The sequence below is a fragment of the Ascaphus truei genome, chromosome 3, assembly GCF_040206685.1.
Source record: "Ascaphus truei isolate aAscTru1 chromosome 3, aAscTru1.hap1, whole genome shotgun sequence".
Classification (NCBI taxonomy): Eukaryota; Metazoa; Chordata; class Amphibia; order Anura; family Ascaphidae; genus Ascaphus; species Ascaphus truei.
Window position 1 is genome coordinate 267,317,302 of NC_134485.1, and position 72,089 is coordinate 267,389,390.

The following is a 72,089-nucleotide window of genomic DNA, read 5'->3' on the forward strand; positions in this document are numbered from 1 at the left end:
CAACTATACCATTTCGTATATTCCGGGTACCAAAAATATCAAAGCAGACGCTCTCTCTTGCCAGTTCGCCACGGAGAACGAATCCAATGAGTCCACGGAACCTATCCTTCCTGCCAAGTGCATAATCTCTGCCAATAATTTTGATGTGTTGGAGGAAATCAACAAAGCCCAGGTTCACATTCCCAGCAGGTTCAGGGTACCAGAGGGATGCTTATACACAGCTCCACGATTTCGCCACAAGATCTTACTTTGGGGACATTCTTCTAGATCGGCCGGTCATCCAGGCTTCAAGAGGACAGCGGATCTTATGAAATGGACCTTTTGGTGGCCTAAGATGAACAAGGACATTTTTGATTTCACTAGTGCTTGTCCGGTATGTGCCCAGAGTAAATCTGCCCATCACAAACCTTCGGGTCTTCTCATGCCTCTTCCCATTTTGGAGCAACCTTGGAAACACATCTCTATGGACTTCATTGTCAAACTTCCAAATTCTAAGGGAATGAATACCATTCTTGTTGTTATAGACAGATTTTCTAAACACTCACATTTTATTCCCCTCAAGGGTCTTCCTAATTCTGCTACTTTGGCCGATATTTTTTCCAAGGAAATTTTCAGATTACACGGGGTTCCCATTTCTATTTCTTCTGACAGAGGTTCTCAATTCATCTCTAAGTTCTGGCGTGCGTTTTCCCAGAGACTTGGGATTTCCCTTCTTTTTTTTCTTCTGGATATCACCCTCAGACCAATGGTCAGACAGGATGAATCAGACCTTAGAGCAGTATCTCAGATGTTTCGTTTCCGAATCTCAAGGCAACTGGGTGGATCTGCTACCATGGGCCGAGTTTGCTATCAACTCTCTTAAAAATGAATCTATGCAAGAGTCCCCTTTCTTCATTAATTTCGGTTTTCACCCTAGCAGTCTTCCCCTCTCCTCCCCCCCGTCTGGCGTTCCCGCAGCGGACTCTCATGTTTCTACCCTTCAGAATTCTTGGAGGAGGATCCTTAAGACCCTACAAACTGCCGTCTCAAGTCAAAAAACAAAGGCAGATCGACGTCGTCAACCGGGCCCTTCGTTCAAACCCGGAGACAGAGTGTGGTTGTCCTCAAAGAAGGCTCAAGACCCCATCTCCAAAGTTGTCTCTGAGATTTTTGGGCCCCTTCAAGATATTAGAGAAGATCAATCCGGTCGCATACCGGTGGGCACTTCCTCCCACCATGAGGATTCCTTCCGTATTCCATGTATCCCTACTCAAACCTTTCATCCAGAGCTCTCACTTCCCGGACCGTTTCCGAAAACCCAACCCGGTGACCACTCTCGGACAGCAAGAATACGAAATTTACTCCATAATTGACTCCCGTTGGTCCAGAAATAAACTGCAGTTCCTCGTCCATTGGAAGGGGTATGGCACAGAGGAGCGTTCATGGATTCCGTCACGTCACATTCATGCTCCCTGACTCCTCCAGCAATTTCATCAGAAATTTCCCCAGAAGCCATGGCAGGATCGCCCGGAGATCGATCCTCAAGGGAGGGATACTGTGACGGTTCAGGGAATTCCTTCCTCTCCATGTGTCCCTGGCGCTGCGCTTTCCCCTGCCTCTGATATCCCTTCCTTGCCTCCTCGCTCTGTTTCCCCTTCCTCCTCCTGCATCCATTCCTCTGCGGCATCCCCTGACGCTCTCCCAGCATCTGCGCGCGTTCCCCATAGGGCGCGTGCATGTTCGCAAACTCCCGATCCCCTCCGCAGTACTCCCTGCTCACGGCCTCCCTCTGTCTCCCCTCCAGTTCCCTTACCTCCTGCAGTCTCTCCTCCGGTTCTTTCTCCTCCCTCGGCAGGTGCCCCCGCAGCGCTCCGTGCGCCTCTTGACACAGCCTGTGCGCGCGCACCCTAACCTTACAGAGGGCGCGTGCAGACGCTCCTCTTGTAAACCTTCCCAGACCTATGGCTCCGCCTCCCATGCTGTACAAGCTATCTCTCTCTCTGGTTCACCTGTCTCCTCCCTCTCTCCTTCTCACCTATCCCTGCTGCCTCTCACCTCACCCTCTGCTCCTCCTCTCTCTCCCATTGGTGTTCCCTCCTTTATAACCCCTGTCTGTTCCCTAGCTCATTGCTCTGCATAGTTTCTTGTAACCTCTGTGTGTGCAGTCCTATGCTTGGCGCTCCTGTGTTTTTCAGTGTTTGATCCTGCGCCTGCTTGTTCTTGTATCTCCTTGACTTGAACTCTGCTTGCACTGGATTACCCTGCTCTCTCCTGCCCTTGAACCCTGCTTACGGATACGACCTTGCTGACTTCTGTTATCCCTGGACTCTGGCTTACGAACATTACGATCCTGCACTCTATAACCCCTGGACTCCGGCACACGGACATCGCCATTCTTACTCTGAACCCCAAGGCGTTGCAAGTATATCTAAACATCTTTCTACAGGCCCGGCAACGCCATACCACACTCCGGGCACGCCCTCACTGCTGTGGGTGCGTGGTAAAACCCTTCCCACCTCAGTACTGGGGACGGGCCAGGTCTGCGGGCATACAGGCGTTACAGGGACGGAATAAAGCAGGTAGACGCCTGAATGTTACAATATTGTGCTATGCTTTCTCTTTGTTTAACCTAAAAGACCCTATCATCAAGAGCCCGAACAGGTAGCATCGCCACGTAAAGAGAGCCGTTTGTCACACTGGTAGGCATAAAATAGCCAGCCGCTGGAAGCTAAAACCATATGTAGTAGTAGGAAACTGTTTTGTGATATCCCCACTGTCTTGCACTGAAGAAGTGTGACTTAGTTCACGGGAAACGTGCGTCGGGTAATTGTGACATCATGACGATGACGTTCACACAGTGATCAGACCAGAGGGATCGGAGCGACGAGGAAGCGGGTTGTATAGCGTTGGCGTCAGCCATTCACTTTGTTCTGCTCCTTTTTGTATTGCAACTGTACAGTATACCGGGTGGCTGTTATATATACCTCAGGGCATGCATAGCAGTATATTGTATGTTGCAATATACAGTTGGGGCTGCTAGTCAAGGGTGTATTTTACACCCACTTAGTACCTCAGAGGAGTTACCTGGCTTATCATTGCGCATCATCGTGACACTAGAATTACTGACCTCATTCTGTTTTGAGACATGGGTGTCTTGTCACAGGCAATGTGACCTATTATACCAGAGGTATTGCACAGACACCACTGTTTAGGTATTGCAAGATATCTGCACAGAACTACATATACTATGGTTATATACAGATGGTTATTAGTAGCATAGCCAGCAGGTGCAATCACATAGCTTAAACAATAGCTATACGCAGAGCCTCATGTGAGTATTTTAGTACAGGGGTATCTGGCTAAACCTAGCCAGGAGATTATCATCGAGTGCATACAGCCATACTCCCTTTGCATGTGTGGGGTCCGCAATTTTAGCAAGAATTGAAATCGTGGATTTAGACACTTCGACTGAGAAATATACAGACATCATTTAGTGTACGCAGTTCCACACACACATTGATATATTACCTTTCACCTATGAGGCTCATTTACATTCCGCTATCCATCGTCGTCTCCATTCCAATGTAGTTGGTTAGACAGGGCATGCACCAGGTTGCTAGTCACTGGTACTTTCTATTTGGCCATTGTGCCACTTTGTGGATATTTAGAGGCAAAGGTTAATCCAGTGACCATATGTATAGAACTTGTCCTATGATCCTAATACTACATCTGGTCCGGATTTCACTGAGGGGATTTTATTCACATTATATATTTCACTTGTATGTCACTTTTATTTATGATATAGATGTTAATAAAATGTTGTTATTTTTATTTTCATTTGTATTAGTGGGGTCTCCTGAGATCCATGCTTTCCCTTTTTTTTCCGACAGGTTCAGAACATTTGACTCTGCAGAAGTTCTGCAACACTGATTTATTTATAGGTAGAGTGCATTTCTAAAGGGATTCTTTCTTGTGAAACCCATTGGATTTCACAAAGTTGATATACTTATAGTTGCCTCTTCCCTTATGCACCACCTCCCTTATGCACCACCTCTATTCCTACCAGTACAGGTACTTTTACACAGGTTGAGCGGCAGGCTTTTTGTGTTGATTTACTGACGGTGGGATGCAAGAGAAAGGTAAAATTATTTTGTTGCCGATAGTTTCTTTTCTCATAGTCCGCCTGTCAGTGCATGCTTAATACCCTGCTAAAGTAGTCTACATTTTATATTTGTCTGAGGATTTTCTCTCTCCTGTTCTTTATAGTTACTGAGTGCTTCGCTAAATGAACAACTGAGGCAGCAGTATCTCATTTCTACAGCCTCCAAGAATCAGCTGACCTGTGTCCCACATCCAGCTGGGATGGGCCCAATACTCCACTTTCGTGCACTGACATTGAGGGACTCTAAGAGAACAGAAATTATCGGTTAAAAAAATGTTTTCTCCTTTTCCCCCTTCAACAAACATTACCAAGCTGTTTCCCATTTAGCCAAAGAGTATCTTATCAGAAAACATGTCTGATCTTCTCTGATCAGGTTCTTTGAGGTCTACTAATGTTCCAGAGAGGCTTATCAGCTATATAAATTGATGTTTTGGGTCCTAGTTTAGGAATGCAATACACCATTAAAAAAACAGTGAGCAAGGAAAAAAATAGGAACATGAAAAGTAACAGCTTACTGTACTCAATTGTGAAGAAATCTTTAAAAAAAAAAAATAAGTGTAGCGGGTGTACCCTTAGAGTACTATAGCTACTGGTACTGCTGTCACCTGTGAGGCTAATAAGAAGCCTGAGCAGCACCTCCACTGATGAGGGATCCCAACGTGGTGGGAGTGTGCCCCACCAGGCAACCATACAGTAAATACACACACGGCTGTATGAAACAGTATTTACTTATCAGCATACTATCCTTGGCATATCAATAGCACAGCATCACATAACATCACATAACATTGCATAACATTTGCATACCATCCCACCAGCCCACGTGTCCATCCTTGCATCACCCTCTGTCCTTAGTGTACCAATGTGCCAGGGCACTTAACCTCTCAGTGTCCACCAGCTAGGACGTGAGTGTGTGTTTAAGGGACAGCGCTTCCCTGTGTTGGGGCCCGTTGGTGCACTTTGATATACTACCTTCCTGGTTATGGTCTTAACCAGGAGAATCCTTGGTGAATCAGCAACACCGCACAGTGATCCCACGCCGCAATGTGCTGCTCTGGCAGAGATGAATCCCTTGTCTGTCTCCCGGGGGGAGGGATCTCCAGGCGGATGATCCTTGACTGACTGTCTCTTTAATAAATCAGCATCCGTTTCAGCACTCAGGCTGCACCACTCTCAGGCAATGTCCTGCAGTATGATCTGTCTCAAGCTATGTGAAAGATCCCTGTATAAAGGCCTTCCCTACATCAAGCACTCTCAGCACCTCTACACTCAGGGGACTAACTGGGCCCTGGGGGTTTGACCTCTGGCCTAGTCCCTGAAGCACTGCTTCGTGGACCAACCTGCAACTTCAGGCTCCTGGTATTCACTGACTGCTTCCTCTCCCAGCAAGCAATAGTCCTTCCTGCTCCTTCGGCAGAATCCTGCAGCCTTACTGGCTCCCTGGTATCAGGTGGTGTCACTCCCCTGAGCATCATGGGGATTGTAGTCCCGCCTGCAGCCTTTAACATAGGGAGCCCTGTGCTCTCCCTCTAATGGCCGCCGCTCCGCACCTCGGGCTATTGCAACTCCTGTAATGGCCGCTGTGGGTCTGCTCTGTGCAGGCACAACCCCTCAGGCACTCTGCCGCTCCTCGCTGCTTCCGCGACTCAGTGTTCGTGCGCGCGCCCGCCCAACATGGCGGCACCCTGCTGCGGGAGACGCCGGCAAATCTATCGCCCTGCCTGCACTCTGAAGGTAGGGGGCGGGAAACCGGAACACGGGGAGCACGATGGGGGTACCTGGCTACATAAGCATGCAGCGTTGAGCTGAGAATTTCATTATCACGCTATGCACATTTAAAACATAATCGTTTCTGTGTTTTTATATCCGTGTGTGTTTGAATTTTTTTTAATGACTGATGTGAGCAATAGATTGTGTACATACGGTATAAAAAAAACAAATTTTTGAGCTATATTTGGAATGAGGTCCACCCGCGCAGAAAGTGCCACTCAGCATTTTTCAAGAAAGATGACACATTTCTGGATTGCATTTGAGCTGCAGCTGTCTGAAATCATTAAGCCCTTTGCCTGCAGGGAAAGCATAACCATGACATTGGCAGTGTGTAACATACACTGAGAGTACACTCTCTGCCTGCCTCTGGAGAGAACGCCTGACCAACATCCAAGCCTTTTTCTGACTTTCAGGGAAGGAATGTGAGGATACAGTGCGATAAAATACAGGGACCATTCTTTCACTGGGCTGACATTTTGTTGTCTGTGCAAGGTAATGTCATTGTCTTAATCTTTACCTATATTTCACTAGTAATACATGACTGTTAAAAATACATTGCAGTGTTTTATAATTAATGTCATTATGATGTCCTAGATTGGAACAAATATCTATATTTACGATAAACAGGTTAAATTGACAATTTAAAAAAAAGTCTTGATTACCCTCTCAAAAATATGGCACGGGTTGGTTTTCATTGAATGTTAGTTTGGAGGGTTAAAAGATATAGCTGATTTCAGTGAATTACTTACTAAGGATTACTGGTGAGATGCATTCAACTATCAGTGCTACAGTATCCTTTTGTTACAGTAATACTAATTACAGCCATTTTTAACACTTTCACTGCCCAGTGCTGTCCATCTTCAGAGCAACCACATAATTGCAACTGGGTGCCAGTGACATGGAAGTGGAGAGAGTTCCACTTCCATTCCAATAGCGATCAACATCTACCTTCGAAAACAAGCAAAAATAGCAGGCCATAAGTCCTAGGGGCCCCTGGTGTGACTGCCCTCACGAGATACAGGTTACATCGGAAGGGCAGCATAAAAGTTAGTTCCCCGATCTTGTTATATTTCACATGGCATGTGCAACTCTTTTTAATGTCGGAATAGCATGCAGCACGGTTTTCTTCTATTCTTTGAAAGGTACTGCGGAATTGTTTGGCAATAAAAGAGTGATCTACCCTATATCATAACATAATATACAACTTCTATTTACTTAAGAATTGCTGTGTCTGCAATCACTTTTTTATTTTAATGACATTTAATTTTTGTTTTATCTATAATATGGCCCCAATTGGATTTTTTTTTATTAAATAACAAATACATCCTACCTCTAAACTCTATGGGCCTGATACAATATATTCGAAGCGTTCAAGGCATTCTGGAACATATTGAATCAGGCACTATTACAGGAACTCTGAATATGGTTATTCATGATATACCATTAGATGGCGGCATTATGAATTGAAGACCCACTGACTTTAAAACAATTCTCATAATAGACAATTTACTGACAATGCTGGAAGTATTCAAAGTATCAAGTTTTTATCTACTAACAAAACTACCCCTTTATTACCGTATTGTTTTTTGTTTTTTTAAGAAAATTGAATATATTTTACACAGTCTCTTCCTTCTTTTAAAAAAAAATAAAAACTAAAAAAAACTAAAAAAAAACAAAAAAATGGAAACTACAGAACAATCCTTTTATTCAAAGTACCTTGTTTGGGTAAGGGCGGTGGGGGGAGCGCAGCGGCACGTGCACGTGTTGAAACCGCGATCTGCGGTCTCACCTATAAAGGAAGACTTGCAACTGAACACGCGTTGAGAGGGTGTGGCTAAAAACATCACAGCCTCTCGTTCCACAGCACAGTACAAAGAAAAAAAAAGCAGCACTTTGATTGGCTGCTAGTTCCTGTGGTCTGATTGGCTAGAGAAAGCTGCAATATGGTTGGTCCTCCCGGACACACGTGACGCGGTTGCTAGGGCTAAACACAATTCTCTTGTCTGCCTGAAAATCTGTTGTGCACCGCAGGAGGAATTTGCGCGCCAAGGTATGAAGTGGGGCCGGCCAGATTGGGCGGTGGTACTTGTTCGCACAGCACACGCTGAGCCGTGCGCTGTAGAATGTACTGGGGACATAGCCTGAAAATTCCAATAAAGTGAAAATGTACAGCTACATAGTAAATGTGTAGCAGTTCCTTATTATAGACTGTACAGTACCTATTGCTCAGTGGCTTATTAATGGGGCTTAGCAATTTCATCATTCAGGGCTGAGATATTCTAAAGTAATGTAAGGAAACCAAGGCTCATAGCACCACAATATCAAGGAGAAATTTACTATAAATAATAGCAAAAAGGAACAAATCTTGTATAACTGAATAAGAACAGGTTCGGCATTGGAGAGTGTCACGATAGAGTGATGAACAGGTTAAGTTGTGTGAACAATACAACAACCAAAGAGTTAAATACTTTCATTTAAAAATAATAATTTTTCCCTGTCTCTTGTGGGGATAACCTGGGTTATCAGGGCATCTACATGAATGGGCCAACAAAACAATTAAAAGGAGATCCATGTTTACATTGAGCTGACTTGTGACAGTGAGCAGATCTAATACAGATCTGCCAGGGTGAGTTTCAAGGGACATTGTAGATTCCTGGGACCATCTCTGGCCAGCAGACAGAGGTAACAGGACGCCTTTAGTATCCTTACAGATTTGCAACATGTAGGATAATTCCCATTAGATTATTATAATAATATAAAATATAGATTTGTGATGAGCAGAATGATATGGTTGTAATGATATTAAATGAGGGGATATCTGTGTGGCAGATATCTGATCATTTGCTTCCATCTCACAATTAGATGTCCAACTAGAAAAATAAGTATTCGGGTGTACAGTAAAATCATATGAACGCAATGCGGTCGTTAGCATTATTCTAGTGCTTACAGGGAGAGAGTTATGGGGCATTATATACTCTCAGATTCATTTGGGTTTAAAATAATTCTCTCTATCTCAGACATAAAAACGTCAAGGAAAGACTGGCGAGTAGGAGATCTGAAACACCAATAAAAGTTTGGCCCTTTTCTCTGCATCATGTCACAGGAAAAAGTGTGTCTTTATAAGTGGAATTTGAGCCTGCCTAAATCAGAATTAGTTTAAGAGGGGGTTTATATCAATAACACACAAGTTCTCATATCAAGACCCCTTTGAAAGGATCTAACTTTGTTCATTGGTAACGTATAGGCTTTCTTTTTATTCCCTTTAATTTTATGAAACGAACTGTATTGTGTGTGTGTGTGTGTGTGTGTGTGTGTGTGTGTGTGTGTGTGTATATATATGTGTGTGTATATGTGTGAAAGAATAACCTAGGTCCAGAAAAAAAAGGGGGGGGAGAACAAACATAGAGTAGTATGTCTGATTAGGTGTCACGTGTGAATGGTAAGTGATACTCACAATTAGATCGATTTAAATGAGCCTGTATCCAAATTAGTTGGATCTGGAACACTGTCTTGTTGTCTGGCATTCTGGGACTGGATTTTTCTTTTCCACACTTGACTTTTGTTGCAGGGTCTGCACCGTCTTAGATTAACTAGTTCTCAATTTCAATGGAACACCATATAGGGATAAAGATATTGGGAAACAAATATAGTATGTAGCCATGTATAAAAATGGTATACAGTTCTTTCTCATGCTGGCAGTAAACCTGGTAAGTATGCAGGATTGCCAGCATCATCATGGAGGTTTGCCCTCACACCCTGGTGAGGTGTCATATGTACACAAGAGGAGTGGTAACATGCTCTGTGTCCACTGTTAGTGACACAAGAGGTGTGGCTGTTTTCTGAGTCTATATAAGACACAGAACTGCCAAAAGTTAGGTTTAAGTTGTTGGAGAGATGGTTAATCAGTGGTTCTACAGAGTGCATGGTTAATGAGTGTCTGCAGCAGTTAGGCTGTCAGATTCAATTGATAGCATACCCTACACTGTGATCAGGGATCTGACACAGATGGTGATCTCCCTTAGGGGAGAGGTGACTCAACTCTTTTGGAGAGGGAAAGAACTTCTGAAAGGGATGCACTACATGGAAATGAGCGGCTAGACTGACCGCTGTGAGGGGCAGTCTGTCTGAAGATGCTAATAAAGATGCCCAGTTTCACAAGACCCTTGCTGTGTATGTGTGGAGTCATTACACAGAAGGAGGCACCACAGAGGAGGTCCTCATCAAACACATCCCCCTGCGGCCGCAGAGATCCCGATGAGGTGGAGGCGCTGCATTAGATGTGAGTAGGACTCAAACCACGCTACCTCAGATGCCTGTCATGCTGATATCGTCAAATATAGAAGCACATGCACACCACTGGTAGATTCTGGAGGGGGGTACTTATCTGCCGGTGCGCTGTATCCAGGGAGGTCCAGACATCCAAGAAGTACTCGAGCAAAGGAATGGAAGCAGGCACACAGTCTTTCTAAAGGTGCAGTTTATTGTGCCACCAAAGGTCCAACGTTTCGGCAAATAGATTGCCTTTATCAAGGAGAGGGCTCAGTCACATATAGAAGCACATGCACACCGCTGGTAGGTGCTGGGAGGGGGGTACTTATCTGCCGGTGCGCTGTATCCAGGGAGGTCCAGACATCCCAGAAGTACTCGAGCAAAGGAATGGAAGCAGGCACACGGTCTTTCTAAAGGCAATCTATTTGCCGAAACGTTGGACCTTTGGTGGCACAATAAACTACACCTTTAGAAAGACCGTGTGCCTGCTTCCATTCCTTTGTCATGCTGATATCCCCATACCATCCAAGCGGGAGACTCAGGAGTCCTGTAAGCCAGCAGGTGCACCACACACTATACATACATGTAATGGGGCCAGTAGACCACAGGGGCCAAAGTGAGATTGGGTGGGGGCCCGTAAAACCGTTACAAGTATAACACAGTTTATTTAAAATAATAAAACCCTATAAACATATAGGTTATTCACTCACACTTTGTAAGTAATAAAAAGACAGTTGGAGAGTTGTTAATCAAACTGAGTCTCTCACACTCAGCTTGTGCCCCAATCAGCTAGTGTCTGTTCTGTGTTAGGTTTTAACCTGATTTGGAGATTCGCTGGAGACTCAGACCTGCTGCTCCGTGTACCAGCATCTGTTCCCTCTGACAGCCGAACACTTCCGTGTCGCGTGTCTTTGTTTTACTCAGAAGATTCCAGCAGTCATAATACTCACAGCTCCTTGAACATGTGGGTTGTGCTACTTCCCTACTATCAAAACGCAACCCGAACTACAATCATGAAGCTCAACCTCGGAGAACCACCTCCTTCAAACAGTGCTTACAATTTTCAGTTTGTGCCAGTATCTGAAGAGGCAATTGCACATTAAAACTAAACAGCCAATGTGCACCTGAACTACTGCAATCAAAGTTCCTCGGTGCCCCCAGTAATTACCATACAGGCAGCAAGCAAGATCGTCATGGTCACAGGCAGGGTCGGCAACAGGAAGGCAGGGCAGGGGAGCAGGAACTGAGACCAGGGATTTAGACTAAGGAGCAGGAACAGGACTGGGACTTGCTAGCAGGAAACAGACTGGGGCAATCTAGTTCAATAGCAAGGTCCTTTAATATGAACAGGACTCAAACAGGAACATAAACAGATCAGAGCAGAGGGAGTCTGGACACAAATCAAAGGCAAGGGAGGAACCGGAAACAGAAAACTATAAGGACAGGAGCAACAAGGAGACAGACAGAGAAACCCCAGCGCAGACAGAAAACAGAAGCACATCTGGTGGACAGAGAAAGGAACTGGGAGAGGAGACGGAGACCTAGGAAAACATATGTCAAGGCTGTTTCCTGACATTACTCCCCTCTCTCCAGGGAGGTCCTCCGGACGACCTTCCCGGATCAGCAGGATGTCCTTCATGGAAAGTTGATTTGAGGTGGCCCTCCCCCAGTGGTCTATTGGTGTGCAAGGTATATGTCCCCACAGTGACGGGACAGAAACCAGCAACCGGTCCATCAGGGTCTTTAGAGAAATCAGTGAGGACATTGAGTTCACTTTTTGTGGTCTCCTTTTGTGACCAACGTGTTTCTTTTAGCTTTGGAATCTCTTTCTCCAACTCTCCAACTTCATCTTTTCAGACTCCAATTTAGTACTAAATGTCTGTCCCTTGTTACCCATGCTCAGGTCTTGCAAAGCCTCTGCCAGCTTGATTTTGTATTCTATCTGATGTCCGGAAACTATTTCTACTGTCCTAGTCTCGTGCTGTTTCGTGGTGTCATTTAAAGAGCATTAAAGACCAGCTATTTAAGTTTTCAGCTCTTGAAGCTGTCCTTTTGCACTTCTTTTCCCACTCAATGCAGTTTCCAGTTCAGCTTCTTTGGAGTTGAGTCATGATTCCATATCCAGCTGACTCAGAGCAAGTCTTAAATTTGTTTCCTTTTCTTTATTTCTGACCTGCAGCTGCCGGTACTCCTCCCGGACCTTGTCCAGCTGCAGCCGGACCTTCTCACAGGCTGTGGGATCCAGCAATTCGCAGACATCGGCCATTTTTACCTCATAGCGCAGTGTCAGGCCGGCCACTTCATGGATGGACACCTCCTCATTCTCTTCCTTTTTGGCGAGCTGTAGCTTGAGTTCAGCGATCTGTGCCTGAAAGCGCTGTGAGATGCTGGGATGTGTGTTCAGCTGCCAGCTTTAGCTCTTCCACTTCTAGGCTTTGCTGCAAGTTTCACTCCTCAGGGAGAAACCCCTGTTTCTTGAGTGTATTCTGCAATTCTCCACTCAGGGCATTCATCTCTTCAATGTGCTCACTCTGAGCTTGCTTCCACACCTCCTTCATTACGTTTTGGAGCTCTGCCAATTCCTTCGCTAGGGTCCCAGCAGCTTCATTTTTCCAGGTTTCTTTCTCCTGGGTGTACTGACTGTTGGAGATGGAGCAGTGTCTCTGATGCTCTTGCTTCAGTTTCTGGACCGCCTCATGCTCCCTCTCATATAAAGTTACTTGGCCTGTAAGCTCCTCCTCCAGTGAGGCTCTGGTTATGATCAATGTAGCCTTCAGCTCCTCATGCTGCTCTTTGTGGACACACTGGGTACTCAAATGCTCTTGCAGCATTTCTACTTTGCTAGCAGTCTGAATACTTGGCGTCCTGCAGACTTGGACGCAGTTCTTGCAGCTGACTCTGCAGCATATTCTCTGCTTGTGTGCGTTGCTCCAGGGAGACACATTCTTCTTGCAGCTCTCTCTCTGCATTCAGCAGTGCTGCCTGTATGTCTATCTTTTCCTGGGCCAATTGTTTCTTCACTTTTTGAGCTTGGTGAAGCTTCTTAGTCTTTCCACTGACCTGACTAGTCAGGATTCATAACCTCTTCCTTCAGGTTTATGTTCTCTTTCTTTACTGGCTCTATGTCCCTTAGGACCATCTCATAGGCATCCCTCACTGTACACAGCTCTTAGACTGTGGCCTTCCTGGCGAGAGTGTTCAAGCTCCGTACTAAGCCTGTGAACTTCTTTCTGAGACGCTTCCAGCGCTAGACCAACTTGGTCCATGAAACTCTGGTCCTGGGCAGAATCAGCGTGTACCTTCTCCAGCTTACTTGACAAGATCACCCTGTCACTCTCCAACTGATACTTTTAATTTTCCAAGGCACCCTCTGCTTCTTCCAGTGCCAATTGCATCCTTGACTTTCTTCTATCAATAGTCTTCTCGTCTTCTAATTCATGGAGTCTTTTATCACCTTCACTGACTCGGACAGTTAGGTTCTTGCACACATGGTTTGGAAAGAAGTCCTATAAAGAGAATAGGATATGGAAAAGAAGGCCCCTATTACAGCACTACCAATAGTGTAATGATGAAATTATTGTAAAAGTTTTTGCCACCTTGAGAAAGCGCCACTGTGTAGCAGTAAAGTCCCAGCATGTATAAATGTTAAAGACAAAGTATCATCTACCATGATGAATTACTAGTCTGACTGCTCTACAACACAAAGAAATTAGCAATATGATACCAACTATAGCTATAATCTAAATGTTGGGAGATCCACTAAAGAGTCACATTATTTGGAACTCTGGTTAACTTGAGCATATACAATATAAATTGTTCTACAACGGTTACAAATATGGTAGCTTTCTGACATTGTATATAACAATGCCATTCCTGTTATAGAAGGATTTTAATTACAAATATCACACTCTCAGTTAGTGGCGATCATCGCTCTAGATGAGTAGCAGAACTCAGTTTTAACTTTATTTATGACATCCTGTAATACACACTCCAAGTGACGATTTTCGCTTTTTGAAAAAACGGAATCTAAGTATCTAGTCCAACAGGACTTAAAGAGGACTATATATTTTGTACTGTCCTAATATTTCATACTATAGTCAATTATACCACTAAGGTATAGTGCTGAGATAAATAATCAGTAAGCCGATATTTAACATCATTTGTTAGTTAGTCACCATTATTTTATATTACATTACTATTAAAGGGTGATTTTTAATAATTTCATCATTACACTATTGGGGGTGCGGTAATAGGGGCCTTCTTTTCCATATCCTTTTTTCTCTTTATAGGACTTCTTTGTTCACTTGTAATTAGCCCCAGCACCCCAATTTCTACTTGACAGTAGCGAGAGTGTTTTCTTTCCCATCCCTACTCCCATTTGAACCATGCACTTGGTTTGCAGTTTCAAAACCATTATTAAACCCTTCGACAATCTCCAATATTGAACGTAGCTCTGTGTTAAGTTGATCAATGGTGTTCTGGACCTGGGCAGCATCAGTGTATGCCTTCTCCAGCTTACTTGACATGATCACCATGTCACTCCCCAACTGATGCTTTTCTTTCTCCTGTAATACGCATTTAGCAATTGCTGTGGACAGACAATTTTGTAGTGCAGCTTTGGCCTCTTGCTCTTTATCAAGTCATCCATAGAGGCAATCAATCTCATTCCATGCAGATTGAAGTGCCTGAGTTAAGGGATCTTTACCTTGGTTAAAGGCATCCGCTTTCTTTTCCACTATTCCTGGGATGATTCTGTGAGTTGCCTTAGGCTGCAGCATATCTTTGTTTTCATCTAATGCATGCTTTCCTGAGGCGAAAGGGTCATCTTTAATTCCTTCTGCAACTTCCACTGTAACACCATCTTCGTCTTCGTCGTCTTCCTCTTTGAGAAGCTCTGAAGAATCAGTGGTACTGTGTCCACATTTATTGGTCAAGACATTTTTCAACGTGGGAGCCATAGTTTTCGGACATATGGAAAACCAACTTCCCCAAGAAAACCAGTAAAGAGGAAGTGTGTCTTTAAAGCAGAAGCATTGGAATGAACAACATAAATATTAGGCACAACAGGGAGACAAAAGTTAGGAGAGCTGCCCTTTAGATTTGAGACCTTAGCATCAGTCACATAAATATCATAAATTGCAGGTAAAACTATACTCAGAAACTTGCAGTTACATCTGAAACTTTTAGAATCCGGCATAGGAATATCACAGATTGCAAGAAACTAAAGACAGAGAAACTTGCAGTTGCATCTGAAACTTTTAGAATCAGGCATAGGAATATCACAGATTACAGAGAAATCATGGAATACAGCAACAAAACAATGGGGGTACTCTTGTTTTTGAAATGGGAACCATAAGGACCAGCAGGGGTATACCCAAGCAAGAAATCAAAAGCAAGTCTGCTAGTCTGAAAATCTGCAGTGGCCCACCCGGAAATGCAGAGAGAGACAAGCCTTGTCCAGGGAATTAAAGTCTGATAGTCTGAAATGGTGACACCAGGTACTGTAGAATAATTCAAGGTTTTTTTTTTTTATAAGGGAATTCTTCTCAGGGAGAAAATGCACAACAAATCCTGCAGTACACTTTGCGGCAAAAAAAACCCCTTCAAGATCCCAAACGGGGTTTTCAAAAACCAAAACAAAAGTACTTATCTTCCTTCAATATGTGGTCTGCTGAAGCAGGAAGGTGAAGAATCGGTTCCCGCGAGGTCCAGAGGTGACCTTTGTTTTCTGTCAAGGGAGAGACTCCTGGAGCAGGTAGGACCTCGGTGGCTGGAACAGCGGGGAGCAGGCAAGGATTGTTAGTGTCACAAGCAGGGTTCGGTGGCAGGCAGCAAGCAGGATCGTCATGGTCACAGGCAGGGTCGGCAACAGAAAGGCAGGGCAGGGGAGCAGGAACTGAGACCAGGGACTTAGACTAAGGAGCAGGAACAGGACTGGGACTTGCTAGTAGGAAACAGACTTGGGCAATCTCGTTCAATAGCAAGGGTCTTTAATATGAACAGGACTCAAAACAGGGACATAAACAGATCAGAGCAGACCGAGTCTGGCCACAAAACAAAGGCAAGGGAGGAACAGGAAACTATAAGGACAGAGGAAAGGAGCAACATGGAGACAGACGGACAGAGGAACCCCAGCGCAGACAGAAAACAGCACCACATCCGGTGGACAGAAAAAGGAACTGGGAGAGGAGACGGAGATCTAGGAAAATATGTCAAGACTATTTCCTGACAAAGACACGTTTCCAGTGCTGTGGAATAGGAGAACACGCCTTAAACTAGTTTCCCCCCTACCTATCGGGGTATATCTAGAGCTCTAACTCCAACCCTTTGGATGTCAGCTGCCGGGTCTTGCAAGGCTCTGTTCTGGGGCTCCTACTATTTTCAGTCTTCATTAATGATCTACCTACAGCTTGTAAGGGAGCTTCAATGTACATGTATGTAGATGACACAATCTTGTATGCACACAGCCCTAGCCTCTCTGACAATGGTCACGTACTTCAATCTGACTTTTCAAGACTTAAAATCAGATTTCCCAAAATAAACTGTTTTTAAACACTGACAAAACTGTAACAATGGAATTTGGGATGAAGTCTACATTTCTAAAGCTGCCAGATCAGTGAGTCTACTGTAGTATCTAACCCCTGGATTGAAAGGTAGTGCTGTGGAAGAGTTTGCTGACCTTCCTGTACAACTTGACCAGGATTATGAAGCCATCAAAGCTGTATTGATACAACATTTTTATATCACCCCAGAGTTCCGTCAGCAAAAATGCAGGGTCCTACTGCGGGGTTCTACCGATCGTTTTTTTGATCTGGTGGGGTACCTGACTACTTTATGCAAGGAGTGGATTGGGGGCTGTATATTAAAAGCTTTGACGGGCTACATGATTTCATAATCCATGAGCAAGTTTTAGCACTGTGCTCAGCAGTGGTGTAAAAGAGGGGATGATGGATATAAATCCAAAATCAACCATGGAGGCTGGCAACCTTACAGATGTTTACATGTCTCATAGGGCACCAGCAGCTAAAAACAGGATCCAAGTATGGAAAGGGGGGCAAGTCAGAGAAACCCCACAACATCCTCCTGTTATGCCTACTTCATATGAGGGGGCAGTTTTCCCACTGGTGCAAGGGGATACCAATATGTGTTTTGCTGGCAACAAGCTGGGGCATATCAGTACTGCCTTCCCAGAAAAGAAAAAGCTCACAACTGCATCTGAAGAGAATTCCCCATCAGAAGCATGCCCGTGGCTTATGTGGTATCTCAGGTGCAGGAAAATAGGGATGACCACTTACAAACATTCTCAGAGGGCAGAAACGTAACCAAGGACTGAGTGACTCAAGTGTTAGTTACCCTTGAGAGTACCCTGGAGTGATGGGACCTGAAGAAATCATTCGTGGGTTGACCTTGCATTTGGTGGTGGTGGGAGGAGGCCACTATGATTTACTTGTGGCAAAGGTACCTGGATTGGGATACCTGGCAGGATGTGCAGGAGATGGCAGTAATGGATGGTATTCCTGCTAATGTATTGCTAGGAAATGATTACCCAGTATGAGGCTGCTTTGACCTGACCCAAGTTTGCCCAGACTCAGGAGCCAGCCGCTCAATCATAGGCACTAATGCACATTAGGGACTCAGATGACTTGATTAAGATTAATATATTAATAGGTTAAGCATTGTTAATATTATATATACAGTTAGGTCTGGAAATAATTGGACACTGACACCATTTTCATGATTTTGGCTCTTTACGCCACCACAATGGATTTGAAATGAAACAACTGAGATGCAATAGAAGTGCAGACTCTCAGCTTTAATTCAAGGGGTTGAACAAAAATATCGTATGAAACGTTTAGCAATTGCAACCATTTTCATACACTGTCCCCTTATTTCAGGGGCTCAAATGTAATTGGACAAATTAACCCAATCATAAATAAAATGTTAATTTTTAATACTTTGTCGAGAATCCTTTGCAGGCAATGAATGCTTGAAGTCTGGAACTCATGGACATCACCAAACACTGGGTTTCCTCCTTTGTGAGGCTTTGCCAGGCCTTTCCTGCAGCTGTCTTTAGTTGTTGTGTGTTCGTGGGTCTTTCTGCCTTAAGATTTGTCTTCAGCAAGTGAAATGCATACTCGACCGGGTTGAGATGAAGTGATTGACTCGGCCATTGCAGAATATTCCACTTCTTTGCCTTAAAAAACTACCTGGTTGCTTTGAAAGTATGTTTTGGGTCATTGTCCATCTGTAAAGTGATGCGCCGTCCAATCAACTTCGCTGAATCTGAGCAGACAATTTATCCCTATACACATCAGAATTCATCCAGCTGCTTCTGTCTTCTGTCACATCATCAATTAACACTAGTGACCTAGTGCCATTGTAAGCCATGCATTCCCATGCCATCACACTGCCTCCACCGTGTTTTACAGATGATGTGTTATACTTCGGATCATGAGCCGTTCCAAACCTTCTCCATACTTTTTTCTTTCCATCATTCTGGTGCAGGTTGATCTTAGTTTAATCTGTCCAAAGAATGCTGTTCCAGAACTGGGCTGGCTTTTTTAGATAATGTTTGGCAAAGTCTAATCTGGCCTTTCTATTCTTGAGGCTTATCAATCGTTTGTACCTTGTGGTGAACCCTCTGTATTTGCTCTCGTGAAGTCATCTATTTATGGTAGACTTGGATAATGATAGACCAAACCTCCTGGAGAGTGTTCTTCACTTGGCTGGATGTTGTGAAGGGGTTTTTCTTTATCATGGAAAGGATCCTACGATCATCCACCACTGTTGTCTTCAGTGGACGTCCAGGCCTATTTGTGTTGCAGAGCTCACCAGTGCATTCTTTTTTTTCTCAGAATGTACCAAACTGTTGATTTGGCCACTCGTAATGTTCCTGCTATCTCTCTGATGGATTTTCTTTTTTTGTTTGCAGCCTAAGAATGCCCTGTTTCACTTGGATTGAGAGCTCCTTTGACCGCATGGTGTGGGTTCACAGCAACAGCTTCCAAATGCGAATGCCACACCTGGAATCAACTCTAGATCTTTTACCTGCTTAATTGATGATTAAATAATGAAGGAATAGCCCACACCTGTCCATGAAACAGCTTTTGAATCAATTGTCCAATTACTTTTGGTCCCTTGAAAAAGAGGGGGCAACATATTAAAGAGATGTAATTCATAAACCCTACCTCCAATTTGGATGTGAATAGCCTCAAATTAAATATGATAGACTGCACTTTAAGCCCATATTCATTATTTAACTGTAACTTGAATTTATTTTGGTACACAGCCGAAATAACAAAACTTGTATCAGTGTCCAATTATTTCCGGACCTAACTGTATTTATCATTCAGGTTTGGTTGGCTAGTCTTCTTTTTCCTAAGTCTATAGTGACCATGTCCAGCGTAAGACGCATATGTCTTTCTTCCAAATACCCTTAACTTAAATAAAGATACAACACACTTTTTTTTATTTTTGGTAGTAAAGGTCACAGTGTTACTTTATTAACTCATCATAACAAATACAATTTTTAATAAACCAATACAATATCCTTTGCCTTCCGGCCATAAGGGATAAAGGAACAGAACATACCGTACCTGTAAAATCCAAACTCTGCCTCCCAGCCAAAATAGAACATTAAACCATATTATCTTAAATCCCTTAAGAAGAATAAACCGCCACTACCGAGTCCATTTGAGGAATCACGTCTGACTGAAAAACTGCCCAAAGGTTTAACAAATAATGGTATTTCTCTGTTAAATTTTCTTGAGCATCTTTCCAGAGGTTTTAACTGATTGAACTTTAACCATTTAAATCAATGTATTACCCCATACCAAATGACCAGTGTGCCTGGAAATGCTAAAATAATATGTGATAAATTCCTTGTAATAAGATGTATCAACTCCAACATCTGCATCTCCCCTAGGTTGTTACTCCCTGCATGAAACAGCAAGAACACTGGGTCTTCCTTGCTACCAGCCATGGTAATACCTCTTCTCATCTCAAACGTCTGTGCCCCAACCAAGAAACGGATACCTTATCCTGAGATCCATAGGGCCACACTAACATTTTTACCCGCCCAGTGTATATAAGAGTGCCCAATGATCCAGACATACTTCTTATTTAAACCTGAAAAGTGGGAAGAAGAGCAGATGGGAGAAATGTGATTCCTTTTAATGTATTAAATGAGGTCTGACATACAATTTATAACACTTTGATTCCCTATTGACATTTTCTTCTCAACCCAACCTTGCTGCCTCTGTAGCAGGCCCTATCCTAAATTAGTGATTCCCAAATTCTGACGGCTCATAGTCTAACTTGTTCAGGCATGACTGAAAGACTTTAATAAATTGAAATGTTGATAATGGACTCCGTCAGCATGTACTAGTAAGCAGCTTGTGATGTCAGATTTTAACGTCAAATAACATTGCTTAGCTGTTACTGTGCAAATTTGGCTCCCTTCTAATTTAAAAACAAGCAAACACCCATACCCATTTTATCTGTCTTTGACCTGCCAATAAGTCCATTTATACCTTCTTCATCGCATCTTATTTCATCCAACCCCAAACATCTTTAACCCCCTTTATTAGCTGATATTACCTCGCTTAATCTAAAAGATGCAATAATAACTTTGACTCAACAACCAAATAACAAACCTTTTGTAACATTTGAATGAACTATATTAAACTGTAATGTTCTTGTATTCATAACCATATGACCTTTTTAGAACCTTTTAACTATCTGCTTAACCATAAAGTTTTTTGTAACATGTATGTATTTTGGAGAAGAAAGACTCTTGCTAATAGCCTATTCAAAGTAGCTGCCGATGAACCTCTCTGCATGCTACTTAAGATAAACTATATGAAGATATACCTTGAGATTTTTTCTTATGTTTGGTTTTTCTTTTCTTTTGCCTTTTTATCTCTTTTTTGTGTTTTTTTGTTTGCACAGTACCATTAATTGATATCAGTTGTCTGATTATTGGTGGTGGGAGGTATATATACCATTCACCTCCCCCAATGATTTACTCCTTGAGAAAGTGTCACAGGGGACGTGAAACGCGTGGGAGGAGTGTTCTCTGTGTTTGTACATGTTTTTTATGTAGTTTAATAAATTATTTTTAATCTTTTTTGGCTTGTGAGTTTCCCCCGTATTTTTATTTGGAGCGGCAGTTACCTCAATCTATATTTGCATTAACAATTCTAATAAACCAACATTTTTTGTAAGCCCATCTTATGGATAAGGTTCTGCACACCATTGTTCTTGCCCAAACGCTCCAAAACCCAGAGCTGCTTCCTGGGGTAAGCAACTTATCGCCACAGGAGGGAACGGTGCTTCATTGATTTTTAAAATGAATGACAAGTTACTACAGAGTTACTACAGTCCATCCCCCCCTCTTATAACCTTTTCTTCCCATCAGCCCCCAACTAACTTACAAGACACTCTTGTGTCGAACAACTGATGCACCCTCCCACTAGCTGGTCAATGGCATTGTGCCAACACACAACCCCCAACTAATCACCTCTGCCACTTGTAAAAGCTGGGCAATCGCCAGCTCACAATACAGCATTTCTTCAGCCCAAAGGCAGCATCCACACAAACATGCTGACCCTTAGTTAGATGCTAAAATGCCATCATTTAGCTAGACAATATTTGCCTAATGCAAACCTGGGATAGATGATGCATACTCCTTTGTATGCTAATTGGCAATTCTGGTATTAGAGTTAGCGCTGTGATATTTAAGTGTTAAGTAAAGTTAAGTAAATACGGCTAATGCACAGCATTATTTGACAATTTAAGAAAGGTTCCAAAAACACTAATCCTAAAAAATATTTTTCAGCGAGAGTATCTGTATGCTCATTCTGTAACAGTGGGCCATAAACTATTCATATGGTGCACATACTGTACACTGTATTAATTTGCATTTGTGTCTTACTGTACTTTTCACAGGCAGTTGAAGATATAGTAGATGCTAAGTTTCGAGCATATAAAACAGAAACATTGCAAGTATGTTTAGTCATGCGTCAGAATGAGGTACTGAGTGACCTATTTAAATAGAGGTTACTTGAAACCGCTAAGCGTTGAGCCTAAAGAGATGACTCTTTAGTGGAATATTTTGGAAGGTAACTGTGAGCTACACAAAGGTCCTTACCATTTCTGAGGCCTTTTTAGAGAAGTGATGTCTGACTTTTTGGCAACATTACAGTTCTTTTTAAAGGTCTGTAACATTTGCCTGATAGATGTTACAAATGCTTCTAGAATAAGTTACACCAGAATAATTTATCAGCCTTTATCTCTTCTGCTTCCAACGTGTTACTGCCATTATATTGTCACTGAGCATCCTCCGTGGCTAATAACTTCCTTCTGTTTGATTTCTAAGAGATGCTAAATTCAAGTCCTGTACTGAAATGGCAATACACCAATTGTGCATAACTAGATCTCAGAGCTAACGTAGATATGATGCTAACTCAACTCTTCTAATTCATTACTACCAAATTAAAGGGCAGATCCATAAAACTTAGTTGAATCAGGGGTCGCAAAGTGACGTTGCCTAAAACAAGAATGGAGGATATGTTCCCTGAGGTTAATGCGTATCCTTAACTAATTACTGTATGTGTAAAAGTATACTCATGCATTGTAATGCAAGATCTGTTAATCAGTTATAGCCTAAACCAAATGGAAAAGTTTGTTTCCATGTGATTAATCAAATCTCCCTTTATAAAACTGAGGTTTAGCATAAAAACCTAGTAGCTAGATATGCTGAATATAATAATGTTAACATAGCTGATGGTAAAATGAAATCAGGATGTTACCTGTTGAGCAAAGTAAGGAAATTGAATTAGAAGACGGACCCGAAGGTGGAGAAGTTTACCTCCTAAAGAAAACATTGGCACATTTCCTTTTACATATTGTTCATTAAAATTCATGAACATAACTATTGTATCAAAAAAGAAAGGACAGGGCAAAGCACATCAGAGATAGGTATCCAAACAATGTATTCATAAAAACACATAGTATCTATATCTTACAATGCGGTAAGAAGTAGTGAACATCAAAGGCAATCATGGAGGAGATATATTTATATTCATGGTTGGTCCAGACTATCTTTCAGCCCTCCTGTCACATACTGTAAGTCCTAGTAGCTTCAGGCAGTGACAGGCTATCCTGTGGGGTTCCCCCCCCCCCCTCACACAGCCTGCCTGAGTGGCAGGAGAGGTGGTGACACTGGGTCTGTGTTGCAGCCAATCATGGTGCAGACCCAGTGCCCTCCCCATCTGCAGTGGCTGTATCAAATAAAGACCCCTTTTATATACTTCTGGCTAAGTCGCAGTCTATTGGACAGAAGTATAGGAGAAAAGAACTATCATGGTAGGGACTCCCTTCAGCTCTGCTGTACCCTACAGTGTCTGGAGGCGCTGTCACCAAATGAAAAGAACCTGATGATCACCTAAAGCCTGTCCTGTTCCCCACAACATCGCGGAAGCGCATCTCTCGTGGACCCTCACAGGTAACCAGCACCACACATACCTATAGCCTAGGCAGAATCTCCCATGGGGGGAGGTAGCAGTGCTACAGTACACATATATATATATATATATATATATATATATATATATATATATTATATATAAGTGAAAATATTACTGTATGCTCATTTGCATGTCTTAGACAGGTCTGCAACCCCGCATTTCACCATTATCACCCAGCACACAGCACTTCCACTGCAGCAAGGGATTCTGGGAAATGACATGCAAATGAGCACACAGCGCCACCTTTTGCTTCAAAACCATTCAACATGGTTCCCTGTAGGCTTAAGCTTGCTGCATGGTCACAGCTTTGAGCAGAGCCAGGGTTAAGATGCATGGCCAGCAAACCCACCCACAGACAGACTGTTTCAACCTTAATGGGTCTCTTCAGTGTGGGGTTGGTTATACTGGCTATGCAAAAAAAAAAAGAAGCAAGGGATAGGTTTTATCATTGTTAAGTTATGGTGGGTAAAAAAAAGTGACAAAAACCCTCCACAGCAAATCATATAGCAAATGGAAATATTACTGTATGCTCATTTGCATTTCCCAGAATCCCTTGCTGCAGTGGAAGTGCTGGGTGCTGGGTGATAATGGTGAAAGACGGGGTTGCACACCTGTCTAAGACATGCAAATGAGCATACACCGAGCAATATAGTCCTTTAAACCAACAATGAATCAATCTGTGCTGCTTCTTCCCCCTTCCCCCCCCCACACTTTATCAAATGTAAAATTTTAAGTCTCCAGTGAATAACCGCTTTGACAATTTTGTATAGGTAACCAAACCCCAAATTTTCCTGTTCAAACTAAACTTTTGTCCGTTAATTTGATGTAACCCTAATTTACATGGCATTAAAACTCAACTTAGAAATACAATTTGTGTAAAATTATCTGGATGAATTTGACATCAAAGAGAGACCTGAAACCTACAGTACAGTACATGAACTCTCCATTGTATCAATAAAAAGATTCCCTCCCAGGTATTGGATGGAAAAAACAATGTGTTAGGTGTTATCCAGATTTCAAGGGACAAATGTTCTGAAATCTTTATCATATTTTATTTTTCTTACAGTAATGCATCACATCTAAACAAACAGAACATAATATTTAAGATGGTCTTCAGAAGAATCAAACATGACAGAAAAACAAGGTAACTATCGTATTTTTTAATTGATTCCTGTATTACAATGGGAAGCAATCTTAACAAGGGACATTTCAGCTTTAAAATGTGTCAAAGCAATTCATGTTTCTCATTATTATGTTAAATGAGAAATGCAATCATTTTTATATCAGAGATGCAACAGAAGTCTTATAATTAGTTCTGTCTTGACAAAGAACAAATGTTTACTACAGTACCTCGGCTGCAGACATAAGCAGAACACAGACAATCTCTGAGAGATTCCGGTCTGCATGCGAAGCAGGATAGAGGAATACAAGGCAGGCAGTGATGTACTGCTGCGACACACTTTATTCGAGCAAATACCCAGTATGTACCTGGCAGATACCTGGAATGCGCCGCTCCTCACCTCTGACAAGCCCCGTTGCGTTTGCCTTCCCAGCCATGGTTCATGCCTGGCTGACGGGCAGCTGATCTGTTAAATGATAATGATTAGGATTTAATAGGCTGCAATGCTTCGCGTGTCTACCAGATGGCATAAATTCATGAATTGTAATGCAGTATATATATATATATATACTGTGCAGTATTGCAGCCAGCGGGAATAAAATGCTTCAATCCCTGCCTGGAAAATAACGCAATGCACTCGGGCAGAAAACAGTCACAAACCTCAATACACCCGAGTATACCCAAATTCGTGGGACTAGCCGAGCTCGAATAAAGTGTGTCGCCAGTGTATGAGAGGAAGAAAAGGCCATGTAATGAGAATAAGAGCATAAAGTGAGCAGTGTAAAGAGCCTAGGCTACTATAAAATTTATATTGGTTATTAAAAAAATAATATGGTGAAGCAGAAACCCCCCAGAAGCCTATATGATTTTAATACAGATAATGAGCAGGAAAAACAGGTGACTGGTGGTGCACAGCAGAAAATATAATGAGAAGGAAAACCATGCACTATAAAAATATTTATTCAACACATGAAAAATAATGGGAGGACTGCAACAAGGATCCCTCTAACGCGTTTCGCGCGATGTCAGCGTGGTATACAAATGGTGGTTTAAGTTAGCCTTTCTGTGCATGTCACCATAGGGCCAGTGGTGATTGTGAACACCTTAACTACACCTTTTGGTCAATCAAAATTTGATCAAAAAGACTCAAATTAGCTGAAAGTAGCTACAGGGTCAAAGTGGCCATCTAGGTGCAGTAATAATGGCTCCCAGTCCTGTAACTACTTCATGGGATTCGTCCCCTGTTTTGTGAGAGCCGTAATGGGACCCACCTCCTTGGAGAAGTTTTTAATGAACCTTCTGTAGTAGTTGGTGAATCCGAGAAAGTGCTGAGTGGGTTTGAGACCCTCCGGTACGGGCCAGTCTAACACTGCTGAGACCTTAGCTCTGTCCATCTCAAAACCCTGGGCGGAGGTGACGTATCCGAGGAAGGAGATCTTAGGTTGTTCAAATTGGCATTTCTCCAGCTTGGCGTAGAGAGCATGTTCCCATACCTCTGAAGCCTTACCTGGACCTGTGATGAAGAAAAAAAATCAGGATATCGTCGAGATATATGACCACAAATTGATCAAGGAGATCTCGCAATGTCTCATTTATGAAGCTTTGGAACACAGCCTGAGTGTTAGACAAACCAAATGGCATCACAAAGTATTCATAATGCCCATCTCCGTTATTGAACGCCATCTTCCATTCGTCACCCTCTTTAATTTGGACCAAATTATAATCCCTGCGGAGATTCAATTTAGTGAAAATAGAGGCCCCATGGAGTCGGTCAAATAGTTCCGGAATGAGAGGGATAGGAAAACAATTTTTGACTGTAAGTTTGTTCAACCCCCGATAATCTATACAGGGATGCAGAGACCCGTCCATTTTTCTCACAAAGAAATAACCCGCTCCCGCTCCCACAGGAGATGTAGACTTGCAGATGAATCCATGTTTCAAATTCTTTTCTATGTACTTCTGCATAGCCTTCGTCTCTGGCTCTGAAAGGGGGTACGTGCACCCACGACGTGGGATGGCTCATGGGAGCAAGTCGATTGGACAGTCCAATGCATGATACAGTGGTAAAACCTTGGCTTGCTTCTCGTTGAAAACATCCCCAAAATCCTGGTAGGCGAGAGGAAGACCATCAGGGAGAGACACAGACGCCAGCGGTGAGTCAGAGCTGGAGCGAGGTATAGACAAGCAAGTCCCGTGACATCGCTGGCCCCAGTTGGTCACTTGTCCTGTTAACCAGTTGATTGTAGGGTTGTGGGAACGCAACCACGGGAGACCTAATACTATAGGTGCTGAGTGTGCATTGATTACCATGAAAGGGAGTTGCTCCTTATGTAGAAATCCAATGTTCACTACCAGGGAGATGGACTCCTGGGTGATGATACTAGGGGTCTTCCATCGATCACCACAATCTCTAATGGTATCTCACACGAGCAAAGGGGAATTGCGTGTTGCTTGGCGAACGATAAATCGAGGAAATAACCAGCTGCCGGCTCCACGAAGGCCTGAGTGGAGACTGAGGCAGGACCCCATGAGAGGGAAACCAGCAGAAGAATCCGGGAAGACATAGAGGGTGGTGGGATGATAGAGATGTCCAGCGAATGCTCCCCCAACTTCACTGGGCACGGGCATTTTCCTGATCCTGCTATAATCGGGCAGTCATGGGTCCAGCGGAGGCAGAGAACTGAACTTTGGGGCCAACCAAGTAGTTGGACTCTTATCAGCATGGCACTTCTCGGACAGGCATTCATGCTTTCTGAGATCAATCCGTACGTAGAGAGAAATCAACTCTTCAAGGGCCTTTGGGAGTTCCCGGCAGGTCAACTCATCTTTTAGGGGTTGCGATAGTCCCTGTCAAAAGGCTGCTACCAAGGCTTCATTATTCCAGCCGGTTTGGCCACGAGGGTGCAAAAGTCAATGGCGTACTGGCCTACTGTGCGAGTTCCCTGGTGGATCCACAGGAGTGAAGCTGAAGATACCCGTCCTGGAGCATCAAACACCAATTTGAAAGTACGGATGAAGGCAGGGGAGTCGCAGATCAGGGGTGAATCCCTTTCCAGAGTGGGGAGGCCCAGGCAAGTGCCTCATCAGTGTGAAGAGAAATGATGTAGGTCACCCAGGCTCGGTGCGTGGTGAACATTGATGGTTGCACTTCAAATTGGATAGAGCATTGATTAAGAAATCCCCTGCATGCCATAGGGTCCCCACAAACCGTAAAGGAGTCAGGATCTGAGGTTCTCTGATCGCTGGGGAAACTGAAAGCGATATCGGAGCCGCATCTGCAACCTTCAAGTCTGGTTGATGGGTGCCTATGTGGGTGCACCGCATCACACATCCGTGCCAGTTGTTGTGGTGAGGCATTGCTGTGTAGGGTGAGGTGTTGCTCATGATCCCCCAAGTACTGTCCTGGCAGAGTAATGGCTCATCCTACCTCAGCGGGGTCCAAATTTGGGTCGAGCAAAATGTAACGATGCTCGTCTCAAGCAGGAAGCGACCCGCAGGGCTGATGTAGGAAGGTGAAAGAACTGACCTGAGCCGAGGGACAGAGCCCTGATAGAGTAGTGAGTTGTAAGCCGAAGGTCAGGGCTGGCAGCAGAGTTGCATAGTTGGTGTGGATACAGAGGTCGAGACAGGCTGAAGACAAGGATAGTCGAGGAACGTTAGCCGGGTCTGGTAACGAAGAAGACAATAGATAAGCGCGTTGCATGTACTCAGCAGGAACTGGAACTTGGCTCTGCAATTTCCTGCTTACAGGGCTGTACTTTTATAGGAAGTTGCCAGGAGCAAAAATGGCCGATTCTGCCACAGAGGGCGAGCACGAGCAAAATCCCACACCGGACTCTGAAAACCCGGCACAGATTTTGCCAAACCTCATACCACATAAGTTGCTCGGTTTATCTCCATTCGAGCTTCTGTGTGAGCACCGGGTGCGTGGACCGCTCAACATGTTCAGTGAGGGATGGGAGTGGGAGGCCGCCACGACCGATACCTCGGTGGTGAGGTATTTGGTGAAGCTCAGGGAACTGTTGGAAGATCTCATGGGGTTGGCCCATACTCACTTTAGGGCAGCTAAGACCAGTCAAAAGTATTGGTATGGCCAGAATGCCTGCAACAGTGAGTTCATCCCAGGGCCCATAAGAGACAAACTATATGGTGGGTCTGAACGAGGCAGCGGATGTAGTACATTAATATGCTGAAGGAATATTTTGCAAGTGAGCAGGTGGCGATGGAGTGTAACATGTCACAACGATGATCAATATTTGTCTACCAAAGATCTGAGCCGTGGCTATTGGCATATCCCATTGACCTTGAAGGCTAGGAAGAAGTCAGCATTTTTAACCCAAATTACTTGTTCGAATTTTTGATCATGCCATTTGGGATGAAGAATGCTACGGGTACCTTCCAACACCTGGACAACATATTTCTGTAAGGACTGCAGGGGTATGCCGGGTACAACTGGACGATCTGACGATCTTTAGAAGAACATTGGATGTACACTTGGAGCATGTGGCGGTAGCGCTAGACCGTATGTGGAATGGCTGGGGTGCTGTATCTGGGACACCGGGTGGGCAGGGGACAGCTCAGGCGTGAGCTGGCAAAAGTAGAGGCCATCCTCTGGTGGCCAGCTCCCCATATGCAGAAGCAGGTGTTTGCATTCCTATGGACGTCCGGGTATTGCCAGGAATTCGTGCCTCAGTATAGTGCTATAGAAAATAACCCTTGACGAACTTGAGTAAAAGGCTCCCCCCCAACTGTGACCTGGTCTCCTGAGTGTGAGATTGCCTTCCAGGCCCTCAAAGATGTCCTCGTCAGTACTCCTATCCTGGTGGTCCCCGACTATGGCAAGCGGTTCCTGGTGCAAACCGATGACTCTACTTATGGCATCGGTGCGGTCCTTAGCCAGGTGGACGAAAATGGGGCTGAGCTCCTGGGGGTTTATCTCATCTCAGCTATAGTCCTGTGTGTATGGGTAATCATTTATGGTGGTGACTTACCACAACCCCTCAGCTATATACAGTGGGCTAGAATGGTAAACTTTTGTGGTGGAGCTTGTCCCTTCAAGTGTACAATTTTACTATCCAGCTTAAGAAGGGAAATTACCATAGTAATACTGACGGCATATCTCGGCAGATAACCCCAGCTTGCTGTGCCAGCATGAAGTCCTGTCGACCCAGGAGGCTAGCCTATCGGGACTGCCACCCCAGGGGTCTCATCTTAAAGGGGGTGGAATAACAGTAGGGGAAGCCTGGCACAGTACATTAAAGCTTAAAGCTGCAGTTCAGTCAATATCCTGCATGTGTGTTTTTTTTAATAAATCAGTTCTGTAGTAAGAAAAAATACTTTTAGCATTTTCTGTTTTTAAAAAAACAACTTTGAAAGACCAATTTTCTTGTATTCTATTTAACAGCCATTTGCTAAGGCACTGCCCCTTCATGTCCTGTCACAAGCCCTGGCACACCCCTTTGTCAGCCCTGCCCTCCCTCTAGCACAGCGGTGCGCAAACTGGGGGGCGCGCCCCCCTGGGGGGGCGCAAGATTGTTTAGGGGGGGCGCAGAAAGCAGCGGCGATTATTGCCAGTAGCAGAGGGAAAAAGCCGTCTGCAGCTGCAATTTTATTTTGGCCATTAGGTGGCGCTGTGCTGTGCTAAGTAACGTGCTGTGCACAGTAGCATCTCCCTGCTTCCTGCATCAGCTTTGTGACATGGGGAGAGGGGGTGAGTGAGACTGGGACATGGGTGAGTGAAACTGGGACATGGGGAGGGGGGGGGTGAGTGAAACTGGGACATGGGGAGGGGGGGGGGGAGTGAAACTGGGACATGGGGAGGGGGGGGGGGGGAGTGAAACTGGGACATGGGGAGGGGGGGGGAGTGAAACTGGGACATGGGAGGGGGGGGGGAGTGAAACTGGGACATGGGGAGGGGGGGGAGTGAAACTGGGACATGGGGAGGGGGGGGGGAGTGAAACTGGGACATGGGGAGGGGGGGGAGTGAAACTGGGACATGGGGAGGGGGGGGGAGTGAAACTGGGACATGGGGAGGGGGGGGGAGTGAAACTGGGACATGGGGAGGGGGGGGGAGTGAAACTGGGACATGGGGAGGGGGGGGAGTGAAACTGGGACATGGGGAAGGGGGGGGAGTGAAACTGGGACATGGGGAGGGGGGGGAGTGAAACTGGGACATGGGGAGGGGGGGGGAGTGAAACTGGGACATGGGGAGGGGGGGGGAGTGAAACTGGGACATGGGGAGGGGGGGGAGTGAAACTGGGACATGGGGAGGGGGGGGAGTGAAACTGGGACATGGGGAGGGGGGGGGAGTGAAACTGGGACATGGGGAGGGGGGGGGAGTGAAACTGGGACATGGGGAGGGGGGGGGGGGTGATACTGGGACATGGGGAGGGGGGGAGTGAAACTGGGACATGGGGAGGGGGGGGGAGTGAAACTGGGACATGGGGAGGGGGGGGGAGTGAAACTGGGACATGGGGAGGGGGGGGGAGTGAAACTGGGACATGGGGAGGGGGGGGAGTGAAACTGGGACATGGGGAGGGGGGGGGGAGTGAAACTGGGACATGGGGAGGGGGGGGAGTGAAACTGGGACATGGGGAGGGGGGGGGGGGGTGATACTGGGACATGGGGAGGGGGGGAGTGAAACTGGGACATGGGAAGGGGGGGGGGAGACTGGCACATGGGGGAGTGAGACTGGGACATGGGGGGAGTGAGACTGGGACATGGGGTAGTGAGACTTGGACATGGGGGGGTTGAGACTGGCACATGGGGGGGGAGAGAGTGAGACATGGGGGGGTGAGACTGGGGCATGGGGGAGTGACTTGGTCATGGGGAGGGGTGTGAGTGACATGAGGGGGGTGAGAGTGTGAGATGGGGAGGGGGGTGAGTGAAACTGGGACATGGGGAGGGGGGGGAGTGAAACTGGGACATGGGGAGGGGGGGGGGGAGTGAAACTGGGACATGGGGAGGGGGGGGGAGTGAAACTGGGACATGGGGAGGGGGGGGAGTGAAACTGGGACATGGGGAGGGGGGGGAGTGAAACTGGGACATGGGGAGGGGGGGGAGTGAAACTGGGACATGGGAAGGGGGGGGGAGTGAAACTGGGACATGGGGAGGGGGGGGAGTGAAACTGGGACATGGGGAGGGGGGGGGGTGATACTGGGACATGGGGAGGGGGGGAGTGAAACTGGGACATGGGGAGGGGGGGGGAGTGAAACTGGGACATGGGGAGGGGGGGGAGTGAAACTGGGACATGGGGAGGGGGGGGGAGTGAAACTGGGACATGGGGAGGGGGGGGAGTGAAACTGGGACATGGGGAGGGGGGGGGAGTGAAACTGGGACATGGGGAGGGGGGGGAGTGAAACTGGGACATGGGGAGGGGGGGGGGTGATACTGGGACATGGGGAGGGGGGGAGTGAAACTGGGACATGGGAAGGGGGGGGGGGAGACTGGCACATGGGGGAGTGAGACTGGGACATGGGGGGAGTGAGACTGGGACATGGGGTAGTGAGACTTGGACATGGGGGGGTTGAGACTGGCACATGGGGGGGGAGAGAGTGAGACATGGGGGGGTGAGACTGGGGCATGGGGGAGTGACTTGGTCATGGGGAGGGGTGTGAGTGACATGAGGGGGGTGAGAGTGTGAGATGGGGAGGGGGGTGAGTGAAACTGGGACATGGGGAGGGGGGGGAGTGAAACTGGGACATGGGGAGGGGGGGGGGAGTGAAACTGGGACATGGGGAGGGGGGGGGGAGTGAAACTGGGACATGGGGAGGGGGGGGAGTGAAACTGGGACATGGGGAGGGGGGGGGAGTGAACTGGGACATGGGGAGGGGGGGGGAGTGAAACTGGGACATGGGGAAGGGGGGGGGAGTGAAACTGGGACATGGGGAGGGGGGGGAGTGAAACTGGGACATGGGGAGGGGGGGGGGAGTGAAACTGGGACATGGGGAGGGGGGGGAGTGAAACTGGGACATGGGGAGGGGGGGGGGAGTGAAACTGGGACATGGGGAGGGGGGGGGAGTGAAACTGGGACATGGGGAGGGGGGGAGTGAAACTGGGACATGGGGAGGGGGGGGAGTGAAACTGGACATGGGGAGGGGGGGGGGGGGTGATACTGGGACATGGGGAGGGGGGGAGTGAAACTGGACATGGGAAGGGGGGGGGAGACTGGCACATGGGGGAGTGAGACTGGGACATGGGGGGAGTGAGACTGGGACATGGGGTAGTGAGACTAGGACATGGGGGGGGTTGAGACTGGCACATGGGGGGGGAGAGAGTGAGACATGGGGGGGTGAGACTGGGGCATGGGGGAGTGACTTGGTCATGGGGAGGGGTGTGAGTGACATGAGGGGGGTGAGAGTGTGAGATGGGGAGGGGGTGAGAGTGAGTGTGACATGGGGAGGGAGGTGAAAGAGCTACATGGGGATGGGGATGAGAGAGACACTGGTGGGAGGGAGACACTGGCAGGAGGGAGAAAGACACACAATGGCTGGAGGGAGAGTGTGAGAGAGACACCGGGTGAGGGAGAAACAATAGGTGGTTGGAGAGTGCAAGAGAGATACTGGGGGGAGGGAGAGACAATGGGGGGAGGGAGAGACACACAGGGGGAGGGAAAGAGAGTGGGGGGAGACACTGAGGGGAGGGATAGAGAGGGACTGGAGGGGGAGTGAGAAATACAGGGGGAGGGAGAGACTGGCAGAGGGGAGAGAGGTCCTGAGAGATTCTAATGTGGCGGGAAGAGAGAGATTAATAATACTGCAGAAATGGGGACGCTATTAGACAAATACCATAATATTTATTTTTAAGTGATGTAATTTGTGTTATAAATACTTTTTTTGTAGACGCGTGGCGGGGGCGTTACAAAGCTGGTTCGCCCTCAATGGCTGAACCAGCTCACGTGCGCTGACGTCATGTGATTTTTATTACATCAGGCAGGGGGGCCCGAGAAATTTCATGGATGAAAAGGGGGGCTCGGCATAAAAAGTTTGCTCACCCCTGCTCTAGCACATGTCAGTGCAGGAATGCTCATGAATATTCATGAGCTTCCACTGCCAGTCAAGCAGATTATAAACAAATGCCAGCTTTTAATATGTCACCAAATTTCGACCTATCAATACATGGAAAACGAATTGAGCTGCAGCTATACTGTTCTTTAGGTAATTAGAGATTGCACACATAAAACTATTGAAGTAAAAAAATAAATGTAAAAAAAAAAAAAAAAAAAGACTGAACTGCAGCTTTAAGCCCACTGGTTGCTCCTACTTCTCAAGATGGCAAACCTGGTAAAATGACTGCCAATTCTGTAACTGTGTCAGCCCAGTTAGCCATCTGTAGAGACAGTTTATTTGGATTTGTATTTACTGTATGGATTCTGTGGATGTTTGTGCTGGGCTCGTGATTCACTTAGCAAGACTAGCATACAATGAATGGACCTAGATTTATTTATTTATAAAATATTTTACCAGGAAGTAATACATTGAGAGTTACCTCTCGTTTTCAAGTATGTCCTGGGCACAGAGTAAAACAAATAATACATGGTTACAAGTACAGTTACATAAATGAACAGGGTATACATTATATACAAATTTAGTATGGGGCCTGGTGTAGTGTTGTGGGACAAAAGGGAGTTGGTCTGGAATACGCCCACATGCAAGGAGAATACAGTACACACTCCAAGGCCGCAGTATTGTTCTTTCCCTGACAGTGAGATGCCTCACTCATCAGGATGTTTTGAGCTTGAATCAGGGAACGATGCCTTGGTCCTTGCCCCATTGGATCGTTCCCTATTAGTTACTTCATATTTCCCTCTCCCTGAGGCCCCTGCCTTGGAGCTGTCCAGATTGTTTCATCTTTGGCGAGCTCTCGGTCCCTAGCTCAGCAAAGATGATCTCTGCACTGATAAGTCAGCACCCGTGTTTTCCATTTTTTCAGATGGAGGCCAGGGTTCTATTTAAGGCGACGCCGATCAGAGTTTCATAGTTGTTCATGGTTAGTTAACTGGAAATATGAGCTGAGACACTAGAGGCGGTGATCCCAAGTTACTGGGATATCTTGAGATGGAAGGGTGGTGGAGGCATTCCAGTTATTCTCACTCCAGCAGTGCCCAGTACCTATTGTGTTACTCCATGTTGGTTTTTGTCAGAATAATCCCGGTTTATTTAACTCTCTCATTCTGTCTGGTTCTTGAAATACCGGTGTAAAAGTCTGGTCTCCTGTGATAAGCACATACACATGTTTCAGACAGGTCCACGAACCTGCCTTTCCCCATAATCTCTCACCATATAATGTTCTAATGTGGCATGGGATTCTGGATAATTACATGGAAATGAGTACTTGCCATGTGTCATTTTTTGCTTCTTATCCATTTAGCATGCATCCCTGTAAGCGATGCAAACCATTTTACACGGCTTTTTCATGCATATATAATGAATGTTATTTCTAATATATAAATTGTTAAATCTCATCATCTTTAAGTGTTAAGTCCCATAGACCTTTTTCAGTATAGTGTCTGCTGCTACTCCTTGTCAGTGAAGGGTCTGAGCTCAGTTGAAATGATTGGGGCTGAGAGGCTTCCCTGACAAAGATTCAACATCACAGCATATTTAACAGGGGTCATGAAGTTAAAATATACATGATATACATTTTTTCTAGAAAGAGAACTGTCATCTCATGAAATTGTGCTGCTTTTTCACATCTGTATTTGCAGAAAATAATAACGCAGATGATTTGATAGCTTCATCCATCTTGGAAAGGCGCTTCGTACCTGCTTTTCTAACCAATGTGGCCTGGGAAGGCTTCAACTTTGCTGGACATGCAATAAAAATTGTCGAAGGCATAGATCTCTATGGTGCTACAGTTTGGCCATCGGTATGTTTTTAGATCTGTGTTTTGTAATGTATTATTTTAATTTTAAACACTGAACATTAGAATCTTGACAGTGGAGGAATAATCTGTGTGTGATACATTGGCACTGAATAGATGAAGAATAATTATTTGAAGATACTTTTCTACTTTTCTTCTCCATTGCCATTACATTCCAGTTAAAGGTCCTTCCTGTAGGATAAGCTGGTCGAAATAGAAATATAAGAACTCAATTAAAATGACAATCTGTAAACAACCTTGTGTCCTGACGTGGGGTGAACTCGATCATTCTCTATTCAGTGACACTATTTTTCTGTTAAAATGCTCTGTCGTTATTTCTTTTCAATTAAGATAGAACCATCTTTAACATAGATTATTAAGTCCAGAAATTCTAGTTCAAGATTACTGTGCTAACTTGTGAATTTTAAATTGAATGAGTTGTGATTAATGTGTTCTAAAAATAAACTTAAAGAATCGTTATCACCACACCAAATAATAATGATATAATCTATGTACCATTTATAGCGCACCAGATTTGCGCCATAATCGTTATTAGCCCAGATGTTCTGATCTTCCCAAAGGCCCATAAGTAAATTTGCATAACTGGGCGCAAATCTGGTGCCCATAGTGGTACCAGTGATTTGAAGATAGATATCATCGTGAAACCAAAAAAAAATATGTGTTGGGTAAATTGAATACTCTTAATAAGAAAATCAATAAGTGCAGGTGAATGAGCTGTTTCTAACTCAAGAAAGTGTCGTGCTGCCTTACACCCTTGTTCGTGATTAATAACAGTGTATAAAGATGTTACATCACGTGACTAGTATGTGATTGTCTGACCATGTGATGTTTTCTAATAAATTAAGTATGTGTGTGGTGTCTCTCAAATGTGATTTAAGACCTTGAATCAGTTTCTGGAGAAAGTAATCTATATAAGTAGAGAGACTACAAGTCATAGATTGAACTCCCGAGATAATGGGTCTCCCGGGAGGATTTAAATTTTCTTATTATCCTTGTTATTTTCTTTAAATTATTATATTTCTACATTGCACCGGATGCTTTTCATATATTATATATATATATATGTCAGGGATATGAATATCCTGAGACTATATCAGAACCCACTAGAGTATTGAGAGCAGACAGTCATTGTCAAAAATAATAATAACGTTTAATCTTGTATTACGTAACGATACAGGTGATATTAATATACAGTGTGAATAAAATGTTTAAAATACAGAGCATCCCCCTATGCTTGAGTCTGCTGCTTGCTAGTAATCGTCTGCAGAAGGTTAATACCTTGAGATATAGGAGGCAGACTGCTCTAAATACCGGAGATATATATCTACTATTGTAAAGTCTTTAGAAAAGTAAACCAATTGGTCAGATGTTATAATTCTATTCCTGTATTAGACCTGATGTTCAGAAATTAGCTCAGTTGCATTTGAGGCTAGGTATTAATACAATAGGTCTGATGCTGTAAAGATGCATACATCTACTAGACTGGTATCATAGTAGATGTGAATTGGTAAATTGTCATATATCTCTCTATGGCAGTATGATGGGATCAAAAAAAATGGCAGGTAAGTAGCTAAACCCATGGACTTCCCCGTGGAAGAAGATTTTCCAAGAGATCTATATCTTAATAGGGGTGACATACTATAGGTCTGAATAGTGCTTCTCTAAATGTTCGTATTTAGCATATTTGCTGTTCTTATCACAAACATATAGAGTTAAAGTCCCCCTAAAGAATACAGCCTCAATGGTATAAGGCTGAACTTATTCCTCAGATAATGATGTCTTAGGGATAAGTTTGAGCGGCAAATACCGCCATACAACTGTATTGCAAAGCATCCAGTGCTGCTTCCTGAGACGTTTCTTCTACTGGGCGCACGTAATCCTTTTGAGCCTCTCAGTGCTGGTTATATCTTATGCCTATCTGACTCTGATCCTATAATATTATTGGCTTGCTTAGCCTGTAGCAGTTTTGTTATGAACCCCTGCGTTACTGACTTATATAGCATTGTTGCTTGAGATTATCTCTGCTAATTATCGCTTATCCTTGAGACATACTCTACAGTTGGTTGGTCTAATTGCCACAAGCCTCGTTTGGGCATACATTTAATAGTGACCACTCATGGATCACTAGATCACCTTATAGGTTGCCATATTGTGTATTTGGTTTTTAGTTGTTCAGTGTGTTGGGAGTTACTATCCACATAGAACCTAAGGGAAGTACCCTTGATCACTGTGATCTTACGGAACGGGCCAGAAGAAGGGGCATTCCGCACCAAAATATTGCCCTCCTTATTTTTCTTGATCCTTCCCCCATTTCCCTTGTCTTTTCCTTATTCCTTTCCCTTCCCTCACCCTGGGTTCTCCCACTCCATTTGCTGTTACTCACAGTTGTATGTATACGTGGCAATATCACAGTAACATTTCTTTATAACATATTTGTCATTTTACTTTTATTTTACTTTATTTTTCTCATTTGAGTGCTGGGTACCCTTCCCCTCCACCAAATACCCCCCACCCCCCCATTTCTTGTTCTATATTGTCTTTGGAAGGGAATAGGGTCCCCCTAGGTTCCCGTGCACCATAGTCTTATTTTACTCCCGTATATTCTTATAATGCTGTTTAAACCATATACTTTCTCATCTTTAATATACTTGTAAATCATTTAACATAAATTAAATGTAATTTTTTTTTGTGTGTAACATGGTTGTAAGTACAGATCATTCTTATCTTCCATTTTCACAGGCACTTGTATTGTGTTACTTTTTGGAAAAACATGGAAGACAGATGTATCTAGAGGACAAATATATAATCGAGATAGGATCTGGAACTGGACTTGTTTCAATAGTAGCTTGTCTCCTTGGTAAGTATTTATGAATCTTGAACAAATATATTTGATATATATACATACTAGCTTTTGTACACTGAACTAAACAACTATTTAAGCTGGGGCTGGGCAGAAAGAGCACAATCACTATTTGATGGACACCCACATCTTTTATACAGGGGGGGGGGGGGATCATGCAACTCTGCTCCATTGATTGGAAAGTACAAAAACTGCAGCCAGACCCTACTCCTGTCATGTAGTCCCAGCAGCTTACAAGCCCAAACATGAGCCTGTAAGTTGCTACAATCATGTTGCACAGGAGAGATATGACTCCAACGGTTATCAGGCTAGCACTTGGAAACTGCAACAAACTAACTTACCGGGGCAGAAGCTCACATGCTAGGCCTTGTGAGGCGGAATTGACCCTAGCACTGCCTTCTGTTATCAGGACTTACAGTACTAGGGCACAGAAATATATAACCAGAGGTCACATGGCTACATACTCCCCCTGGTGAAACTCCTCATCATTCTCGTATGAGGTAGATAAATTTGTATGCCACAAACAAATTTACAACAATAAACATTTTATTTATAGAAAGGTTGAAGGTACAACCCAAAAAGATACCTAGCTGCACTCTCTATTAACAATAAATGGGTCGGAAAGATTCAATCCATGGACACTAATGTCCCAGTTGGCCACTCACAATGAGTTGTGAACATATAAAAATACTTTTATTAGGTAAACTACAATAAGGTATGTGACAAACATGTATAAAATTGTTAAAATGAAGGGGAGGTCACTGCGGTAGGTCGGAACTCAATCTCCAAACAGACTGCATTTTATCTGTATAAACCCAAATTGGTCTACAAAGATATATCTGGTCGAAGGAATACTACTATCAAAGCAAAAGCGTAACCTAGTTGCTAGCCATGTATATTAACCAAGTAGGTAAATGGTTAAGCACTAGAATGCAAAGTCATATTAACATAATAAGTCAACAATTGGAGATTATCAGCAAGGATGGCGTAGACGAAACTTGGCAGTACTCCTACAGGCAACATCTGGCATCAACATCCTGGAAGATACAGGCTTGTTCCTGCTCCATCAAGGAGAAGGAGAAGGATGGGGCATCTCCAACACCAGGTGGTGTTGAGACAGGTAAGTCCAACTTTGTTTCACGGGGCGGAACAGTACCCACACACTTGGGAGAAAGGAGGCTCCTTTTCCTGGTTTCAACTCCTAGTGACTCTGCTCTTGAGTCAAGACTCACACTGTAGTACTCCCTGCAACAATTGAGGGACAGAACTCTTGAATCAGGGTGGAACAGATCATAGATTATTCCCATATAGGCTCTCTCTGCGTCCGCAGAGGAATTCTCCACCAGCGCCTTTAACTTACTGACCAATGCGTAAAGGCTCTGCATTTCCTCCGGTTGTAGTGCAGAACCAGTCTGGGCACAGGCCTTCACTACCAGCTGAAGGTAGGGCACATCACATCACCTGCAGTGGGACGTGACCTCCAGCTCTCCTCCAGGTCAGTCACATAGTGGGTATAGGAGCTGCATGAAGTCTTGGCCATTTATCTTGAGAAGCAGGCGGCCTCCTGGCAGCTTGAATCGTTGGGACATTTTTTCAGCCATGGCACTGTTCAATGTAACAGTGATCAGAGTAGGCATAGCTCTGATCTGTTCTGTCACCACGTGTGTTTCTTGGGTGTGATACTGTAGCTGTATCCGGCTACACCCCTCGTGATGGCAATTGAATCTTGGTCTCCTCCCCATGGTGGATCCAGGAGTCCAGACACTAGAGAAAGGGCACAGCTATGGCTTTCACGCTAACCCACAATTGTTTTGCAAGGCTGAGTCTTGTATCTTGCAAATTCTGCATGCTGTTCTCCCGATTTTGGTGGGAATCGCTGGCAGCCATCAAAATCCTTGGTGAGAACTCTGATTTTATGTGGTGCGTGCTGGCAGTTCCTTCTTGGGGGTTGTCTCGTTTCAAGACGCCTCCCTGGACACGCTGCATTCACTTTCTTTCAGTGGGGAGTACACGTTGGAAATCACAATTTTGGAGCTCTATCAAGGCAGGGTAATCCATGGACAAGCCGGGGTCAGAGTTAGAGACGTCAGAGTAATCGATATCCAGGCTGGGGTTCGGTAACAGGTAGGCTGGTGCGAAGCGCTTTAGCATAGCAACTGAAGCGCGGGAATGGCCTCTGTGCGAGGAGCAGGAGTGGCCCATAATAAAGGTCTTTTCAAGGGGAGAATGCAGACTGGACTAGGAACACAGCAGGGTAGCACTGGGAGACCAGCACTTTAGCACAGGAACCGGGAAGCAGACCTCTGCCAGGAGGGAATGCAGCAGGTCTCAAGAACAAGGCAAGGCTAGTACTGGGGATCCAGCATTTCAGTACAGGAACCAGGAAGCAGACCTCTGCCAGGAGGGAATGCAGCAGGTCTCAGGAACAAGGCAAGACTAGCACTGGAGATCCAGCGCTTCAGTACAGGATCCTGACCTCTGCTAGGAGGGAATGCAGCAGGTCTCAGGAACAAGGCAAGGCTAAGGCAGGAGTGTTTGAGGCAAACACAGTTACATCCAAGTGAATCTTGGTTTATGCTCAGCAATGGGGAAATGGGAGAAACCAGCATAAGAAGGGCAGGGAGCCAATCAAAGGACAGGGGTGTGAGGGCATTCCTCCAATGACAGAGCACAGAGACAGAGCTGCAGTGATTGCAAGCACAGGTGCTAGTGCTTGCAGATCCAAGGGGAGGTCTGTCTGAGAGCTCACAAACTCTGCAAGAGTGAGCTCCAGCCAAACCCAGGAACAGATTCCTTACAATATCCCTGCTATTTAAATGAACTATTATGCTGTTCACTGCAGAGTAGATATAGTCCGATTAGCTAGTGGGCTCATAGAATACAGGGGAATACAATATATATCCCCGCTATTTAGGTGAACATTGATTTCGCTTACTGCAGAGTACAGTATCTACGATCTGACACATTGGTGAGCCCACGTATATTATATACACATCTTTAGATTGTTACCTCGGTAGTATGATGTACATGCATAATGTAGTACTAGCAGGCACCCACTACCTTAAACATGGCCACTAGTTGGATGAATGTGATTATCGTTCTCCAAATACTATAATTAATGTGGCCACCTTCCTAATAAAATTAGGCTTGTTCCGTTCTATATTAACGGTCTCTGAAACCGGTGGTGTATCGCTGCATTTCTTGCCAAGACCAGCAATGGTTGATCTCTTGTGCTGGTATGGAAATGATTTATGCATCTAACTTATCTTATATCCGAAATACAACCTTGAGGGCGAAGTAGCAAACGATGAAGCTACAAAACGCGTTGGACGTAGTTTGTGTGTATTTGCCTTTATTTGAATCCCAATATCATCGGGTCAATAATGCTTACTATTGAACATTTTATCAAGACTCTTGCCTGGATTTGCCTGTTTGTTTGGGTTGAACGTGAGCGGTCACGTCATCTGCGGATGCTCCGGACTTAAAGTGTGATTTCACCTGCATTCACCCAGTCGAGCGGAGCGAGAGGGTACATACTCCTGGGACCAGGATCAGAAGCTATCCTTAGCTGTTTGATGTCCACACTGCTACAGTGACTGTACCATTACCTGCTTTGCATCATCATCCAGCCTAACCATGTGCCGCTGCGAGGGTCCATCTACATTGGAGACAACTCTGTAACGGTTTTTATACCATACTGCCTATTTGAATGTTTATGCTGTCTGTGCATCTATCACCTTTTTTATAATGCTAAATATTTTTGATACTACACAAGGAGAGTTTGGTGCTATTCTTCTGTTACCAATGACGGACAATGTCAGTGACAAAATACCCAGGGCAGTCTTCATAGGACTGATGTCTAAATACACTGACCATGTGAAGGAGGAAACTGAAGACACAATAGTATCAAGCAGTGGAGGAATTAGGTATTTTTGCATGCGGGGCAAGTTCCAACAACTGCTCTCCTCCCCTTTCTCTCTCCCACTATCATGGGAGACAAGGCATTTACACCTGTATACCGGGATCATATCACTGAGCAAAACCAAATAGTAATATAAATTGTCATTTATTTAACTGAAACAGACGTACACACAGTAGATTACAAATACAAGAGAAAAACACACTTACTGGGGGTCTGAGCTTCAAAACTAGCCTTTCCTAGGTGAAACAGTCCATAAAGCAAAGTCTTTAGGTTGATCCGGACTTGGCCTGAAATGTCCTTGAACTGAAAGCAGGAAGTTCCTAACGCCACCGCTGTATCTGCTCCGGAGCTGCCAAAAGACCTTGACCGGGAGAGAGTACCAAATGTCCTGGTACTCTTTTCAGCTGCTGTCTTGGCACTTAGAATTGCTCATCCGGATTGGCTGCAGGGTTTCTTATAGTATTTTGGTGTCCATTCACAAAATACTACAGCCAATCCCAGTGTGGGAACTTTCCAACCAGCCAATCAGATGCCAGTCTTCTGAAGCCGGGCAAGCGGATCTTCTGAATGGAACAAGGGCATGCACGAGTTTGCCACCTTAGCCACTTGCTATGCAGAAGCCACCTACAGGGCTAGGTGCCTCCAGGTCTGGGAAGGGGAATACTAGCCGGAACAGCTTGCATTGATCCCAGGACGTGGGTACTTCACCTAGCCATCCTGCCCAAATGTTCTTCACACTTCTGGCAGCATCTGTGGCTTTCAAGTCCGGACCTCGAGAAGACACAGTGGCACCACAGTTTGGTAGCCCCCTGGCTCACTCAGAATACCGGCTTTGAAAGTCCCAGCTTATTTTACAGTGCACAAGCATAATACATTTTATGCATAGCGGTTTAATAAAATATACTTTAAACTTTTATTCTAAGTCTTCTGGTTACGAGAGATAGAATGAGACTCCTTACTCATATATCCCTCACACACTGCAAACCTGACTTAGACTTTTAAAATCCGCACAGCCTTCTGTGCTATTAAAACAATATGAAACAAAATATATTTTCCCATATTTTTTCAAGGTCCCCAAAGTAGAATGAAAAAATGTTTACGTTAATTCCCAGTGCTGTATCTCATTCCCTTCTTGAAAACCGGACTTAGGTTTCACAAAAACCCTTGCAACCTTATATATGGTTAGAGTACCCCCAGAATCCCTATACCAGGTTCGGGGTGAGCAGGACATGAACTGGGCATCCCCCCTTATACTAGGGACCCCTTTACCATTTCAGGGATATCACACATCCCTACTGCCCCATTTACCTTTCTGGTCTGTGCTGAAGCAGGGAGTCCTAGCAGTGAGTCGCGCAAGCATTTTCAAGGGGAGATTTTGCCGGAGCAATGTGTCTCAATGTATCCGAGAATCCGACCTGATTCCCAGGTATATTTTTGGGGTATCCAGCAACTCTGGAACCCCGCTACCTAAACACATTCTGACAAACTTTCTCCGTAAAAACCCCCTTGAAACTCATAGGCCTAGCAATCTCTGCTTGCTGGCACACCTGGAAATGTAAAGCACAGAAAATTCTTTATTGTTGTACAATTACATACATTGCATGTACAACAAACAGGTTCAAGAGCTGACACTCTAAAACCCCAAATATTGATCAGAGGTAACCAGTCGGGCATAACACCTTTATTGATGGCCTGGTTACCCCCTCACTGTCACACCCACCCTTTCCCCGCATTATCCCCCCATTCTTTCTCCTCCCCTCGCCCCCCCCCATTCTCTCTCACTCCTCCCACCTCCCATTTTTTCTCACCCCTCCTCCTCCCTCCATTCTCTCTCACTCTCTCCTCAGTTACAAGTTCCTAGGTGGAGCCTAGGTCTGTCCTGACGCAGACACTGGAAGTTGACTGACTTCGAAGTCAGACCACTGGGGAGGACCCTGCCCACTCTCCTCTGTCCCTGCCCTTATACTGCTCCCTCCTCTGCTCTCCTCTGGCCATCCACCCCCCACTTCAGCCTCTGGTATCAAGCATTCATAATATACATGCATATATATATATTTTTTCTTTTTTTCTTTTAATATATATATATATAAATAGCAGGAGAGAACAGTAACTGTTAATGCATTATCTGTAGCAAGAATGGGAATGAATGAAAAAATGTATGTATAAAATATGCATCTAAAAGATCTACATACTCATGTCTTGACTGCTGATCCACAGAACATCTCACCTGGCTTCCCAAGTGTAAGACTTCCCAAGAGTTTGGTTACTCCGGATCTCTGCGTTTTAGTGCTTATCAACTTCCTCAGCACTTCCTTGTTTGCTAAGCACTTCCTTGTTTGGGACTAGAAATGCTCACAAAGTGCTATCCTACTGTATCTTGCTGCTGAAACAGGTTAATCCCTGTTGGTACAGAAAAGGTTGACAGATTCAACCCAAAGGATCCATAAATTGCACTCCCTGCGATCATCAAGTGGGCTGGAATAATTCAATCCATGGGTACTATTATCCCAAGGGACATCGTAGCGAGTGCAATTTTATGATCGCAGCAAGTAAAATTTAGGGATCCTTTGGGTTGAATCTGTCAACCTTTTTTATCAATATACCATTACTACTTTATGCACCCTACAAATCCCATTATATGAATATTTCTGTACTAGGTGAGCGTTTGGAAGTTCTTTTTGTATATAATCCCTGATGGTCCCTGCTGCCTCTTTGGCTATTTTGTTATTGCTGGACTTGCACCCTTGCTATTTGTTTACTCTTTTCTCTGGTAGTGCTGGATTCACTGTGTATGACCTCTGCTTGCCCGGTACATCTGCTTGTCGCTTGCTCGGAGCTATACCTGCCTTCTGCCTCTTCTCTCCTGGACCCATCTTCTCTTCAGAAACCCGTCTGCCACGGATTCCTTTTCGCCTGGTACAATCTTCCTTGAAACTTCTCCACCGCGGCTTCTGGGGTGCGGCTCGCGAACCCCTTGTGTGCTACCAGAGGAGGTGGGGTTTACTCCCAAGTAGCTGTGACGGGCTTCCATTTGCTCTGCTGTCCATGTTCTTACACATACAGTTTCTGTAATAACATCAAAAAGAACTTGTGGACAATAAACATTTTATAATGAAAGATCTAGCTCTTCACCTTCAGGGAACATACTGTAGTATCAAGCTTATAAATCCAAAAGTATGCTGTTTTGCTAGTTCTTTGCATCATTTTAACATGGAGCCCTGTAAGCTTATGCCTGCCGTATAAAACAGCTTTTTTTTTTAGCATAGCCTGGGGTAAAGACGTACATAGCCAGTAAACCTACTCACAAGTGGTATTTTTATTTACTGTACGGTGGAGGGTTTTTTGTTCCTTTTTTACTTACCATAACTTATTTTGTGTTAGGTTAATATAAAAAAAATGAAAGAGTGGGGGGAAAAAAGTAGGCGTATATAAGACATTTTTCTATACCCAAAGTTACATTAATAAAAAAAAAAAAAAATACAAAATATAAAAAAAAATAATTATTATATCTCCCAAAGTTAATTACTTTTGTCCAGTGCTGTATCACTCAGTGTTTAATATATACACAATATTTGGTGACATCACATATACAAAACAAATTCATAACATAATACAATATTAAAAATAATCACCACTGAACATCCTTGTAATATATGTAACCAGGTGTGTTTCTCCCCACACCCCCCTCCTCCGTTCCCCTTACCTGCGATCCGGAGTGCTGCGGCTGTCAGCGGAGCATGCGGGTGCCATCAGAGGGGCCCGCAGGGAGAGTGGGAGGTATGCGTCAGTGTGGGGAGCTGTGTGGGGGTTGAGAGCGATAGATGGGGCGACAGGGTCGCCGGGAGCTCCGGGCGGACACTGGTACAGGGCGCCACCATCTTGAGAATGCCGCGCATGCGCAGTAGCACATCGCGCATGTGCAGCCCCTGCAATAGAGCGGTGCCCATCTTAGATATTGCTTTGCAGGGGAACTACATCTCCCAGGATCCTCTGGGGTGCTCCGATCCCATGGACAAGGTTAACCAATAGGGCTGCAGCAAGTTCCTGAAGAGAGTTGAAGCCGGGACCAGGAAGGGGAAGGTAGGGTCTGAGTGTCAGTGGCACTTAGACAAGGCCAGATTAACCCCGTAGGTCCCAGATAGGCCCCATACTGCTTTTCTTTGCAGTGGGCTTCATATAAAAGAATATGGAGATTACCTTGTATCATCATCAAAACTATTACCATCTACTTTAAAGCATCAAAACATGTAGCACTGCACAATTAGTTTTTGTTGTCATTTTCTATTACAGGATTAATAGGGAGGGGGGGGGGGGTTCTCCATGTTGTACTGTTAATTTCAGCTCAGGTTACCCCCTGCTTCCAGAGATACTTACCACCATAGCGGGTGCCGATATCTCTGCAGCCAGAGAGCTTGTTGTGTGCCTAACGAAATGGCGGCTTAAATGTTCCACGTCATGCGGGCCAATAGGAAGCCGCGACGTCGTCTGTTGCAGCTTCCTTTTGGCCTGCGTGACCTGGACATTTAAACACCACATGAATACCAGCACTCCCTACCGAGGTAAGTATCTATGAGACACATAACATATCTCATGTTTTGCTGCTTTCATCAACAATAGTATAATTAGTGTACTAACTAAAATATTTGTTAGACAATCCTAGATCCATATACTACTAGAAATAAGAAACTGTCAGTTTTATATCTTGTTCTAAATGATAATTACATTTGTAACCTCTTATTTATTGTATATGTATATCAACAGAACTTCAATATTATGCTATGTCCTACTATGAAGTAGTTATAGAAAATCCTGAATTACCCATTCCATGTGTATAGATCTGGTATATATATCGATTTTTTTTTTATCCCCTCTTATAGGAGCACATATTACAGCCACAGACATGCAGGATTTGCTTGGAAACCTGCATCACAATATTTATCAGAATACCAAGCTGAAATGCAAGCATGTTCCACAAGTTAAGGAGCTGACCTGGGGTATTGATTTGGAGACAAAGTTTCCTAAGTCTTCCTTACACTTTGATTACATCCTTGCAGCGGATGTTGTATACAATCACCCTTACCTGGAGGAACTTTTAGCAACGTTTGATCACTTGTGCCAGGGAGATACCACTATCATCTGGGCCATGAGATTTAGGCAGGAAAATACAATGCAAGAAAATACATTTCTGGACAAATTTCAGAAACTGTTTGACATGAATGTGGTTTATAACTTGCCTAGTCTGAACATAAAACTGTACGAAGCTGTGAGAAGAGGAAATAAAGTTGCATAAAGTTTCATTTCGAAACAAGCGTTGTGTGATGTGGGATTTTGTAAACAAGGCTGTTCTGCATCTGCTCATTTGTGTTTCATTGTAAGATATGTTCCCTTTCCCTTTATTTGTTGTTGCCAAATACATGTGTGCATTTTGTAAACATCACTGAATTGTAACTGATTTACTTACTGTCACCAAGTGCTTATGTAATACCTCTACCCCCTCCAATAGAAGAGAGGCAAAACCAATATGCTCATTTATCTTTAAAGTGGGGTTGCTTATGTGCAAGTGATGCTCATCAGTTTTTTACCTTATAGTTTAACTAAATGTTGCATTGAGTGGCAATAATGGGGAATACATTTGAGTTTACATTTTTTCCATCTTGTTATGAATGTTTTATTTTATGCATACATTGTTTCCACCAGCTCAGGTAATCTAATATACACACGCAATGTCATCTCTTTTTATGAATGTTCAAAACCCAAAGACATACGGTTTCCCATCAACAATGAAGAATTGACTATAGAGATATTAATAATACCATGTATAACTATAATTCTTATGAGAAAAAGGATACACTTCATTCTAAAGAAATCGCTTTTTAATCACCTCTTTTCCCGGAGCATATATACATCAAGATATCAATTTAAGGTTCTACACATATATCTATCGCAAAAGAGAGTTTGTAAGTAAGATTGGATTTGATTATACCCATGTACTGTATATTTTCACTGTACCTGATATATGAAAAAAAAAAAATTATATATATATATATATATATATATATATACACATACAGCTGTGTTAGTCCAGTTGCGATAGTGCAGAATAAATGAGTTCTTCAGTATTCGGTGATACCTTTTTTATTGGACTAACAATTTATGTCATAGGACAAGCTTTCGAGAGTCATCCTCTCTTCTTCAGGTCTAGCAATACTGATATACAAAGGAATCTTTGGCTCAAACAGTGTGGAGAGAGGGGAAAAAAAACCAACAACAGATATTTACTGTAGATAAGGTAGGGTGTTAAGTGTTTGAAGCCAGGGGACTGTGTCAAAGAAAGGTTGCAACCACCTGCGCCCCCCAGTTTGCGCACCGTTGCTCTAGTGTATGGCTGTTGCCATTACTCCCTCTTGCCCCACGTCAAGGACCTAACATTTCTGCTGACGCCATCCCCGCTATCTCGCGGGAGTTGGAGGACTGGGAGGAAAAGACAGGAGACAGTTGCGGTCGTCTCCGGCATCAGTGTGGAGTCTCGGCACTCCACGTCGAATCAAGACAAGCCGCCACATCTTTTTTTTTCAGGCTTATCGTTAATTTAGTTACTATATCTCGGTCCCATTGTTATGTGTCCCTGATACTCTGGTTTGGCTACTTTGTTGCCTTTACAGTATTTGCGTCTGTGTGTCCCTTTCCCTATTTATTTTCCAACTATTGTGTATAGTTTTTACACCATGGCAGCATTTATTGTTACATTTCTCTTACTTACAGTATTTTGATACAATTTGCACACCTACTCATTTTCACTCTCTGTATGTGTATATATATATATATATATATATATATATATACAGAAATAGAGAACAGGCGCACTCCTAGTGTATTAAAGTATAGCAATTTAATAGGACAGGACAAATAAAAAGTGCTACTCACAAGCGACGCTAGAAGTCAAGCAGATTTTGAGACCATCTCAAGCTCCGTCTCAGCAAAGGGATCCACACAGTTGCTGCTGTGCTATCCGGCACTCCATGCTTACCGCGACCGGATGTATAAAGTGTGTGCCGTGTCGCCTCCAATTCGGCTCCACCGGCAACAAGAAGTCCTCCACAAGGTAATACGGCTCCTGTTAGTACATGCTGGTACTTGCGGATGAAGTCCTTTGCTTTCTCAGCTACAGTTTGAAGGGTAATGCTGCACTCCCCAAGGGAAAAAAATGGTACGTCAACTATTGGCTAATATATTTTCTACAACATACAGAACACCTACAAGCTCATATTGAACCCCCAAAATACCCACAACATAAGCATATAAGTTTCACAGAGGAGTGCTACTGAGCATGGCAATATATATATTTAAAACCAGAGACATAACATAAAACACAGACAAAGCTCAGTGCACATCCAGAAAAACTTATATACGGTACAGTGCCTAAAAATACATGTATAAATAACTAATAAATAAAATGGTCTTTTAGTTTAACATTTTGGCCAAATTGTTGTAAGCCCTTGAGCCAACTACACGGCAGACCACGTTTCAAGGGTCCCTACACTAATATAGATTCTTAATAACCTGTGCATTGCCAGGAAGAATGATTTATAATAAATCAGTCAATATAAGTTGCAAAAGTTCTAAGTCTGATTGAAGCTTTTATTAACCTGCACATTACCAGGAAAAGCACTCTGTAATAGATTTGTCACAATCACACTGCATGCAGGCAAGTTCCCCTGATAGTTGGAGATGCCATGGAGTGAGCTTTTAACCATTTAAATGTGGGAGGGAGTGAGCTTCAATTGGATAGGAGGTTGCCACCCTCCAATCAGCCCAGACTAGCTGAACAAGAATTATAAAACATACAGAACACCTACAAGCTCATATTGAACCCCCAAAATACCCACAACATATATATAAGCATATAAGTTTCACAGAGGAGTGCTACTGAGCATGGCAATATATATATTTAAAACCAGAGACATAACATAAAACACAGACAAAGCTCAGTGCACATCCAGAAAAACTTATATACGGTACAGTGCCTAAATATACATGTATAAATAACTAATAAATAAAATGGTCTTTTAGTTTAACATTTTGGCCTGAAAGACAGTTGGTGATACAAGACTGGAGATAATGGGAGAGGTCCGTGGTAGGAAGGTGGATTTGGGTATCATTTAGCATAGAGGTGATCGTAAAAAAAGAATGACAATGAAGAGATACATTGAGTAGTGGTCCTATAATAGAGCCTTGGTGTATGCCAACTGTAAAGGAGCAATCCATGCAGTGTTGTGTTTAAAAAAAATATATATTTAAAATAAAGGTTTGAAGCAGTCAGTCTCTACAGAGCTGAGCCCCTTTAATTTCAGCTCCCACTGCTTCCAGAGATACTTGCTTCCAAAGGAAGCTGTCGGTTTCTCAAAACTCCCTTGTCGGCTAATAGGAATCTGCACCGGATGACGTCATGGATTCCAATTCGCCCGTAGGGCCTGGGAACTTTGAAAAGCGGCCATAACATAAACCCTGGAGTGGCTACCGGCACCCACTACGGAGGCAAGTATCTATGGAAACGGGGTCCTGGGAGCTGAAAGTAATTGTGAAGACCACCTGCTTCAATCATGTATGAAAAAAAACGTGGGGGGGGGGGAGAGAAACTGCTTGGATTGTCTCTTTAAATGGGAGTCAAGAGTTGATTGGTCACTGATCATTGACTGGAAAAAATATATATCTATCACTTTCTCGCCTTCTGTAGACTTAGTACATATTAAAGCAGCAATATAACTTTCCACTTTTTTTTTTTTTTTAATATGTAAAGCATGTGACAATGTAAAATTCTACTTTCTTACCTAATCTGACAATCGTGTAGCAATATTAAAGTTACCAAGTATCCAGATCACAGTAGACTGGTATAGTCCTTTAGTTGGAAAAGTGTTGCTACAAAACTATTGTATTTAAGGTCAGACGTTTTAAATTTGTCTGTCCCAGAAGAACTGCTTTGAATTGGGATAAGTTGGTAGCCCTATTTCAGAGTGCATCTATTCTCTACATATACAAAGGGAGGTGGTACAGGAGGCACCATTGAAATCTCACTGCAGTCCCTCGTACTTTTTAAAACACTGCTGCCTGCATAAAGAGTGCCCTGTAACGAGTACATCGGACAGATTAAAAGAGCGAGTGAAGGCACGTTATTACCCATAATATTTACAACTAGCTGAGAGACCCGGCGTTGCCCGTGAGTTAAATTTCCCGCTAGGAAAAGGTGGGGAGAGGGACAGTGGACAGAAGATGGGGAGGGGGAGGGACAGTGGACAGGGGGAGGACAGTGGACAGGAGGAGGGGACAGTGGACAGGAGGGGACAGTGGACAGGAGGGGACAGTGGACAGGAGGGGACAGTGGACAGGAGGAGACAGTGGACAGGAGGAGACAGTGGACAGGAGGAGACAGTGGACAGGAGGAGACAGTGGACAGGAGGAGACAGTGGACAGGAGGAGACAGGGGGCAGGAGGAGACAGGAGGTGTTCTGTATGTTTTATAATTCTTGTTCAGCTAGTCTTGGCTGATTGGAGGGTGGCAACCTCCTATCCAATTGAAGCTCACTCCCTCCCACATTTAAATGGTTAAAAGCTCACTCCATGGCATCTCCAACTATCAGGGGAACTTGCCTGCATGCAGTGTGATTGTGACAAATCTATTACAGAGTGCTTTTCCTGGTAATGTACAGGTTAATAAAAGCTTCAATCAGACTTAGAACTTTTGCAACTTATATTGACAGATTTATTATAAATCATTCTTCCTGGCAATGCACAGGTTATTAAGAATCTATATTAGTGTAGGGACCCTTGAAACGTGGTCTGCCGTGTAGTTGGCTCAAGGGCTTACAACAATTTGGCCAAAATGTTAAACTAAAAGACCATTTTATTTATTAGTTATTTATACATGTATATTTAGGCACTGTACCGTATATAAGTTTTTCTGGATGTGCACTGAGCTTTGTCTGTGTTTTATGTTATGTCTCTGGTTTTAAATAATATATTTTCTATGCCGAAATCCGCAGTGCCCAGGTTTTTTTCTTTCATACTATGCTTTCTCAGATAACAGCATCCCAGTTTATGCTTCGTGATATGGCACTTGCACTCACAAATGGCTGCAAAGACTCCGGAGGACTGTTATTGGAACCAACTTTTACTAATTTTTCACATTTTTTATTACTTTTTTATTATTTGCATTTATACTGTATAATTTTTATTTAGTATAGAGTATTTTAATAAAGCACTTGATTAGTGGCAGATCATCACTACTATTTAGGTTATAACATTCATTTTATCGTTATATTTTACTATCTTGTGACCACACAATAATTATCCTAAGGGCAGATCTTTCACGTGTGTATTACTATATTATGTTTAGTATAGAGCTTTCATATACAGATGCAGCCACCAGTATTAGAACTCATACCTGGGAAATTCTGGGGCAGTCTCAGGCTATGGCCCCGCTCCCAGAGTCAGCGCGCCCCCACTGCAGACAGGCGGTGCGCTGACATACACAGACCGCGATATGCGGTCTGTAGGGAGCGGGAGCCGGAGCGGGAGGTGGGCGTGAGTGGGAGGTTTGACAGGGAGGGGGGGCGTGGCTTGAGCGGAGGGACCCGCTACTCTCCCCCCCCCTCCCTCCCTCCCTCCCTCCACGGGCTCGGCTGGAGCTGCTGATGGTAAATAAAACACACACACACACAGGCACACACATACACATACACACACACACACACAGACAGAGGCAGGCACTCACGCACTCAGACACATACACACACACACACACACACACAGACAGGCACGCACGCACTCAGACACACACACAGACAGGCACGCACGCACTCAGACACACACACAGACAGGCATGCATGCACTCAGACACACACACAGACAGGCACGCACGCACTCAGACACACACACACAGACAGGCATGCACGCACTCAGACACACACACAGACAGGCATGCACGCACTCAGACACACACACAGACAGGCACGCACGCACTCAGACACACACACAGACAGGTACTCACGCTGCTGTCACTCCACACTCCTACCCACTCCCCAAAGCCTCTCCTCCTCCCGAAGCCTCCCCTCCCCATTGGCTCACAGCCACACCACGTGACGCGTCAATGCTAGGGATCACCATTTTCTTGTGTTCCATAGCGGCTGACGCGCCACAGCGTGTAGTGCGCTGTGCCGCCAGGGGGGACCGGGACCGGCTCGGGAGGTGGGGTTCCCCTGCTGGTGGGGAACTCGCGTGTGGCCGCCCGCGCCAACGAGCGCAGCGGGACCGAGGCCTCACAGTAAATGCCTCAACATGCATCAACATTTCTGTGAGATTCTTAATGGCCCATCGGATTAACATAGCAGGGGGTCCCTACAGTCCCATTCAGTTTGCTGTGTTAATCCGATGGGACATTAGGAATCTCACAGAAATGTTGAGGCATTTACTGTGAGATTGCCCCAGATTTTCCACGGCAAGTGATCTAATACTGGTGGCTGCATCTGTATGTTATCTTATTAAGTGCTGTTTCATTCTTTTTGTTGATATATAAAACTTCTGGATTATATACAGTATTGTCTCTATTAGCTCCGGTAATCGAAGATGATGCCATTCTCCTATGAATATTCATGACTGATGTACAATTCCTTATTTACTATTGGCTTTTGTTTTATTCACTATTGGCTTTTGTTTTATTCACTATTGGCTTCTGTGTATGCAAATCTGATGATACAAGATGCCAATGAATATTAATCACCTTATGGTGTCACATTTTCCTTTGGCGCAAATATTAAGGGGAGTAAGTCTCTATGTAAGAAAACTCTTATCTACACCATGTTCTGGTCATGTCATGGACTTCTTTTATTTTCTTGAAAATTTGAGCAATTATAAGTCTGTCAGTAGATTATTACATTTAAAATGTATCTGATAATCTAATAAATATTCTTTGGCATTGGTGATGGCATGATGACCTCATCAAGTGCATAGTTACAATGTTTAGTGACAGAGATCAGCACGTTGTAAAGTGCTTGGGACAGGGAAAAATGATGGTCCAAAGCACTTACTGTACATAAAATGTTTCCTGATAAAGGATGGTCACTAGAAGCACTGACAAAACAAATTTGTATAGTTCAGGAGTGGGAGCAACTGGATCAGCACGTTATCAATTATGCCACCAGACAGTGGTGTTTTCGTCTTTGAGCATGCATTTCTGCAGAAGGAGGACACTTCGAACTCAAACTTTATAATTATCTTAGTGTTTCAGATTACATTACAACAGTTTAACACATGTACGAGCTACGAAGCAAAAACTCCTATTTCTGGTTTAATGAACATGAACCAACCTACAACCAAGTGTATCTTGTACTTGTTGACATAATATAGTGACATCAATTTAGTTAACATCAGTTGATTGTCTACAATGTGCTTCTTATGTAGTGTTAATCTACTGTATTTTCATGGGGATTGAGCGAGAAATATATAAGATATGACAAATGGAAAATGTCCCTTGAACACGGAGTACAGTAGATGTTTGGGGCACTATGTACATTCACTGCACATGATGAAGGGGAAGTTCCCCTGAAACGTTGTACGTTTGATTCTGCTATAATGTATTCCCATTGAAATGTCCCTTTGACTATGATATACTTTATCAAGTGTGTGATGAAGATATTGTTTAATAAGATAAAAAATATCTTATGAGATCTTTAGATATTGAGAAAGAAGGTTTAATTAAAACTCCAGGGAAACATTTTTCACAACACAAATGCCCCTGTCCAGCAAACACATACAACGATATGCATTGCAGTGTACTCATTTTTGCGGAGAGGCAGAGGATGCTGACATATTCAGTAGCAAGCAGGTGTGGTTAGTAGGAGCAGCATTGTTGGAAAACTTGGAGCTGGTCTCCCTCTTTCAGCACAAAATACGGTACCCGTATTTTACTCCTGTCAAAGATTGCTGCCTCATCATAACCTTGGCTGCAGCCCTAGTGGGTACTGCACCACATGACCACCACCACACAGCAAGCCATCGATTGGCCACTAAATGTAAAGGGAGCAAGGGACAAGTTCAGAGCTGTAGGTGATGTCATGATGTAAACCTACACATCACCATGCAGTGGTCACAGATGCTTCCCTCAGCAGTTTCCCCCCTCCCCCCCCCGTAAAGAGTGAAGTGCAAAGGCGCCAACCAACTTAAAAAGATCTTGTGCTGAGACAGGGAGACCATGACAGAGCCTAACGCAAAAATATTTTGCCGTCCATTTAAAACTGTCTAGTAGCATTAATTTGGCCTATTGAATTTCCCTGATTTTATATATATATATATATATATGTAAGGGTGTGTTTAAAACCGTTGCGTGTGTATGGCAGGTTCCGCGACGGCATAGTATACAGGGTGCCGCCATGTTGTTGCGCAATATCGCTAGGACACTGATAAGGTCGTAAGGTCGCGCCTGCGTAAGGGGAGCGCGCGAACGCGGGACCAATAAGGAAGGCTCTGAGATTGGATGGCAACTCCCGCGAGCTCTAGGGCAATCACCTGATGCGAGGAGCCAATGAGAGGGGGGGGATTGCGAAGACAGGAACAGGAAGCGTGGGGGCAGCGACCACGCTAGGCAGAGGAGCTCGGGATCGAGCGAGAGAAGGAGGGAATGTGAGTGCAGGGGGTCCGTGACCTGCCTGCATAGACCAACTTTATTCCCCAGGCCCATAGGAGATTCCCCCTGAGTCACCGTAGGCTGCGTACTGTAGGGACGCCCAATAGTGGAGAGTATTGTCACCATAGATAGGGACAGCGCACGGAGTTGTGGACAGTCACAGTCATCTGGGATCAGACGGCTGGACATCTCGACGTCCGGAGGATCCAAGCGGGAGCAGAGACCCTTTGCGAAGAGGCGCCGGTCACCGCCGTGACCGGGAGGTACTATTGTAATTTACGTGCACCAACACCGGTCATCAGGCGCTGATCCCGCCTTAGGACTAACTCTAGTAGGACATTAGCAAGTGGCTAGCGGACTGCGTTTATTAGCTAACCTATTGCAAGGACAACCCTCTATAGAGCATGGCAGAGCCACAGTTGTACAGGACATTTTCATTAGGAATGCGGCCGAGCCGCGTAGTACAAGGACTCCACGTATAGAGCATAAGTATAGTGTTATAAGATACAGTAAGTGTATGTATATTGGGCGATTGCCACGGTTCATGTAGAGTATAAGTTCATAATTGCGCACAGTAAACTTGGTTGCATGCATTGTTGGTGTATTTCTTGCCCAGGGCGATCTTACGTAACGGGGATCCTGGGTAAGTGGAGGCGCTGCACTAGAATCATTACGCCAGGCTCCCAGCTAGCGGAGGCTCATATCTCCTGGAGCCGCAGGTTAAGTACAGCACTAGTAGTCCCTTAGGAAGGTGTTCAGAAAAAGGGCTACATATATATATATATATATATATATATATATAATATATATATATATATATATATATATATATATATATATATATATATATATATACAATAAGGGTCTGCGCTCGTGTGTGGAAAGCCAGAAGTATAGGATATATAAAATTAATTGAACCGGTAATGAATCATAAATACATCAACATGATATTAATGAATTAATATAATGATATACCAATGCAATATATCCTAAATAATGAAATTAATTAATATACCAAAAATGCACTGTGAATGTCCAATATATTAAAAAAAAAAGCTAAAAACATGCAATAATTCAAAAAAAAAAAAAATTATTGTGTGGTGCTGTGAACTTTGCCTTAATCTGCTCAATGCAGATAGTCCTCTAGAGTCCAACAAATAAGTCCAATAATTGGGGAGTGACAGTAGCACTATTAGGACCAACAGGCAGCTTCTTAAAAGGGCACAACGACCTCCCTCTCCACCTGCATAGAAAAATATAAGAAAAAAAAGCGCCAAATCCTAGTGCATTACTGTGCAAAATAGATATATTTAATTCCCAAAAATCTCAATAAAAATGAACTCACAAACATAAAACAATTAAAAGCATTGTATGAGTAATACTCATGCTCCTAGGACCAGGAAACGCTGCTTTGCTGCTGTAGTCCCTCCGTGACTCCACTGGAACAGATTGCTGCCTCCGTTGTTCACTGCCTGCAGGAACTGACGTATCAGGCACTCCACGATGGTCTCTCCCCCGGTATACACCAAACAGTTGATCTTTAGTTCCCACCGGGGACGGTTGAAGTCGCGGACCAGCGGGTGACGTCACGGGAACCGTTCTAATTACCGGACCGGTACAGATTCTCAGCAGTTCAATGGCAAGCGTTGCAAAGTCCACTGCACACCTTCCCTACGCGTTTCATCTGATTTACAGACTTCTTCAGGGGATGGACTCTGGGTGTGTGGTGTCTCATATTATATACCTCCCAAATCCAATTAGCTTAATTAGTTAAAAGGCAAAAAACCATGTGTTGGCAATTTAAATTGTACGTGGAACCGATTGAATACACATGTGAACACCTAATGTTGCATCCACATCACTAAATACTTGCCAGCACAAAGAAATATATATACAATACTGATGAATACCAGTTATACTATAAAATTATTAAAACAAATATATAGTTGATGTCCTTGTCTATGTTATTTTGTTGTTATTATACGGACTACAAGGGTGTATCTAGAGATATCAAGAGAATATACTGTAGTTGCCAACACCTCAATATAAATGATATTTAGCAACAGTTATACATTTCATATGTTAAACAAAAAATTATTATTATTATTCTTATAAAACAAAAATTATTTCACAATCAATGTCCTTATTTGTTTTAGTTAAACATACTATAAGGGTACATCTCAAGATATCCTAAATGCCCCAATGAACAGAAGAGTTAGATATTTATTCAATACAATATAAATGTGGCTTAAAGAGGGTAGATCAATTAATGAACAAGAAAGAGCATAATAGTCTCTTAGATACCAATTGATTTTTATCTTAGTACATTATTTATATTTTACTTAGTATTATCATGGATAAAGATTGAAACCATAATCCCTTATGAGTGGTTTTACTCTTAATATTGCAGAACCATCTGTGATATTAAATGAGTGTTAGTCAGTGTCCCATAAGATGGAGGTTAAAGTATCTTTGTGTTTATGTATATAAATCCAATTTGGACTATAAAATAGAACCAGCGTGGAAAAGAGCAGCATTGAACTCCATAAAGAATATAGTATGGAGTTAAGAAATATATTAGGAAGTTTAGACCGGGCATGTATCCTAGGTCACTTGAATCGTCAGCCCAGTAAGATTGCATGGTTCAGCTTACTCCCAACACTCCTCGATGGGGGGGGGGGGAATAGAGGGGGGAGAGGGGGGGAAAATGTGAAGGTGAAAAAGTTTGTAGACAAAGGTTACAATCACCATAAGGTCCTAGAAACTTTTAAACAAGTGGGTAAACTGGATAGACAAGAACTTTTAGACCAGTCAAAAGGCAATATAATTACAAAAAGAAAAAAGAAAAATAGGCAGACAAGGGACAAGAATGAGATCATTGTCCCTCAATTTATTACACAATTCAATTGTTCTTCACAAAAAATTAAAAATATATTAAACAAACACTGGGGAATTTTGCTTAATGATCCAATCATAGGCAAAAATCTACCACCCAAAATACCGGTGATATTTCAGAAGGCCAGAAATATAAAATCAATCGTGGCACCCAGTAGACTGAAAAAATTCAGAAATGCTGTACAAACAAATAAGAACGTTAAAAATGGTAATTTCCTGTGCAATCGCTCAAGATGCCTTACATGCAAACACTTAAAAAAGACTGAGAGTGTCACATCCCACTCAAATGGATCTGTACATCAAATAAAAGGCCATATCAACTGTCTGTCCACTCACATTGTATACGCGATTACATGCCCCTGTGGGCTTCAGTATATTGGTAGAACCAAAAGGGCCCTATGTATACGATTCCTGGAACATCGACGTAATATAATTCATGGGTTAAAAACACATAGTTTATCCAGACATTACGAATTGAAGCACAATAAAGATCCGTCCTCATTAGTAATCATGGGGGTTGAGGCTATAAATTCTACACTTCTGAGTGGAGACAGGCACAAATTGCTCAATCTGAGAGAAACATACTGGATCTACGAATTAAATACATTGAGTCCAGAAGGCCTAAATGATTGTATTGATGTCAGCACAGTCATCTAATCTGACCTCTGTCTATTTTTTTGGGACGGATTTTTCTCCTGTTTTTCTTTGCCTTTTTTCTTTTTGCTCCTTGTTACTGTAGGATAGGTACCATTACATGTCTGGTGACCACGGAGGTCTGGGTTGAACATGGTCACATGTTCCCTTCGTGATCGCCTGACATAGGTGATTATTAATATAAATTCACCCATTATGGTGTTAATAATTTATGATAGCACATAAACATTTAGTTAAGGGTTTATATTATTGATAGCACATACATATACATATAACACAGTGCCATACTAGGACACATTTATTAATATTTGTTATTTCACGTATCACATACACATAGATTTCCATTTTTTCACCTTCACATTTTCCCCCCCTCTCCCCCCTCTATTCCCCCCCCCCCCCCATCGAGGAGTGTTGGGAGTAAGCTGAACCATGCAATCTTACTGGGCTGACGATTCAAGTGACCTAGGATACATGCCCGGTCTAAACTTCCTAATATATTTCTTAACTCCATACTATATTCTTTATGGAGTTCAATGCTGCTCTTTTCCACGCTGGTTCTATTTTATAGTCCAAATTGGATTTATATACATAAACACAAAGATACTTTAACCTCCATCTTATGGGACACTGACTAACACTCATTTAATATCACAGATGGTTCTGCAATATTAAGAGTAAAACCACTCATAAGGGATTATGGTTTCAATCTTTATCCATGATAATACTAAGTAAAATATAAATAATGTACTAAGATAAAAATCAATTGGTATCTAAGAGACTATTATGCTCTTTCTTGTTCATTAATTGATCTACCCTCTTTAAGCCACATTTATATTGTATTGAATAAATATCTAACTCTTCTGTTCATTGGGGCATTTAGGATATCTTGAGATGTACCCTTATAGTATGTTTAACTAAAACAAATAAGGACATTGATTGTGAAATAATTTTTGTTTTATAAGAATAATAATAATAATTTTTTGTTTAACATATGAAATGTATAACTGTTGCTAAATATCATTTATATTGAGGTGTTGGCAACTACAGTATATTCTCTTGATATCTCTAGATACACCCTTGTAGTCCGTATAATAACAACAAAATAACATAGACAAGGACATCAACTATATATTTGTTTTAATAATTTTATAGTATAACTGGTATTCATCAGTATTGTATATATATTTCTTTGTGCTGGCAAGTATTTAGTGATGTGGATGCAACATTAGGTGTTCACATGTGTATTCAATCGGTTCCACGTACAATTTAAATTGCCAACACATGGTTTTTTGCCTTTTAACTAATTAAGCTAATTGGATTTGGGAGGTATATAATATGAGACACCACACACCCAGAGTCCATCCCCTGAAGAAGTCTGTAAATCAGATGAAACGCGTAGGGAAGGTGTGCAGTGGACTTTGCAACGCTTGCCATTGAACTGCTGAGAATCTGTACCGGTCCGGTAATTAGAACGGTTCCCGTGACGTCACCCGCTGGTCCGCGACTTCAACCGTCCCCGGTGGGAACTAAAGATCAACTGTTTGGTGTATACCGGGGGAGAGACCATCGTGGAGTGCCTGATACGTCAGTTCCTGCAGGCAGTGAACAACGGAGGCAGCAATCTGTTCCAGTGGAGTCACGGAGGGACTACAGCAGCAAAGCAGCGTTTCCTGGTCCTAGGAGCATGAGTATTACTCATACAATGCTTTTAATTGTTTTATGTTTGTGAGTTCATTTTTATTGAGATTTTTGGGAATTAAATATATCTATTTTGCACAGTAATGCACTAGGATTTGGCGCTTTTTTTTCTTATATATTTATATATAGAGAGAGAGAGAGAGAGAGAGAGAGAGAGAGAGAGAGAGAGAGAGAGAGAGAGAGAGAGAGAGAGAGAGAGAGAGAGAGAGAGAGAGAGATAGAGATAGAGAGAGAGAGAGAGATATATATATATAGAGAGAGAGAGAGAGAGAGAGAGGAGAGAGAGAGAGAGAGAGAGAGAGAGAGAGAGAGAGAGAGAGAGAGAGAGAGAGAGAGAGAGAGAGAGAGAGAGAGAGAGAGAGAGAGAAATAAAAATCACAGTCTGAGGGTTATTTTATCACAGAATAACACGTGAATTTATTTAAATCATGTGCACATAGGAGACAGCTTCAAAACAAAAGCTCTCCCCAAAGGCAATACGGTATACATTATATTTATACCCTAAAAACTAAAATGCACGCCCCTTTCTTGGGTGACTTATGCGTCACTAAAAATTACATAATTGTATAATAAAAAACAAAATGAATATGTGTTAATCAGCTAAACGCATTATACCAGATTCTACATATCTGGGGGTTCATTGTTTATACATTTATTTCAAAGGGGTTAATTATGGTAATTGCTATCTTAGCTGTTTCTCTCACCTTATATCTTTATTTACACTTTGAAGTTTTGCTTATCTCCGATTCCCGCTAACTATAACGAGGTCCCTCATTATTTTCTAGCCTACTCCCTTTCTCTCAAACTATTCTTTGATCCCCATCACTTATCTTTTGTAGCTGTGAATTCAAGAATATCTGCTGAGAGCGTCTCTACTTCACACATTCAGTTCAAACACACATATTCCACAGAAAACAGCTTACAAAATGAATGACAGAAGACTTATAGCAGACAAAACAACATGGCTGACAATAATAGTCAAACAACATGGCTGCTTAGATCTCAGTGCTGTTTGCGTCAGACCCCTTTTAATGTCCATTTTTCTCAATTCTCTCAATATATATGAGATAGTTACCAGAGGGACATCCGATAAAAAGAGACAGCCCACTGATGGTTGAAATCCAAACAAAAAACTGTATTAATAACAGAGGGCACCGCATCCAACTTTTCAGTCACCGTAACGGGACTTTCATCAGGGTCATGCATTGGTGAAGTGCCCATGAGTATTATTATATACCCATCACCCAGTGCAACAAAAGAGATACACCAATCACCAAACACCTATTGCCTAAAATCAGCTGGTAACAATGATGGAGTAACCAATGACCAATGACCAGTGACCAATACCCCAAGCTCATCAGAAACACCCACCTGCACTTGGAAGATGTCCAATCACACAACATAGCAATCATGGAGTGCCCCAGGTGCCACAGAGTGATGTGTACCAGTACCTGCAACTGCGTGCAGTGACGACGTCCCGACAGCGCCATGACAACGGCCGGCATCACAATAATATGTGTTCAACACCAGCATAAGGTGTCACATAACGTCCAAAAGAAAGCAGCACGCATTACCAACTGCGAATGCGCAGCACATCGATCTACACCCAGGGAGCCAGGGGACAAGGGAGGGGAACGGGAGGGAGAAGCCATCTAAAGATGTCTGTGTTATACATCCTTCCGAAGGTGCATAAGTCGGTTTCGCCTCCCGGAAGACCTATTATCTCGGCTCGTGGGTCCTTATTTCATCCACTTGCCCAATATGTGAATTTTTTTCTGCAGCCATTAGTTGCAAGCATGGGCTCATTCATTAAAGACACCACTGATTTCATGGGTCAGCAGAACGACTTGCCATTTGACACGATGGACTGCATTTTTGTGACGCTAGATGTGTCTAGCATATACACCAATATACCGCATACAGAAGGCTTGGAAGCGGTTCGCAACAAGTTTGAAGAATATGATGCGCATTAAGGTCCTCCTGTTGAATTCCTATTACTACTGATGGAAGTAATACTACATAAGATTTTTTTTAAATTCGAAAAGAAGCATTACTTACAACTTTCAGGCACAGCCATGGGCTCCAACATGGCGCCATCCTACGAAAACATCTATGTGGATATCTATGAGCGAACAAACATCCTATGTGATGCGCTCAACGCACATAATATAAAAAAATATGTCCGCTATATTGATGATATCTTCATCCTATGGGATGACACTGAATGTGCCCTTTTGGAATTCGTGGAGTACCTCAATAACATCCACTCCACCATTCGGTTCACTCTCAATTACAGCACCATTGAAATTCTATTTTTGGACACTTTGGTTTACAAAACTGGGGTTGTTCTGGCCACCAAGCTCTATTGTAAGTCAACGGACAAAAAAATCACTTTTCTTTGCATCAAGTCATCATCCTTTGCCCCTTAAGAGGGGTCTTCCTTTCTCTCAGCTATTAAGGGTGAAAAGGATTATGAGTGATCCAGAAGAATTGGAGAGAGCACTATTACTTATGGCGGCACGCTTCTATGAGAGGAGCTACTGCCCAATTGACATTGAAACTGCCCTGGATAGGGTTGGACGGATCGACAGGGAAACACTTCTAATTCCAGTTGCTGCAGCTCCTGTATCTAACAGATTCAATATTGTTAGCACATTTAGTACATCCTCTAAGAGTTTGAAACGGTGCATACGGGAGAAGTGGCATATCCTAGCCAATGATGATCAGACCGGCAAGATTGTCCATGAACCACCTTTGTTCTGCTTTTGACGGGGCCCGAGTATAGGAGATATGATAACCAGTGTAGACCCTACTGACAAATATGTTAACAAGAACATGGAGAAATTAGCAAAAACCCAGTACCCTATTTATACATTACATAAGTAGTATACTTAACTTTTCAGTATAAACCCATTTCTGTCCAACTCATGCAAGGGCATTTTGAGATCAGAAAGGGTAACATTTAATTATTCAAAGGGAAAATGCAGATTTAAAAGAGGGTTTATTGAACTATGGGTAAGCTTCAATAAGCATCAGATTCGTTCAACACATAACAGTAAGATGTCAGAAGCTAATTGCTGTAAATATGCCAAGATGTTTATCCTTTCACCTTTAGAGAGGCATGGCAGGGACACATTGCTCCCCAGCTTAGTAGACTAACACATCTCGTACGTAGGTACAGTAATAGATTCTACTGCAATGAGTCAATTCTCAATTTCATCTTCGTATTAAATCCTTTGGCTGATATGGTATTATAGCAATGTGTGACTCAACTTGAATGTGTGGTGTAAATAACCTTTAAGTCTGTAAACTTAAAACCATCTAGCTTGCTTGAGACTAATATTGCTAAACTGACGTAATTGGAACTGCAGTACATAAATTGTGTAAGCTGTTTACTTTCAGAGCATTAGTGTGATCTAACTTTGGTAATGGAATTTCACATTGGTATTTATTCTACATTGCAGCATGAGTGATTGATAAACAGTTTACTTATTTCATTTTTATAGATGCTTTTATGAAAAGTATATTAAAAATAAACAAGTAAAGATTTTTTTGTTTTAGAATTTGCAAGTCTACATTATAAGTGGAGACTTCCATGTGATTCTAAACTAAACATCCAGTTATTAGCAAACAATGATATTATATTCTTTTTTTTAAAATGTCTTAATTTGAATTGCGTACCTTTCTTTTTTACATTCAAGTAACTATGATTTACAATATTTTGTAAATTAGAAAACGGATCCCACCTTCATGGCAACTTCTAGGGATTCAATACGATTGGCACATAACACCAATTATGCCTACATATATTGAGATGCACGCTTCTCTTGACTCTAAGAAGTCCACTAAATCTCGAGAGAGAGAAAGGCCACTAACAATAGTCTGAAGAGTCCACACTGATCAAAGGGAAATGAATCATCCTGAATAAAAACACTTTTGTTATTATCTTGACTAGATATAATACATTGGGGCTTTTCTAGTGCAGCAATTATTTTCACATTCTTTTGCTCACTATGCAAAATATTTTTTTTCATTATATTGGTGATAATATTTGTGCACAGTTACCATATATTTCTGTGCAGTTTGATGAACACTGGTACAGATGTAGCCAACATCATTACAACCAAAAACAAGATACAATCTGCTCGCCGGCAGACATCTAATCACTATAATTTATTTACTTGCAATATCAGTGTTGGCCTCTTGGTGTCCATGGTCCCATTATGGTCTTGTGCTAAACCCCATGTTGTTTAATGTTCTTTAACTCATATGCGTTCCACAGAGACGCGTACGTACTTTGCATACTGTACGTACTGCATGTCTAAATGTTTTATTACAAACCATGTAATGCAAATATGCATTCCACCGCTCACTGCACTATAGTGTATGCATGGGTGTCTCAGAATATATTATTGAGATGTCCTCTTTGATTCAAAATGTAATAAGTATGCAGCACCATATCCCCCCAACTTCAATTCTATTTTACAAAATGTTGAGGCCATGAGTGGGATGTAGGCGCAAAGAAAACAAAAAACAAGAGGAGGCTAAATATCGTTTTACATTAACATCCTACAGAGTAGACTCCTCACACCTTATCCCCTCACCCCTCGTGTTTGTACAGGAAAAAAACAGAAGACCCAGGTAGTTGAAATATTAATTAACTGAGGTAATAATGTAATATAACAATAACTATAAAGATTCTTGAGCAGTAGCCATACCTGTGCAAGGAAGCAGGAAATACAATTAAAGTTAACGCTGTTTGTAAAGAACCATGACCTGGGAGGCCAGGTTCCACTACAGTCATGTCAGGAGATAGGTATAGGAAGAAAAATGGTCAATCGTGACAGATGAGAATGATGCTATTTGCAAACTTTAAAAAAAGCAAGTGCAGAGAATGTATTTAGATTTCCATTTTGCCCTACAATTGGGCAGAAATAACAGTGAATTTACAATATTGACTACTGTTAAAACTGAAGCAAACCTGTAATAAAATATCAATAAATTTCCCTCTTGAGTGTGGTCATTTGTTGGCAATGCAATGAAAAACAAGAGAAACAACATACATTGTTGATTAATAAATAGAAGGATTTTCACAATGTACATACAAAAGTTTGCTTTGCACCATTTTTTTCCCCTGATTGAACCAAATGTAAGAAAGGGGTTAGTTAAGTTTCCTGTAAATGACACAATATTTATGCTGAGTAACTTCTTGTATTGACAGTGACACTCCCAAAACTGGTACACACAGAGCAAATAGGCATAGACGCTATATGGAAATGCATCTCTTTGTGCCAGGGATATATTTTCTCTGGAAATCCCTCCTGTGCCCCACTAATCCTTTCAGTTGCTCTGCTTGTTGTGTGTTTTCTGTCAGTGAAACCAAAACAGAGACTGATCTGGCAGCAGTTGAGCCTCCATCAGCTCATGAAGCTGACCGCACAATAGAGCAGGGGTGTGAAATCTGGGAGGCCTGCCCCCTAGGGGGTTGCAATGTTTTCTAAAGGATGGGGGGGGGGGGGAAGGGTGCTGCACTTACACAGGCCCCTCGCTCTTCCCCAGAACATTTAAATTAATTGCCTGGGGAGAGCACGGGGCCTCTGTATCTGGCTCTTATCTTCTCTCCAGGTTCTACTGACGACACGTCGCCAATGCAAGGCACCGTCAGATGATGACGCTGAAATGCTGGAGAGCAGGTACAAGGCAGGGGAGCTCGACCTCCAAAGTTTGCGTACCCCTGCAATAGAGCATTATGATCAGGCCATTCTGCAGTATCATCGTTCTGCATAACGGCAGATGAATATGCATTTGGCCAACATTTCCCGAAATCTAGCCACCATCACAGAGTTGTAAATAGCTTTACCTGAGCGGTGCAGCAAGGAACGGAGAGCTTGTGTGCGCAGTCTATTGTAGTACCCTTTTACAACATCTATTGAAGTTTCGGTCAAGTGAAAACAATTAGAAATGTAACACTGTCACCACTATATTTAATAATATATTAATTATATAACTTTGTAAATCTTTAAGAATGTTGCAAACAGACAAAAGCTATCAGAAAAAGCACAGTAGTAAATATCACAGAAATGACAATGCATGCACTTTTGCTATGGTTTGCTTATCTGAGCACAATCTGCACATCCAAAGTTACAGTAATAAAATTAATTATACAAGTTTATATATAAAAATAAATAAATCATAATGACCTTTTTAAGAGGCCCCCCAAAAAATGCATTAGAAAATACAAGAACCTTTGGAGGATTTGTGAGGTCAGGATGAAAACGGGAGAGTTAAAGCAATTTGTGCAAAACTATTTTTTGGATCCGCTAAGTGGGACAGCACCTCTGGGGTTTATATTGAAGAATCGCCCTATTTCATTCCTTCCTTTACTGGCTTGTGGTTTTCTTTATCTTATATTTTTTATGAACTGAACGATCTCTGCTGTGCTGCCTGTTGTAATGGGCATAGGCCAGGATTCACTAAACCCAAATAAGGGTAAAAATATGTAAGAAAGAAATTAAATATTCATTTTTACTAGGTAATTCATTAGCATGTTATTTCATAAAATAGCACATATTTTGCCAATGTGAGTTAAATGTAATGGCAAATATTGACATGAGCAGAGAAATATGTAATAAATGCCAAATTACCTATTCAAATTCTATTTACTAAACTAAAATGGGCTACAGACAAACAATTGTGCACATTTTATCACCTACCCCAGGATGCTGTTAGGCCTATCTTGCCTTAAATGTATGTACATATTGCCCACATAGGAAAGAAAAGTCTAATCAAACTAGAATAGGTGATACAAATACATAATATTAATATTGTTTAACTCAAGGGTGGGCAAACTGAGGGGTGCACAATTTTCTGGGGGGGTTGGGGGGGTGCGGCACTTACAGATGCCTCTCGCTCTTCCCCAAAGCATTTAAATTAAATGCCGGGGGATTGCGCAAGGCCTCTGTAACTCCCTTACTGGGTCCCAGCGGCGTCACGCGTCGCCATGGCAACGCAGCGGCAAATGGCACAGTGAGGTCACATGACGTTGCATTGCCATGGCAACGTGACCATGATGTCAGAATGCTGGAAACAAGGTAAGGAAGGGGGGCACGAGCATGGGGGGTAGGGAGCAGGTGGGGGGCGCAGGGGAAAATGTTTGCACACCACTGGTATAACTTATTAAGGTTATCAACCATTAGTAGCTTATGTGGCTGGCTAGTCATAGCATTGCAACTAGCCACCTGGGTTTCTAAAGGCTTGATATTTGCACTTATTGATGTGTTTTTTTTAAATTATATTATATTAATGGGGGCTCACCCAGTACAACAGTAATCATTTTTTTTTTGAACAGTTATTCTTTTTTTAAAGTATCATTTACTGAAGTGCTTCTGAGGTGTTAATAAAACACCCTAAGAGAAAAAAAAACATGTAGTCATTATTATTATTAACCCTACCTTGCTACTTAATGTAGCCAGACTTACTGTCCTTGTGGGCACAGAATAAAAATGCAGAAACCAGCGGCCCCTTCGTGGCCACAAGGACAGCAATGTTTGTGCCCTAGAAGAATTAATGCTGCGGGGGTCCCTGCTTTTCAATGGGACCCACAGTGTTAATCCTTCGCTTGAATGGGAGAGAGTGTACCAATACTCACCTTCCAGATGAGCTGCGCAGCTGTCTGTAGCTGTGTCCCCGGCTCTCTGTCTGGAGCCATGCCCCGCATGGCTGGTAAGATGCACGACTAACTCCTTTTACTTGGATGGCCTAGATGACCTTATATGGGGCTCTACTGTACATCATGAGGCAGAGGTTATATGGCCATATTTGGTCATTTGTGGCTTCATGGAATGTTAAGGTATTAACTTCCCAATTAAAAGGAACACAATATTAAAGCATCTTAAGCGCTTAAAAGCAGATATAGCACTTATTCAGGAAACACATCTAAACAGGGAGGAGAGTAAGAAATTCTAGACTAACTGGGTAGGTGAATGCTTATTCTCCCCAGCAGTGGGAAGGAAAGGGAGGGCGGGTGGTAGCGATTCTGATAAGCAAAACACTACCATATGAGCTTACTGTATATCAACTTGGAGTGACACAGAGGGAAGGGTGGTACAGTGTGTTCTCAAGATCAACAATATGGATATATGTATATATAATATTTATGGCCCAAATGAGCAGAGCCAACCTTTCTTCCAGAGTGTAACTGATTAATTGTTGAAAGAAAGAGGAGGTAACCTAATTGTGGACGGTGATTTTAGCGCTGTCAGTGATCCATTATTAGATAAATCTTATCTTAATCAGAAAAAGGAAAATCAAGATCTGCACAGAGAAGCATAGGGCTGTTACAAGAAACATTGGGGGTCATGCACTAAGCTCCGTTAAGTCGTTTTTAGAGCGCAAAGTGCTCTTAGAACGTGATGTTGCGCTGAACACGATGCACTAAGCCACGCAAACAGGCACTTTGCGCTTTAAAACGGACTTTTTTCAGGAAATTTTTCTAAGTCCAACTTTGCTTGTTCGTTACCCTGTTTGCGTTAAATTCTGCCCTTAAGCGGGATGCACTAAGCTACGTAACCTTAGCGTACGCAAAAGTTGCGTTCAACAGAACACGTCAGCTCAAGGTAGACGCAAAAAAAGCTGGACTTTGAAAAATTTCTTGCTTTACATTTTTGCATGCGCAACACCCATACAACAGGCCGGCGGGTGTCCCCGGCTGACCCCGCGGGGGTCCAAGAGGGAGGCCGGGGGTCGCGCGGATGTCCCCGGCACAGCCATTCTGATGGCTGGCATCATACCCTTTAAGTGACGTCATGTAAAAAAAATAAAAATTTAAGTCGGAACATGGTTTTAACAGCCATTCAGGTGGCTGTTAACCATTTTGAGGCTAAATGTGACGTCACAAGCCCTATTTAAGGCCGTGACGCCTCATTTGAGCTCAAGAAGACAACAAGACAACATCGGTTGGGATTTACCATGGGGTTTTTTGGATTGACAGATGAAGATAGAAGATAAAGAAGATCAAGAAATGGTGACAGATGAAGATAGAAGAAGGTGATTAAAGAAATAAAAAAGAAGATTTGGATACCTGATCCGGATCTTCATGGCGGATGGCATCGGATGCTGTTGGAGGCCTTCAAGGTACGTGAGCTTCCTGTTTCCCCGGGAGTCAGAGGGCCACCGCTTCTAATGGTAAGTAATATATTGAATGTTTGTAAATGTCTTTTTTAACAGGTTTTTTCATTGGATGTGTTTTTTTATTTTTGGGGGGAGGCACATTGACTGATAATATATTAATTTGTACCACTTTAGGGTACAGATTAATACATTATTATGACAATATTTGGGGGGCATTTCTGGCTTGGTATTGCTGTTGGTTTTTTTAATTTCATTTTCTTATGTGGATGTCATTGATTGTTTTTTTCCTGCTTAATTGTAATACAATGTTTGCGATTGGTATTCGTTTGTAGTTAATGTTGTATTATGTTAGCTAATGCGTTTTTTGGTTATTTCAGAGATTGTTTGAATTTATTTATTTGTATTTTAATGTTTAAATTCATTAATGTTGTAGTAATTAATTGGTTTGATTGGTTAGTGTTACTATTCATTTTAAGTTCGTTTAGTAATTAATTGGTTTGATTGGTTAATGGTTTCATTAATTCATTGTTGATGTTGTTATTGCTTGTATTCATTGGATTAACTGGCTACTGTTTTTATTTAGTGAAGTGTGTTTTTTTGGAGTTATGTTTTATTATCATGTATCTGGTGCATTAATGTATTGTAATTAGGGTGCCCATTGAGTGCTATAGAGGCTTATCATGCCCATATTATTATTATTAGATGGATATGATGTACCACTATACTATTCAATGGGTACAGGGCGGGATAGTCAGTCCGGTGTGGGTGATTAGGCCTCCCGGGTTTGTATGGGGGCAGGGTGGGTTAACCCCTTAATGACTATAGCGGTTAGTAACCGCTAAGATGATTAAGGGGTTAGGGGCCATTATAATGTCTTTATTATGTATATATGCTTTCTTGCAACGGAGGACAGAGGGACCTGCTGTTGTGGTAATTATAACTGTATTTATTTACTTTATTTATGTATGCTAATGCAGTGTTTAATAATGGGCAAATAATCTATTATCCATATCTGGATAATAGTAATTTTGCACATTATTGTACTGTATGTGTTAGGGCGGAGGGGGGGGGGGGCGTGTATTGATGTTTGTTAAATCTTTTTTAATATACATGTGTTTCATAGTGTAGATGTGCAGGGGGTCACCGGAACTGAACCGCATTGGTTTCAGGTCTGAGGACCCCCTACTTCAGGAGATACAGGCCTCGTTATGGGGTGCCAGTATCCCCTGCACTTTCAAGCATCCGCGTCACGTGACCGGGACATTGAAATTCTGCAGGGGAAAGCGGCACCCCATAACGGTCCTGTATCTCCTGAAGTAGGGGGTCCTCGGACTTGAAACCAATGCTGTTGAGCTCCGGAGACCCACTGCTCATGTACACTATTATTAAAATCTATTTATTTAGTGTACGATCGCCTGTAACAGCCTTGCATGGAGATACAGAATCTCCATGCAAATGTTACATGCGGCTTTTTTTTCTATCAGCTAGTGTACGTGAAGTTTAAGAACGCTAGCAGGGGGATAAAAAGCAACACGTAATATAAATA

General features: G+C 43.1%; 1 protein-coding gene across 4 annotated transcripts; it reads left to right on the forward strand.

The window, feature by feature from the left end:
- The first annotated feature begins 6,213 nt into the window (after nt 1-6,213).
- On the forward strand, nt 6,214-47,800 carry LOC142489639 (protein-lysine methyltransferase METTL21E-like). 4 transcript variants are annotated; one of them, XM_075590752.1, is made up of 6 exons: nt 6,214-6,403; nt 20,106-20,163; nt 24,776-24,853; nt 35,535-35,695; nt 38,450-38,567; nt 47,370-47,800. In XM_075590752.1, exons 3-6 carry the CDS (start codon nt 24,838-24,840, stop codon nt 47,780-47,782), a joined length of 708 nt encoding a protein of 235 aa, XP_075446867.1. In that variant the 5' UTR covers nt 6,214-6,403; nt 20,106-20,163; nt 24,776-24,837; the 3' UTR covers nt 47,783-47,800. The 4 variants fall into 4 exon arrangements, with proteins under 4 accessions (XP_075446867.1, XP_075446866.1, XP_075446865.1 ...); XM_075590751.1 differs by lacking the exon at nt 20,106-20,163 and adding an exon at nt 23,584-23,687; XM_075590753.1 differs by lacking the exon at nt 6,214-6,403 and adding an exon at nt 23,667-23,687 and having other exon boundaries at nt 20,156-20,265.
- The last annotated feature ends 24,289 nt before the right edge of the window (nt 47,801-72,089 follow it).

Coding starts and splice junctions, on each gene's coding strand:
- LOC142489639 (XM_075590752.1), top strand. Junction 35,696..38,449: donor GTGCTACAGTTTGGCCATCG/GTATGTTTTTAG, acceptor CCATTTTCACAG/GCACTTGTATTGTGTTACTT. Junction 38,568..47,369: donor AATAGTAGCTTGTCTCCTTG/GTAAGTATTTAT, acceptor CCCCTCTTATAG/GAGCACATATTACAGCCACA.